The sequence below is a fragment of the Phaenicophaeus curvirostris genome, chromosome 8, assembly GCF_032191515.1.
Source record: "Phaenicophaeus curvirostris isolate KB17595 chromosome 8, BPBGC_Pcur_1.0, whole genome shotgun sequence".
Lineage (NCBI taxonomy): Eukaryota > Metazoa > Chordata > Aves > Cuculiformes > Cuculidae > Phaenicophaeus > Phaenicophaeus curvirostris.
Window position 1 is genome coordinate 34,351,254 of NC_091399.1, and position 69,676 is coordinate 34,420,929.

Here is a 69,676-nt window from a genome sequence, read left to right on the forward strand (position 1 = left end):
ACACCTTTGCAACCCATCAAGCTGCAGATTTTTTGTTCAGCTGCAAAGTGTATGTTTCGCATGGGAAAGGTTGTGGTGCAGCCCAGCTGAGGTACTTCATACTCTTTTTATTTAAATAATATTACTTTAAAGCTTATAACTTTGCTAAAGACAAAGGGATGCCCTAAATAAAAAGGGATGTGCTGAAAGACTGGGCATAGCCAAGAGCAGTGCAATGAAAACCCACATGTGCCCCCATTACACCCTCCCCAGCCGGGAGGTAGTAGGACATTCTTGCACACCCAAAGAAAAGTGGCTCCAGGTCCTTTTTATAAAGATGTTACCCTCATATATTATCAAATCCCAAAGGGTCACCTCCAGTCATCCCACCAGGCAAGGGTTGAATTTGGCAGGGGAATCACAGAATCACTAGGTTGGAAAAGACCCACTGGATCATCGAGTCCAACCATTCCTATCAATGGAAGGTCAACCCAAAGGCAGAAGGCAACTTGCATTTGGATGTTTAGTTGTGTTATGAGCTTTTATTTAAAAAGCACATTTATACAGCAATAATTTCGCAGATACAAACTTCAATTTTGTATTCTACAAAAGTCTTTGAATATTCTTCTCTTTACAAAATGGAACATTACAAAAATACAGACAATTTAATATGTTTTTTTATACAAACTTCTCTAATTGTAGTTATTTTCATTAAAATATTACTACCACAGAACTACAATATTTTAGTCGACTATAAAAAAATTAATTCAATGCTTTTTTAAGCAGCAAAATGTAAATAACACAGGTCAGGACACAGTTTATAGTCATAGTGGATATATCTAAAATTGTTTCAGAAATAATATTTTACATAGTTAATTTTTAAGGTTTTATACATTATTTATATAATATTTATATATAAAAAAATCATAGCTTGCTATAGTTGAAATGATAGGACGGATTCTGTAAGAAGGATGTGCAAATGGCCATTCTGCATGCTTTGCGGGATCCCTTTGCAAACGCACTCTGTGAAAGGGCTGCAAACCAAGAACCTGTGGTTTCTGGGCAAAATTAAAAAAAAAAAAAATCGCACCTGCTATAGGCACAACTGATTTACCACCGGTGTCACCAAGTGGAGCACAAGACCTGGTACCTGCCATGGTGTGCACCAGGTCACCCAAAGGAGAAGGTGAGGGGGACGCACAAACTGACTGACACCCAGGCTGGGACGTGCCGCCCAGCAGCTCGTCCCAAAACTGCAGAATAAAAGTTTCCCCGGGACTCAGCCCCGAGGTTGTAGTGCGAACGCGTCTTCGGCAGAGCTGCTGCTACCCACTTGCAAGCTGCCGGCTCCCGTGGGTGCGCAGAAAGTCTGCTGCAGTTTTTTTGAGAGGATGGCCTGGAAGCGGAGGATGCTATTTTCATGAAGGGCCATTTGCAGGTCCTGCACACGACTCGGGACTCAGGCAGGACAAACTCTCACCAGGGAGCGAGCAGAGAGGAAGAAATGTGGCTTCTCTGTGTGGAGGATGGAGTTATTCAGCCTCACTGTGCATCTCAGGACTGCTCATTAAAGGTGTGCAGTGTGATCAGAGACCCTTCGGAGATCTTTGACTGGGCAAGCTTCTTCTAAACTAAGTCACAGTATGGAATAGAGGAGGCAAATAAACTAGAATCAAAATGAGAAAAAAGCAACTCTTACAAACCAGTCCCAGATCTTGACTCAGTGCTGTTTCTTGTATATAGTGCTTTACTATTTAGTCATGAGTTGGTTTTGGTTTTTTTTCTCGCAGGCATTGGAAATCTTCATAGTAAAAAAGATCCTAAGATGGCCAGCTTTCCAAAAATCCTTTAGTGTTCATTAGGCTATGAACAATTTGGCGTTCACTACAACATGAACACTCAAACCAATTGCACATCCAGAACTCCGGCACCTCTCTTTGTTTGTTCGGCTTTTGCTTTTTGTTTGTTTTTCTTTCTCACTGTCGCTTTTGACTTAGTTGACCACCACCCCTTTCATCCAAATGTCACAAGTTGAAAAGACCACAGAATAAGACTTTACTGGTTGGGCAAGAAAGTCTCTCCCTACATTCTACTGTCTGATGAGATTTGAGAGCAGCAGGTAGTTGCTGTCAGCAGTCATTTTTTGAAAAAAAAAAAAAAATTAAAAATAAAATGCAACACCCATCCGATTTCTCAAAGGTCTACACCATGTTGTGATGGTTATTCCGTTCAATGATGTCCACAGATGAAAGGATCTCCTTCCGGATGGGTGGTGGAGGCAGGCAAGTCTTTGTCTTGGGCTTGAAGAGATCTGAGACGTAAAACACCTGTAGGTACAAACAGAAAAGACAAACTTAGACAACGCTGGGAGATGCTTTGTTCAAAAATTTCGTTTACAGAATATGTACATATATTTAAGCTGAAAAACTAGTACTTTTGTGCAACTGAACACTTGCCTATAATACCAACAGTTGTGAAATCTCAAGCGCCTGCTACCACCTTTCTGTACAATATGGAAGAAGGCTCAGACCACAAAACACAATGTAAAAACATTACAGAACAATTTCATTTCTCACTGCATAATCACTGAGTGCAATACCCAAGCCTCCACTGAATAGGCTGAAAAGTCAGGAAACAGATACGTGGCCCACACTCCAATAAAACAACAAAGGTCTTCAAAGGGCTGACCTGACTCACCGTGAGTCGGTTTAGGGACGAAGTCAGTGTGAAACAATTCATTCATTCAGACATGAGGGAGGCAATTAAAAGCTTTAAAATCAAAGCTGCATTAAAAGTTATCAGCAATGAGTCAGCACTGAGTGATGCTCTCTCCTCATGCCCCACCAAGAAAAGTGGTATCAGAGCTGGGGTCTGGTCTTGAATCCAAAGCTTAAGAAGAGGAGGAGCTCTTCCTGACTACTTCTTCCTAAATAGCCTGTGATGTAACCCCTCTCCTGGATGTGAAAAAGCCAGTGCTTGGCAATTTCGGAAGGTAGCAACACAATGGAAAACAAAGTGCTGGGAGGAAACTTCCACATCCTCCCTTGGCAGTCCCTGTACAAAGCTTATCGGTCCTCCAGAACCGGGGCACTTTCTCCCTTGCCAAACCTCAGCCCCGTGACAGAAGGGAAAAGAGTCAGACAGCACAGATCCTCTGGACGGAGCAACAAGTGGCGAGGACTCACCACTTTGTTAGTGGATACCAAAGCCCCAAACATTGGTCCTGCCAGCAGCTGCATCTTCCAGCCCAAATTTGCCAGCTCACCTCAGACATCCTTACGCATCAATAATTTGGACCGAGCTGTAGGTTTGCTGAGCCTCAGGAAGAGCAGCACATGCTTGTAGGAATTAGCAGTATGCTTGAGTTTTCTCCCACAGTACTCAAATGCAACATTTAAGTAATAAGATAAAAAAAAAAGTCTAAGGAGCTCAAATATTAGATTAGTACAAGGCCGAATGTACTAATGCCCATCTGTGTCTACATGTTTTCTAGCTACCCAGAGCCCTGCGCAGCAGACCTAGCCATCCTTGAAAAAACTTTTGCAAGTCCCTATCAGCCCAGGCAGGTAAAGAACTGAACATACAGCAAACCCGCTGTATGGCAATTTACTCCTAAAATTATAACCAGGGATGCAGGAAGCTGAGCTGTTGTTGCTCTGCTTTTATTGCTTGGTGAAAAGGCAGGGAAGGAGCTAACATATAAAACAGCCCCTTTTCTGTTGTATGTCCTGCCGTCTGGCTGTCTAGTTGTATAACAGAGCTGCTAAAAGCTGTTTACAGGGCATCAAATTGGCAGCATTTGTGCCTTTGGTTAAATAACAGGATCCATCTGAACCCACCAATGATCACAAGCTGGAGTCTGGCCTCTTGCAGCATCGCAGTGAAAAAGCACATTGAACTGGTCTGGCGATGGTTTTCTTTTGGGTCATTAATAACTGTAAAACCCTCGTTTGGCTGGCTTGGTGCTTTTCTGATGCCATCTCACTCTCTTGCCTACCTCAGAGAGCTGGATTCAATCAAAAAGATGTCCAATTTCTGCACCAAAATAGCCATGGCAAATCAATTTGTGGGAGGAGATTGCTGAGCCCAAGAAGCATATGGGGATTACATGAAGTCTGGTCCTTATTTTGGACAGGAATGAGTTATGGTGGAGTGTCATCTTGGATATTTTAGCTTTTGCTGTGCTGCTCGCTGCTTTTCAGGGTTTAAATCAGAGACTGGGTAAGAGGTTTCACTTCTCTTTAAACTATTTCACTTTAACATGGTTGGAGGTTATATAAACACTTATAGGAATCATGAAACGTGATCTTTGGGGTTAAAACAGTGTGTTAAGTCCTTCTAATGCTTGAACTGTTTAACACAAAAAAGGACTAATAAATGTGCAAAGTTTTTCACTTGGATTAGCTCCATTTCCTGTAGAAGGTGCTCTCCACCCATAAAGAAAACTTGACAGCAGAAGACTGAGCGTGCATTATATAAAGTAAGCTGATATCTTATATTGCCACTTAACAATTCCTATTCCTTTTCATTATATTGAAGAAATCTTTAATCACATATAGAGAGGTTTAAACAACTCATCTATGCTAATGAGAGTCTTTCTGATGTCTTCCTTTTTCTCTCCCCATCAGATGAGACAAACTACACAACATGGCAGGCCGCCTACAATGCACATGAAAACTGTTTCCATTTAAGAAATTCTCATCGTATTTCACTCTGGATCCGAGTCCAAATGTTTCATCAGCTGGAAGCGCTTGACACTAATGTCTTCTGTTTGTTATTTCAGGCACTGAAGGACAAACGTGTCTGCTGCAGCACAACTTCTGGCAGCCCTCAGAGATGAAACCCACAATTGGTTTCTACTGAGTATTACAGCCTGATAACTGTGGTATTTTAATGGCCCTTGACTATCAGAGTGGACTCTTCAAGGCTTTCCTGGGAGCACTCAGGGTGGTTGGAGGTGGTGAGTCTCCAGGTCCATCCTTCTGCTTCATAGCTCCCTGTGCATGAGAGCTGGATCCCAGAGTTGGGCAAGGACCCTCAGGATATACCAGTATTTCTCAGATATACCAGTAATTTTAGCAAAAAGCTGATAAATTCTACATTTAACACAAACTCCAGGGAATCTTGAGGCAATGGTTGAACTCCATAATCCTAAAGATCTTTTTCAGCCTAAATGGTTCTATGATTCTACATCTCCCCTTGTCCCTTTCTACCTTCTCCCAAAAGAGGAAAGTCTGCCAACCTCCCCTGGGCAATAGCTCATGCCAGCAAAGCTGGGTTTTGGACAACAAGAACATGTTGATGGTTCTTCGCAAGCTGATGAAACAGGACAAGGGTTGGGTTTAAACCCTGCCTCAAGTGCTAAGCTGCTGCCCAACATGTCCCCAGCTACCAAGCCATGAATGCAAAGGGTGTGGAGACAACTGACCCCTCCACAAGCTGGCTGGCAAGAGCAGCACAGGTTGCCCCTGGCTCGCAGGCAAATTCAAGCCTGCCTGTGAAAATCCAGGCAGCTGCTTCCTATGTTGGTTTGACTCAACACAGGAAAACCAGCCCAGCATGGTCACAGTCTCCCCTTCCCAGCACAGCTTCCAGCTGCCAGAGAACTGGGAGGGGATGTCCAGCCCTGCTGCTCGTTCTGGTCAGGAAGCATACGGATGGTTGTCCTCAGCATCCGGACAGCTATTGTCTTCCTGAAACCACTGCCGGTTTCCATGGATGGATCACCTCATCCCTGCTCCCCCTGCATATTGCTGTTATCCCACTTCCCAAGCAGGAACGCACCTGGAGAGAGAAACACCCCCTTGTAAAACAGCCTGGCGATGTGCAGTTGGTGTCTTGACAAACCCACATGACATGAATTCAGGCATCTGGACTGAGACAAGCTGCTTCACTGCTCCCTGCATTGCCCAGGGCCTTTTCTCTCCAGGGCTGCCAGCACTGCTGTTATGCTGCTCCAGATGAGCGTTGGCATAGGAAAAGATTTCCAGGAATCTGAGAAACACCCTGACAGCAGTGGTATGAAGGACACAGGACCTGTAATGCTGTGAGCAGGCATTACAGCAGCAGCACGCATCTGTACAGGCATACTTCTCAAATTTCTCCCTCTAAATCTGCTGACCCTGCATGGGACATTGGCATCAGGCAATGGCAAAACCCAACAGCTACCGCTCAGAGAGTTAATAATACTTCATAAAAACTTCCCAACAGTGACATTTATGTCTTGGCTTTGGAATATTATCTATCAGTGGAAAGTACATAAATAACCTATTTTTACACCTTGAAAAATATAACATTAGTGAACTTAATTCCTTGCCTCCAGGGCCACTTTACTTTTAGATCAGTCAAAAAAAAACCACCAACCAAAAAAACCCAACATTCAAGAAAGTGGTAAGCTGTTAAAAGCTTGCTTTCAGGAGTTTACATGGACACAGGAATGGCCATAATGCCCAGCCCCTTTGTTTCTATGTGAGGCAGCTACCCGATCAAGTGCCCACCACCCTGCCTACTTTAAACATTTACATCTGTCACTTCGAGTTACAGGGCTGCACAATCAGGTCACTCTTTGGAAAGTAAATGGCATGAGAACAAGCCCAGCAGCCACAGACAAGCCAGCATAGCTTTTGTTCACCATTTTCTCACGAGTCTCTTCATTACATTAAAAATCCTCCACCAAACGAGGTACCCTGCCTCCCCTCGCCAGGCAGGCACCAGGTCCTGCTCCCAGGGGCAGCTTTCGGCTGGATTGTGCAGGGAAAAGCCATAATCCCAACTGTCCCAGATTCCCGATTTGGGTCCTGGCAGAAAGACTAGCAAAAGAGCTGGTGCCCATTACGGAGCACGGCTGGAGAAGCAAGTAGCAGCAGCTGAAAGGAAAATTATCCCCCTCATTGAACACCTTTTCAGCACAGCAAGCTGCCCAGGTGAAGGGGCCTTTTGCTCAGGAGCCTCCTGGAACTCAAAGCTAACAGGGAAAAACCTTAAATGTTGCTTTGTTCACTAAATATGCTGTTTGTTCAGTGGGGCACAAGAACTGTTTCACTCCTCCAGCATGACAGCGCTGTTGCTCACAAGGAGGGGAAAGCATCACCACCATCCTCCTTTGTCAGGTGCCCATCAGAGCATCCACCGTATGGCTGGCAAAGTGCTCCACTCCTGAGTTACAGTCCAGCTGGAAATGATAGTTGCACGTACTGTCACACAAGGTGACACTTGACTGAGCCCCTAGAACATGCTGCCTCCTGCCACATCCCCAGCTGTAATGTGGCCATATATAAACTCACAGCAGTGTGGGCTGGGGAGTTGCCCACTGTCGCCCCAGGACTCACACCAGAGCCCCAGCTGCCCTCCCTTGCATGGTTTGCTGTACTCACCACGCAGTAAGCCACCAGGGCTCCCTGTGCGAAGCCTGCCAGCACGTCGGTGGGGTGATGCTTGTGGTCTGACACGCGGGACAGGCCAGTGTAAAACGCCATCATGATGAGGGTGAACTGGAGGAGGGGACGGAGCAGGCGGGCTCCCTTCCACGTGAATCTGGCCTGCAGATAAAACTGTGAGGAAGAGAAGAAAACAAAAAGGTTGCATTCATTTGAGGGCAGCAAAGAAGAACCCATGCCCAAAATGTGTGTATGTTGCAGTAACCACTCTGTGGGGCTGGCTGAGAGACACCCGCACCCCTGTGGCTCAAAGAGCAGGAAGTTGGCAAAAAAAAAGGATGCTCTTTGCATACATATGGCATCCATCACATAGAGGGGAGCAGAGCTGGTGGAATTTATCCTGTGGAAGGGATGCAGGGAGAGGTGGCTGAGCACAGCCCTCCCTCAGTGAGCCAGGGTCAGGAACATGGAACACCCACATCACGGCTCACCCTCCAGCTCCACTTCAACCTCCAAGTCCATCAAGGTCATACGTAACATCCCAGCAGGCCAAGTAAGGAAATTCCTCCCCACCGCTATTCACTGTGAAACTGAAAGAAGGTCCCAAATTTAGGGCATGCAGGAATCGGCAGCATCTCTTGGAGGAAAACCAGTAATCAGTGCAGCACGCCACACCTTCAGAGCCAGCCTCAAGGATTTCCAGCCACAAGTCCTTTGATGCTGACAATGTGGATGCAAAATGCAATCTTCTACCATTGCCACCAGGTTTCCCCGTCTGAGCCCCAGGGCTTGTAGGAGTGCAGCAAGCAGCCACCCCACCACATGGCATGGGAAGTTGCTCTTACCCAGCAAGGGAAAAGCAAGGTCCCAGCTCAACCTGAAAAGATGAAGCTGACATGACGTCAAATGGACATTGTCGTATTTCCCCATGGCTATCTCGAGCCTGCTTCCGTTTGGGATGGTGGGCATGGCCGGTTCCTGTGGGAACTAGGTAGTCAAGCAGGAAAAGAGGACAGGAAAAGGGCAACCCACTGCCCACAGATGAGCAGGGCTGGGCGCAGTGCAAGGAGGAAGGCGGCAGGAAGGGAGGGACACCACAGCAGCCTTCGGGCTCGGGAGGTGAGAGGCACTCGATGGCCTAAAGAGTGTAAAAGTGCTTGGAAAATGCTGCTCAGATCCTGCAGCTCAGATTGGCTGCCCATGGGCTCAGCTGCAGTGGCTACTTTCAACTTGTTCCTAAATGAAGAACTGGAAATCAGACCCAGCATGCTTTATGGGACTCTGCAACATCTGAGGGCTGGAAAGTGGTTTAATAGCCATTTATGATCCCTTTTCCACACCCAGAGCCATTTACACTGCCTTGAAATAAAAGGGAATGAAGCTCTTGCTGGGTTCCTGTAACCACAAATAACTTAATGATACCATTTACCTATAAAAGCAGAATTAATTGGAAAGCTGATAAGGGAGAAGTATCATTTTTGCCAATTTAGTACGTTCGGCTGTTGCATAAACATTGTATTTATCCCTTTTTGGAAAGAACACATACTGGGCTCTTTAGAGGAAATGAAACATCATGTCATTTGAATGAAGCAGATGCTCCAAATTATCCAAATTGTTAGCCAATTACTATGGAAGAGCGCAGTACCAAAACAGCTCCGTGCTGGCTAATGCACATTATGATTCTGGAAAATATATCTGCGAACCAACTCCAATCTGGGAACAGAGCCACGTCACCATGGCGCACACTCCACTCCATGCAAACTTGTGCATGCAGTGCTATGGGATGAATTACAGCTCTCTAGATCCCCAAGACAAACCCATGCTGGTGAGCCTAGCAAACAGACTGCTGGGCTGGTTCTCTAGTTCATGATGACAATTGCTAAGCTTGTGAGACAAACGAGTCAACAATCAATGTTATAAAAATTAGGAGGCATGTTCTGCCCAAAAGGATCTAAAAAAAAAGACAAAACCAAAAAACCAACTTTCCTTCCAGGTAAAATGCAGCCACCACCAAGCTTGAAAGCTGTAACTGTAATATACCACAACCCCATTCTGCACAGTCACTTGCAGTGATTTAACAGCAAGCACTACATCCTGCAAGCAATTATCTACACAGTTCATTAGTAGGGAACTTTATTTTTAGTTTGCTATGCTTAAGCTGGCTGAATTTTCATTGCTACAGCATTTATACACCCAGTGATCTGCCACCAAGAATAAACTGTGCAGGCAGGATGTTCCTGGGAAGTATTCAGGCAAGGTGGTGATAAAGAGCTGGGGACCCTGATATTTTTAATACAACTTCTCAGTGTAGAGACAATATTCCTGGAAAAAGTAGTGTTTGTGGAGAGCAGCATTTTTAACACACACAAAAAATATAACATACCCTTCTAGTGCCACAGTTTTAGCCTTAGGATTATTTTAAGGTTCAAAATTCTCAGCCCAGCCCAGGTGAGAGTGTAAAACTTGGGTTCCAGTACATTGTTGCAGAGCAAAAAATAACTCCAAGTATTACGTCTTATAAGCTATTACCCTTAACTCTACTAGGAAGACTTGAAAACTAATATGTTTAGTCTTGAGGCTCTCTCACATCAAACCCCTTAAGAAAGAAATTTGCTGTTGGATAATCTGACATTTGACCTTTTTGCACAGCCTTGACATCCCCTCAAATCATTACATCTCACAAGCTTGGACTAAACAGGTCATCTACACGTGAAGATGATTAGTATCAATAAAAAATAACCAATAAAAAGCTAACACTGAATTTGAACACACAACAAGGCAGACACTGTTGGGGCCGAAGCAATTAAAAAGTAAACTTGTTTGTATACTGACCCACTCCACCCAAAGCAAAACTCTGAACTGTGTGCCTAATGTGCAGTCGTTAGACCTGGAAAGGGTGTGCAAAGAGAGAACAGCATTGTAGTCCCCAGCACCTAATTCACACTCATGTCTATGCATCTCAGACAACACTATCAGTGTGAAGATCTTGACTGAGATGCTTTCAATGCTGCAATAAAAGTCTTGGGAAAGTCACTTTTTAATCCCCCCCCCTTTCATGAGGAAAAAAAGGCGTAAAAAGAGAGGATAACAGCACTTTTCATGTTCCACAGGGCATATCATGAGCAAGGAGTATGTCAAAAACTGTGCTCAAACACCAGGGTGCTGAGGATCAACTAAGTACTTGAGAGGCAAGCCTTGGGGTGCTGCACACTATGTATCTGCCCTCAGTTCAGGTAAAAAAAAAAGGAAAAGGGAGGTTTAAAGGGTCACAGTTCCCCTGAAACAGGAATTACTGCTATTACTAAGAAATGCGAAGTTTATCTGAAAACCTGCTTTTGAAGGGTTTTTTTGAAACCTGGGAGAAAATCTGAAGTACCACCTAATAATGATTGCCAGATTTGGATGGGAATATGAGGCATGGAGGAGCAAGACCACAACCAGTGTTATTTCCACCACAAGGCAGCGAAAATCGGAAGGAGCATCAGCCGTAGCAAGGGTGGATGGAATGAAATGGGATCACACAAAACAAGGAGTTATTTGGAGATCCCATCCACTGTCTCCTGGCAGAGGCAGTTACCACAAAGCAGATGGCTTGAAGGATGTCATATCGCTCTTCTGCCAGGGGACTTCCACAGTGCTGGGGCGGGGATAGCCCATGGCCACACACAACCCCTAAGCAATCCCATCAAGGAGGAGCTAGCAGGGAATATGGGCTAAATGCATCCTCTCTAGCCTCCTAGGGCTTTCTGCCACTCAGAAATCCCATCCTGTTCACACTGCCCCCACCACAATGCTGAATTCCATCAACCACATCCCTTAGTCACAGCTAGGTTCTCCTTCTGGGAAATGGCTGGTCTTGTTTCTGACCGCATGACCTGAAGTCACCTCCATCTCCAGACCCATCCACACACAAAGCAGTATCCAAAGGGATATGGAGACAAAACCTCACAAACTTAAACTCATCCCAGCATAATGCCCCACCCTAGCTGGGTCAAATCAGCTGAAAGAAGGAAAACTGTAGAATTTAGCCTTTAACACCAAGATGGCCAAGTGGACAGGAACATGAGAAGGGCTGAGACCTCCCAGCACCAAAGGATGCCCTGTTTGCCTCTTCCCTGCCTTTGCTGAGTGTACAGCATCCTCCCACCCTGTTTGGAATATCCCCATTTAGCTCAGTAGCACAGTTCACACCTCAGCCCTGGCTACCGATGCAATTCCAGTTTATTTGCTTACTTAGGTTACTGCTAAACTTGACTCCAAATCCACAAACACCATGGAATTTCCTTTGCACAAGCCATCATTGTTCAATATTGCCAGGGCACTGAGACCTTCTCCACCCTTCAGCAAGAAAGCGCAGCGCAAAGCTTCACGCTCATCCAAATACACAAAATCACCAACACCTCTAATTTTTCATATAAATGAGTAGAACACTCTAAACCCCAACCTGACCTGATGTTTTTACCCTCAGCCACCAACACACACTAAATATGCAAACTGCCTTCTTTTACTTCCATTTTATCCAGAATCAGCCAACGTTGCTGAGGGATATTTATTTAGGTTTTCTGATATTAATTCAGCTTTCCTGCATCCTCTGTGTTGTTGGCTGTGATTTCAAGGCAACTTTGTGCCATAAAAAAAAAAAAACAAAAAACAAACCATCAGTATTATGGCCTCGTATGTTTAAGGGGAGTGGAAAGCTCTCATCGCTCTTTGCAAAACTTCCTTACGTCCAGTGAAACAAAACTGAGAGGTGTGGGTTAGGTCCAGGGGGCTGCGTGTAATAAGTTGTTACCTCCTCTTTCCTCAGCCTGTTATAAATACATATTACAGGCTCACTAAGCCAAGGAGTAACAAAGCAAGGAAAAATAAGACAAAGACGATTACTCAAGCGTAATTTCCCCTTTTAATTTTTTTATACAAATGCCTGATGTTAATTGAGCATTCTCAGTGACACAAAGGCGGCAAGAAACTTAGCCCTGAAGTTTCAGCATTTAGAACTAACCCCCAGGAGATTTTACTGTGTTGCAAGCATTTTTCCCTGGGACTTTTACTCCAAAGCCCTCTGGTGCTTGGAATCTATCTGCATTTTCCTACCAGAAGCCCATGGCCAAACTGCCTCTCCTTGATGCCCCACAGGGCACTGCTGCTGTGCCAGGTAATGGGGAAAGCACGGTCACTCATTCACTGCCCACCAAATACTTAGGAAAATCCAGCCTTGTGGTTCAGGCAGAGTCCCATAGGATGCGTGGGAATCCAAGCATCTTTTAATAGACTGGCTAAAGCTTTCTGGCACCAGTATCCATCAGGTGAGGCAAACTCAAAGACATTATAATTCAGAATGGGCTCCAAGAGTGAAGCCAGGGAGCACCAGGAAAGACGGGAAGTGACTTATCCTTGAAATATGAAGTATTGTTCAACAGTGAATGCACAGAGGACATGGCTGATACGCCAAGCCTCTGCAGCACACACTCAGCGCCACAAATACTCCCACTCTGCAAACACTCCTGTCAAATTCCCAGTACCCAATGCACCAGTAGCAACCTGCTGAGGCACAAACCTTACTTCCCAGGAACTGGAGAACATCTGCTGTTGTCATTGAGATGATTCCCTGATAAAATCCATCAAACCCATCCCCTGCAGGCTCTGGCATAGTAGATGGCACACTTATAGCCAGGCTTTTAAAACTCCACTAGTTCATTGAGCTGGGCAAGACAGTAGTTTATTTTGCATTAAATAAAATCTCTCTGGGATTTTATAACCTCATTTTATTTTATTTTTTATTATATTGTCAGCCTCTCCAACATGATAGATTTTCTGCCTCCGTTTTTCCTTGTGATGGCCAGGGAGCTGGAGTGATGGAGAGCAGGGTGTTGCTAGACATGTTAGAATCTCTGAATTAGTTCAGTTGGAAAAGACCTTTAAGATAATTATATCCACACCTCTGATATGCACTGCATCACACTGTCTTGTCTCAAGTTGCCTTTTTCTCCCTTCAATTTATGACCAAACACTTCGTGAAACTTGAGTTTTCAAGTTACAAGGCAAGCGTAGAGCTGGTCAGACAGAACCTGCTACCAACCTTATCCTAGTTTTGGGACAAGGAAAAAAATGACATCATTTTTAAAGGACTGGGTGTCAAAAATCCCTCCACGGAGAGGGATAAATGGCCTGTTGTCCCAGATCAGGGGGGAGAGAGGTAGAGGCTGCTGAGCACTGATAGCTTGAGTGATCCCATATGGGGACAGGGAAGGGCAGCAAAGAGATTAAAGGCAGCTTTCTGCTCCAGAGTGTTATACAGGAGCTAAACACCATTTTTGAAGCCTTCTGCAAAGTTAAAGAAAAATCAGGCAGCGGGCATTGGTGCAAAGTGGCACCGAAAAATGAGCCATGCAGGTTCTCCATGCATCCCATGAGAATGTTTCATGTATGCTGCAGTTGTGGTCTCCAGTCTCCCAGGCACAAGCATGGCTGTTTGTTTCTAACTCGCTGCATTGATTGCTGGCTTTTCAGGAAAACAAAGAAAAAAAAATGGCAAAGGAATACGGTCTGCCTTGTGCCCTGCAAAAACAGGGTCAAGCCCTGGTGACTTTGGGCAGCCACTGCCAAAGTGTATGGAGTGGAAATGAGGAGATGGGGCAAGCGCTTTCCCAGCTGGGCAAAATCTCATGGGTTTGTCCCCTATCCTGAGGAAGCTGCATGGTAAAATCCAGTGCAAAAGGTAAAAAAATCAGTCTTGGCTTCCAAAAAGGCCCAGGAGCAGCATCTTCTAAAAATATACCTGGAGGAACAACCAGGATCTTGCTGAGTATTTGGAAAGAAACCACCACCAACATAATAGGGACTCTAGGGACTGGTAGTCCTTGCTGTTTCTGGATGCCAGTTTCAAAAGCATCTCCAGGCTGACTTATCTGACCACCTGCAGATCTCCTTGGAAATAAATAATTGTCAGTGGTTCCAAAGGCAGCTTGGAAAGTTTTGTGAAGGCAGCAGCAGAGGACTAAGCCTCCTGAAAAGCACTGACAGGACAGCTCTGCATTGTAATGCAACTGGGAGGAAACAGCCCAAACGTTTACTGAAGAAATCCAAAAGTTTTCCAAGAACAAAAAAAGGGGGAGGGGAGAAAGAGAAAATAATGTAATCTGCCACCCCTGAGAGCTTGAAAAGCTTAGTAATTATATTACAGATATTGCTCAGAGGGAGAAGGGAACCAGGGCTAAAAAGCCAAGAAGGAGCAATGGCAACTTATCTTTCTAGAGCATAAAGGGACAAGGAGGTAGCGCTGCTCATAGATAAAAGTTCATGTTCAAAGTTTTTGTGTCATGCTGCTTTTTTCCTTTCTAGTTCAAGCTTACTGGAGATGGAGGAGCACAAATCTTAAAAGGAATACTAAACCTTTTCCTTGGGGTTTTTTTTTTTTTCATTTTTTATAAAAAATAACCACCACCACCATCCCAGTTGCTATCCAGATCCTCCCCAGAAGCTGCATGCGGGTCCAGCCCTCAGGGGTGCGGGCAGCGTGCCTCCCACAGCCTCTGCAGGAAGCACCTTGGCAGCCGCCCCGGCCCCAGCCCCAGTGCAGGAAGGGTAGAGCCATTTCTCACTGACAAAGAAAAACAAGTCCCAACCCTCTGCTCTGGATCCAGGCGGACAGAGGCTGTTCCACCTGCTCTGCTGGCACATTCGGAAACCAGCTTTACCCCCCAACAGAGCTGCAATGGCACATCTTCCAGCTCCATTGATGTAACATTGTGGCTCGCCCTAAACTCTCCAGCGTAAACCGCAACGTGGGGTGAACAAAATTGCACAGGTCGCCCACAGATTTAGTAGGATTTGGATTTAATTGCAGCCTTGGCTACATCCTAAAGCTGCACAGCTCAGCTATCACCTCAGAAGTCTCCATTCCAAAAAAATACCACAGGGGCTGGCAGTGGATGTTTCCACCACTGGCTTGTTCAGGCTTTTTTTCAACTGACCCTCCATCTCTGATGTTCATCATGCCATTATTGCCACCAAACATGGGTGAGTGCCTCAGGAAAGGGGCAGAGAGGGTAAATCAGCTCAATCACAAGCAAGTTCGAGGTTACTTACCACCAAGTATAGCATTGTATAGAGGGAGAAGGATGCGTGCCCAGAGAAGAAGGATTTCCTGCAAAACAAAGCAGGTGCTAAGAACGAGCCACTATAATCTTTAGTATTATAATTTTATATGTAACATGGTGACTTGCACGCTGCTACCAAGAGGGTGCCAAAGCAGAGGGACCTACAACCCACAGTCTTTCAGGTTATAAAACTCCTGTTATCCACCCTGCTCGCTCACGAGGCAGAAAGCAAACGGATGGACAGGATGCTTGCATTGTTTGTCCCTTCCTGGTCTACTCATGGGACAGCAGTTATTTCCAGAGTAGTCCAATAACTCATAGCCTCACCTCAAATTACCAGGAAACTGTAAAGAAATAAGAAGTGAGCAATTTCTCTGGTCACTTAATTTCAGCATGTAAAATGTGCCCGTGGAAATGTCAAAATCGAGCAGCTGATGGATTTGGTAGAGAGCTCGAAGTGCAGGTGCTGGCAGTCCTGCCTGCACAAGCCTCCTTGTAGGAGAAGTCCTCTGTTCTGCTGCATGGGACAGCTTGAGCTGCTCCTCATGAGCTCATCACTTATAGTAAATTCCCATATTGAGCAACCACGCAAGGAAACATTAGTGTAGGAGTAAAGAGAAAGGAAAAAAAATATTATTCATCCGAATCCCGCGACTCCCAAGGGAAACTGCCCATTGCTGGCAGACAGTTACAGCCTTCACAGAAAAAGCAGCGTTTGAATCATCTACTGCTAGCAAAGAAACCCCAAAACATACTTAGCATGAGACACTGTTTTGGTGGCGTCAACCCAACGCTTTGCTGCCATAGGATCTCACCTGGCTTCCTGGACCTTGCTGTCACTTCCCCTGCAGGTGTAGTTTTGGATGTAAACTCCCTTAGTGCAGTTGATGGTGGAGAAATCCAAATTGCAAACTTCCAGGAAATGTGGCCGCAAGCGCCCAACGGACACTTTGGCAATGTCTGTGAAGGACTGGCTGATGGCACAGCCAAAAACAAAGCAGCCAACTTGCTTGTAGAGTGCTGCCACGTATGGGTTCTGGATAAAGGAGTGTGACTTCTCCTTCAGGTAGTGGATGCGGTAGAGCTCTCCTGTTATAATCTGTTGGGGAAATACAACAGAGAGGTTAGAGAAGTAGAAAGATTCTGTGCAAAACCAGTAATGGGTGGCTGAAACAAGCTCTTGGTGCTTCAAGCATCTCAAACCAGGAATCTGTTTCCACAGTGAGGAAGGAGAGCCCACAGCCCAGCATCTCTCCATGCTCCTCCTCTTCACTTCTTCCTGCAGTGCTTGAAATGCTGTTTACAGAAACATTCCATAAACGAGAAGAAAGAAAAAGTCCTAGTTTTTGGTTTAGCTCATCAGTATATCTCTTCAGTAGTGAAATATCACCCCAGATCTATACCAGTGTAATGGAGAAAAAGCAATTAACATAAAAAAGATAAAGAATCAGTGTGCGTTCATGAAGAAGAGGCCAGATCCACTACCCTCTCATCAAACTGATTTTGGAGGAAAAAAAACCTAACAACCTTCTTATTTTCCTCTCTAAGAAACATGAACACAACGGAAGAACACTAAAAAAGCCCCAAACTTTTCAAATTCTGGCCCCAAATTTGCCACCATCACATTCAATTCAAGTAGCTCATAGCCTCCGTAAATCCCAGTAATTACTGGGCATTTCAAGGTGTTTTTCCATTGTGTGGCAGCAAATTCTATGTTTCTTGTGACAGGGGTGTTGGGGTGTGACAATATTCCCATAAATCACCATCAGGGAGCAGAGGACCCGGCTTCTCATAATCTTGACTCTTAAAAGGAGAGTTAATGAAAATCAGGCTGTGAAATTAAATCCAAATGTCTCACCTCTCCCAAAGAGGCAAGGGCTTAAATTGTACTCCGTCACGTTACACACCTAGGTTTTGAGCTCCAGATTTACAGCTTTAGGATTTTATTCATTATTTTAACTGTTTTTATACCTGAGTAATAAATCGAGGCAGCTTTTTTCCAGCTGCTCCCTTGTCCCTGCCCCTCTGTAGTCACGATGACTGTGATATGTAAAATTAACTGTCAGAAAAAATGCCTTCATGTTAATCCCTTTTCTGGAGCAGCCAGAAATATTCCTCCCGGTATGGCAGCCTGCCAGTGGCATGCAGCAGACAAGGCTCCCCTGCTTACCTTTTAAAAGCTTGGCACAGCCTTTGGAAACTAATAAACTGGAAAAGTATGGCAATTAGACTAAGAGGAGATGAAGCTGTATCATTGTTTGAACTCACTCACACCATAGCTTGAAGAAAACAAAAGGTTGACCTAAGGCAGCTGAAATTGCAGCTAAGCAGGCTTTATCAAAGAGAGATACAACTATAAAAAATAAAAAATAAAGGCCAACCTAGAATACTCTGCTACCACGCATAGGATGACTTTGGGTGGATTCATCATCATTTGGGGTTTATATGTCACCACTGAGATTTATACTTTTGGAAATCTGGTCAAGACCAAGAGTTGTCTGGGGAGAAGCAGCTAACCAGCTCCAGCGTAATTTTAGCCCTCTCAGACTCGGAAGACCATAGTTTATCTCCATTTTGGACCACCTTCCAGCATAAGCTGACAGCCAGGAAATCTACTGAGATGAGAACCACAAAGGGAGGTTGGAGCATCTCCTGCTCTTCTGGCAGAAGGCAACTCCAGGGTGTCCCAGATGGACACAGATGCTGCTGCACAATTGCATGGCCACTGCTTGCAGCCTCCAGAAAGCAAGAAGGGGAGGCACGAGGCTCAAAACTCATGGCTTTTGCAGAAGGGAGACAAGATGAATTAAGGATGACATCCGATACTGGCAGATGTGTCATTACTCCAAACTCACAAACAGATACATGTAAACCCGAGGCTCTTGGCCTGGGAAAGACATGTGACCATTTTAAACAGGGACCAACAAAAGTCTGGGGGTTAATACTTTTCTCTCACCGTTGGTGGTCTGGGTAATTGCACACATGTAGCAGATTGTAAATTGGAGACTTCATTCCCTCACTAACACGCTGCTGGGCAGCCATGAACCCTCCCCGCTCAGTTAAAGCCATGGCTCAATCTTAATGAGAAGCTAAAAAATGGGTAAAGTTGTTTTTTTGGCAGTGCTGTCCCAGATAAAGCAGGACAGCGAAAAGCTAATGCAGCACAGATGTGCATGAATTGAAAAGACATCCTGAAAAAAACCCAAGTCTTAAAGATATGAAGCTGCTCTTGTGCCTTGCACTTCTAGGCAAGCCATCCACATAGGACATATGCTGTGCCTATGTGATTAGCACAGCTCCCAGCAGACTGTCACAAACACTTCAGAAAGAAGATCATAGAAAGAAGCCAATATCAAATTTTCCTGTCTGTGAATGCCTTTTGCAGACTTTTGGTTGTCATGCAAATTTTATTGTTATTATAAGGTATCACCAGTAATCCAATTAGCCTTTAGAGCTATTTTAATCACCTACATCTCTGGTGTAATATTCTCTGTGCCTCATCACACTGAAGCAGCATATCAACTCCAACTGTAAAACAACTGGCTAATCCAGCTGTGTAATTTATATCATCTAGGAAATGAATTTTCTGAGGTGTTTTCCATAGCCTTTCAAGACCTATCAGGTGTAGGGACACAGAGTGGCTCAGCAGTAGTACCCGTACAAGACTCAGGAAGAGGAAAACATCACCTTTCCCTGGCTATCCCAGGGACCTACAACATGCTTCTGTGCTAGTCAAATCAATCACCTTCCACTAAGAAGAGACACTAGGAGAGATGCGAGAGTGCACAGCCCAGGGGCACAAGCCTCTCTAGGGTCACCTGCATAGAAATTGTCCTGAGGTCAGTAAATATAGGTATTAAACCCAAATGCTTATCCTCTCACATCCGGATTGAAGTAAAGGTCTTTCAACCTCTGCCATTTATTTAACAAGCACTCTGAGTGTCCTCAAGCCATTTAAAACATGACCTAGACCTTTTACCCAAGGCTAGACTGCCTATGATGCTACATAAAGCATGGGCGTGAAATTTTGGCTGTGCCACGCAAAACACCATCTCCCTGGAAGTCCTCCTAATCACCATCCTGCCTTCTGAAGGCAAACACTGTGAGCAAAAGGAGCAGAGTCAGTGCTCTGTGGATTTGGAAGGAATTCCTATTATGCTACAGTAATTCTGGTATCTGGGTTACATCTGAAAAAAGAGGTCAGGCTGACTTCAATTTTCCATGCACGCTGCCACAGCAAAGAAATCTGTTGCTTCAATTCCTCGTTAGCCATTTGTATCACTCAACAGCAAATAACCAAGCTTTTGAATTTACCTTATTAAGTCACATTTGTTGTGGGTACAGTGAAACCAGGGCAAAAACATCTAATCCTTTGGGGATTTTCTTTCTTTTTTAATTGACCTGCTATTTCGTGGTAGAAAGCTGATGGATCACATAGGCAGCCGATTATGTTTCCAGTTTCTGTTCCAACTTCTGTATTTGCCACTGCCTCATTACTGATCAGAAGCACACTCCACATGGAGCCAGCGTGCCGATAGCTCAGGCAGTAATGTGAAAATGAGAGGCTTTTTCATTTTGTTTTTATTGCTTTTCCACACTCAGAGGTAATTCACCTGCAGGGCAAAATTCTGCTGCGTTTATAGAATTCCGGGTCTGGCACTTTTTGGGCTTTGAGTAGGGAGAAGGCATAGCAACAAGGCAGTTTGCGGGACCTAGTTTGCTAAGTGAGTATCTGTGGTCAGGAAATGATGGAGAGATGAGGAAATGATGGAGATAGTCACAGCATGAAGCAGCAAGGCTTGGGAGAGGGTATTACCAAAGCAGGTACCCCGCCATGCCTATAATATCTATTGCCCACAATATTGCTCTTACAAGGAAAGATGAAAGCTAGGAGGGGAACAAGTGGTCCTGACCTCTCCATCTCTATTGCTTCCCAGGTGAAGGACCAAGAGGAAAGCAGTGCCTCTAGGAAACCACCTGAGCCATACTGGCTGGAGGTGAAAAGGAAAATACGGGAATTTCATCATTAGCTGGAAGCATTTAGCCAACTACCAGGAGACAGCTCTCACCTTCTACCACACCACCAGATAATACATGTTGGCATGAGGAGGTTCAGCTCCACAGGCTGAATACAGTTTTTTGGCTGACATATAAAGCCCTCACTGTACAATCGTTTCCCAGCACAGCTCTAGGAAACCTGGCAGGAAAAGAGAAATGAGCAGGCATTGGGAAGGTGGCGCACTAACCGCTCTTTACAGTGTGAATAAGCTGGGAATATGCTCCCCATGGAAGGTTTTAATTATCTTTTTAATATGGCTTTAATATACAATCCCTTAAAAATCTAATATTAACCTGTGAAACTTTTTCAGACATCAGTTAGCTGAAAAAAATTGTATCCTTTTTTTGTTTTGTTTTTATAAAATAGGTAAATGCCAAGAGCTATTTGCATAGGAACAAACCATGCTAAGACCTTACTGACACTCAAGTCTTTTTGCTTCTACTCTGAACTCCGGCTGGAGGGGGAAAAAGCTCTTGTGGAGCTCACAGACTTGCCCCAACAGCTTTCGGCCTGTTTACAAGCTTCAGGAGTAATCTCATTTCTCTCATTACAAGCTTTCATTTGGAAATATTTATTGCTCCACACTTTACACGTCAGTCAAATATTCACAGAGGAAAAGTGAACCTCAGTAGGTAACCCAGACACACTGTCAGGACTGCATTAAAGCCTCAACATCGATAGGACATTGGTGCCATCACCTAAAGAGGTGACAAAAACCACCAAGGATGTCCAAGGGACAGGAGGTTTTGGAGGTGGTACTTACAGCGAGGATGGCAATGAGGATGCCTGCAGCACACAGCACTGCATCATTGATAGTCTCCATCGTCTTCAGCGGGTACCTGATGCTGTCATCGTCACAGTAGAAGCCCCGCTGATAGGGCTGGATTGTGCTTGTTTCAATGATGAGGAAGGGCAACCCAGCTAGAGAGAAAGGGAGACAATAAAATCCCGATTAGTAATACAGGTAAACACAAGTAGCTTGCCAAAAAATGAAGACCCAACTAGAAAACCCCTTGTTGCAAACCACACAGCACCATTACTGATGCTTTTTTTCCATACTGCTATCTTTCCAAAGGGAACAGCATTGGGATTTGTTTTTCCAAGTTGCTTTTGCAGGGACAAAGCATCTCCTCTGTTATGGCTATCAGATGTCTCCACTGCCTGGTTTCAGTTAAGCCTTGTGCATTGCAAATATTAATTTACAGGAACAGACCCCTAAAGCAATCCCTCTGAAAAAAAACATGAAAACGAATCTGGCACTTTTCTCCAGGGAGGGTCCAATGCTCTGCCGAGCGCCCTGCGGCAGGGCAGCCCAGAGCTGTGCAAACAAACACTAGAGGATCAAATGTCAGCACAGCTTCTCCTACCTGGTCAGCCCAGCTACACTCCATCCACATTACTTTTGTGTCTTTGAAGCCTTCCTTGGCTTCCTCCTCTCTGTATTTACAGGGAATATACATATTTGTACCTACTAATGCCCTAAGAGTACACACTTTTAGCAGCTACAGGGCACCTATCCTTGACCCATCCAAGCAAGGAGAAGCTGACCACACACCTGACCAGCCCATCCACAAGAGCTGTTGAACTCTCCTCAGAGCCCATTTGCCTTCAATCACATTAAAGCCGCGTAAAATCTTGTTTTATGCTGTTTTATGCTCTGTGCAGGAGATCTGCATCTGCACAGCCCAGCTGGACCATTGCACCAGGCATGGTGCAGATCTGCTCAAAAACACAGCGTGATGGGTTAGGACACTCTGTGGAGGAGGATGCCTTGAAATCGCTGCACATAACTCCATATTCTTCTAAGTATTTTAGAGAAATACAGCATTGCCTCCAATCTGGAAGGGCCCTAGGGTATTTCCCAGGCACGCTGTTACCTTGGGCAGGTCACTCTCCTTCTCTTTACCTCATTTTCCCCATCCATCTTTACTATCAAGCCCATCACCAAGAAGAACAGTATAACTCCATCAAAACAAGCCTCAAATTCCCCAACACTTGTCTTCAGAGTAAACCATAAACAACAAGGTACAGGAAAACCTCCTCCCAATTACAGAGCGAAACCCAGGTAAGGGGAAAACAAATGCAGAGTTGTTCAAACTCTCCTTTGGCCAAGACAACAGGTCTCACATCTAGATCCTACAGAGAGCACTAGCGAATACTTGTTGACCACTAACTTGTTTAGGTATCTGTGGGTTTGCTTACACAGCTACAAGTCTAAGACATCAGAGGGTTTTTCCTTCTAAAATTAAAAAATAAAATAAAAAAATTAAGTGTAGTTGTGTTTCTGAGAAATTTTTCCACGATAGGTTTTCAGTGAACCTGATCTGCTAGCTGCAATTAGCAAAGGTACCATCCAGATAGTTAAGAAGTGTGATCAAAATAATGTTTCCCATCTCCACACGAACCACTTTCTGCACTTCACTTTGCACAATGCATTTTGGCTCCTTTTCCTGCATGTTAGTAGGTTTGCCTCATTTGGGATTATTAAGGGGTTTTTTTCAGTCTTAAGAAAAGGGAAAGTTCCCATTATCTGCTGTGAGAGAAGGGACAACAACGTATAGACCCTGAATCCTTTCAGGTACCTATGAGCAGTCAGGGCCACTGCTCAGTACCCCTTTCAGATTCCCTCTAAAAACTCTGGATATAGGTAATCCAAGTGCTGGGCTTCACAGTGGTTGGCAGGGCAGCACAGTTTCCACTGCACATGGGAATAGGCAAAGTCAGGTTTCAGAACTGTCTGCCCAGCCCAGATTTGGTAAATAAAACTGGAAATCTCATGTGAATCCAGTTGATCTTCATTCCACTATTTAACCACTTTGATGCCTAGCTAGCTTGGCCCCAAAATGTGCCTGTGATGCCAGCAATCCAATATTAATAGGCCACTTAAAAAATCCTTAGGTTCCCAATGAAAAATTGCAGGAGAAGAGCTAATGTTGCCTGGCATGATCCAATTTCACATGCACTTGAAGAAGAAGCGTAACAGTTGAACTCGGGGAATAGACATGCCACGGTTACGTGGCTTATTGTTATTTCTCCAGTTCCTCTTGTTAATAGCTTTCACATGACAGGTCTGTAAAACACATGTTCCCACAGACAATAAAATACATCTGAAAGCTAAAACTGGCTTTAAAAAAAAAAAAAGAAAAAAAAAGAAAAAAGGACAATACTGTTCCTATATATTATGTGAACCCACGAATAATAAAGATTTCTTTTCCCTTCATTCATTGAACAGCAAGGGGTAGTATTTCCGCGTTTCAATTATATGTATGCCTGCAATAGCTATAATAAGAGCATAACTGACCTATATGGTACATATTTTCCTAGAGTGTACATAGGCACAGTTTAGAAAATCCAATGGTTTTGTTTTCTCTCCTACAACCTTGTGGTTTAGTGGGATATTGCCAATCAAGTCTTGACATTTTTCCAGCAAAACAGTAACCTCAGATTCCCTTATTTTTTTTTTCCCTTCCTTCCTTTTTTTTTTTTTTTAACATGAGAAACATAAACACACTCTCCATAGCTAAACAGATAGTACTTAGAAGACAGAACGTGCCCTTGATTTCAAGGGCTGGATGAGAGGCTGCTCTTTCAACCCATAGAAGAGAAGACCCCAGGCCCATGCCAAACAGTAAATCATGCTCTAGATGGCTCTTCTTCCACAAGGTTACTTCTCGGAGGATGGGTTGTCTAACTGACTAGGTCACCGCCCACATTTTTTTGGCAAGGGGGGTCCAGCACGGAGAAGCCTGTAGCATTGCCAAAAGGCAGCCAGAGAATGGGTTTTGCAGAAAAACACTACAGAGGGAAGTGTGGAAGAAGACAGAACATTAAAGGCAGAGAGAGAGATGCCTTTGGGATCCCTCAGCAAAACACCACAGAGACATTATTCACACTAGGAGATCTGCCAGAGGCAAAGTTATCCAATAGTGGGGCTACAGCCCAGCGGCCTTGGAAACGGAAGGCAGGTAGCGTAGGGTTGTACCATCAAGATGGTACATCTGGCTTCCTCATTTCTTCCGCCCTAGTTTACCTCTCTGACTCAGTGTTGTAACAGGAAATTCAGACTATTCATCCCTGGCTACAGTGATTGACACCTACAAATTCAGCAGCTGAACCCCATGAAGGTGCTAAATTTTCAACTTCCACCTCATCCCATCCCTACCCACAGAACAAAACTATTGAGAAAACAAGAGGTAACATTTCAGAAAATGGTAACAAATGGTGACTTGCATAGAAATCAGCAACAGACATACATGGCTGGCAAAAAAAATACACTGGTTTTCGGATGGTCACTCTTCTCCAAAAAACAGTCCTACTTGGCCATTCTGTCCGTGGCTACAATGCTCCCACATATACAAACTTACTGCAAAATTTTTAGTAATGCTGTAGAATGAGTTCACATCCCTCTTAATACTGGTATCTCCCTGCTGAGAAATTACTCAACAGCCTGTGAACCATACCCTGGGGCATGCAGGCAACGCTGGCACATCCATATAGGACTGTGTAACCAGAGAAGCACTGTTATCCCCATTTTACAGACAAACTAAAGCACAGAACAAAGGGATTTGCTTATTCTGATGCAAAAAAAGGTAAATGGAGCTGAGATTACCTTCCCTATTGTAACATCCTTCAGAAGGTGAAAGGAAGTTTTTTTCCTTTATATAAAGGAGATTTTTTTGCTTTAATAACAGAACAAGGAAATCCCAACCGCATGCTTCTATCTACACCATGCTGCAGGAGCAAACAGGGGTCCAAACTAAGAGTGTAACAGAAAGCTCTTGGGTACTGATCCTGCCCCATCCAAATAGGTTCAGCCCCTCTCTGAGCAGCATGGAGCAGGTGTGGACACTAAAAAACTGTGCCAGGCACTGTGGGACACCATAGAGCCGGACACTGAAAAATGATGTTGCTTTTGTTGGGAGGAAGTCCAAGTGACATTGTGACCTCTAACCACTGGTGTCCTACAGTAAGATATCTCAGTGCAGGGTCTGAATTTATTTGTCTTTCTATTTAATAAAGTCAATCAAGTTTGGAAAACTAGCACCAAGGAAAAAAAATATTCCTTTCCTTGATCAGCACCTTTATTAAGACACAATTAATAGTCAATAATCCTGGAACAGTTAGCAGCAGGAAAGCTAAAACCCCATTACTAAGCCTAAACAAAAAAACCTTGCAAAACCCCTATGTACTTTCTGATCAGTTTGAAATGTGCATAAAATCAAAAGGCAGAACTAACAAGGGCTCTGTGTTGGGTACAGCACTTTGAATTTCAGAGACTTTGAAAAGTTAATACTTGTGCAGATTTAATGGGGAAAAAAAAATTAAAAGGGGATAAGCTTTCGTTGGCTACCCATCAGAAAAGAGAGGGAGCGAGAGGGGAAGGCATTTCTGCAGTGACCCACCCATGCAGCTCTCATCTTCCCAGCCCAACCTTCACCTTTGCACTACATTAAACACCATTTTGGTCTTTTTTTTTTATGTTTGGGTTTGATGGAGGTTGGGTTTTTTCCACTTTCTTTCTTCTTTCAACTCTGCAGGTCAGTGGGATACTGCTGGCTATTTCAACAAAGCAATGATAATTTCTGACAAGCACTCTGATGTGTTTGGCTGCCAGTGTCCAGGTCCTGGGTGTGTTTTTAAGGTTTCGGTAGATTAGATGCCTATCTTAATAAGTGAAAAAGATCACTAAATAATCTGGCAAGGCTGAGTGGGGCATCCAATTCTCATTCAAGACACACTCTGTAAATATTTGGATACCTACAAGTGACGGGCTTTCTATTTGAAGTACTTAGTGACTGATCTTTAGTACATATAAACACTACTTGGTTTACAACATTTGTACATATCTTAAAATACATAAAAACTAGATTAGCCTATGTTAGGCTTTTATTGGGGCTTTAAAAGTGAGCTTCCCAACTTTTAGAGGAAAACTCCAGCACTGTAGACCAGCCTTAGCAGCTTCTGCAAGAGAGAATGACTCTTGACCAAGTTTACACAATATATATACGTATACACATTTCAATAAAATTTAATAACACTAAGAATAGAAGTATTTCCACATTTCCACCATATCAGGCTTGATTCTGCACCAGCACCAACAAAATAGGTGGAGGAAGGAGGGGTAGGAACTTGGTGAACCAAAGAATAATCTCAAAGGATCTGGTCCATAGCTCAGCATTAGCCAAAAGAAGGATCCCGCTGCAATTTGGATTAGGCCATTATGTTGGGATTTTCAATGGTCTGGAAAGTGTCAGTGATGTGACTCCTTCCAATTGTTTCTGATTGAATTTAGATACTTGATGTCCATATATTTGCAAGAGACAACTAACCTAACATCAGAAATACAAAGTACCTTCAACTCTGTATTTTATTACCTCTTCAGTCTTAACTGAATTTTCTCCACCTTGGTTCCAGCAGCCCAGAAGACTACTGTGTGCATCTGCCTGTATTTTGGAAACACACCCAATATCAGTGTTTGCAAAACAGATTCCCATTCAACTCAATTACAGTTCCACTACTCTTAGCTACGCAGACACATGGATAGACAATTCCTTAAACATGCAAACAAAACCTAGACTTTACTGGAGAACAGGTACCTGCGTTAGAGTACTAAAGAACTTATAAACAAGGATCAGCATTTCAGATTTGACCAGTCTGGTAAAGTCCTAGGACACAACTGGTTTATTTCCACCAAAAAAAGAAACCCCAAGATATTAGTTCATTTTCTACTTGCTGTAGGTTCTTGCATGTAATTTGCACTGACCTTTGCACCTACCTGTATCAATCCATCTGGTGTCCTTCCCATCAGGAGGGTGATGCTTCAGCCCACTTTATTATTATTATTATTATCATTATTATCATCATCATCATCATTATTTTTTCAGCCAAATCATAGGAGCTTCAGCACAAACCTCATGATTGTTAGGTGCACCAGCTGGTACGAAGTCCAGGAGACTTCCTAGTGGGAAGATACAGGTTAATTTTGACCTAGATGATGTTATTTTCTGCGTTATTACTTTTTTGGGGGGGGTGTAGTTGTTTGTTTATTTTTTAATAAGAACAGGTTATTCAGGAATGCTGGGCAAAATGCCTTCTCACGCCAGCTAGTCCAATAGCAAACAAGAAGAAAATGAAGAATATTGATTTTCTTTATGGCAAACTCTATAACACTGATGACCCCAAGCTGCAGAGATGTTTAAGAAGACCCTATAGAAAGAACTGGTAGTGGTGGCAGGAATGAAAATATCTCTGTCTGCTGCCCAAACCCATGCTCCAGAGACATATTCATCCTTTGCAGTAAATACAGCCCCGTGCAACCTGCAGCATGCTTATTGACCCAACCATCCTGGAACAATGCTATTATAGGAAGGCTCTTGGTCACAGACACTTTAACCGAAATGTCAAATTATTCTCATACACTGCAAATTCCCCTTGATTTGAAATCTCAGTAGAAACACTTCTTCCTGCAGCCGCAGCACAACATGCCAGCCCTACGCTCCAAGAGCTCCAGATGAACGGGACTGCTACCACTGTTTTTGCTGGAAGAAATATTACTTTTGGATCATACCTGTTACCTATTTCCAGAGGTAAAGGCCACATACAAAGGAAGAAAGAGGAGAATGGAATTCCAAAAAGTGTGTTAAGTTGTTCCTCCTGGGAGTTTGGCATAAGCTGATGTATTAAAACAGCTTTATATTAAAGCGCATATATATTTTTTTTAGTACATAAAAAATGCATTAATAAGAACAAAAGGTCTTATCCAAGCCACAATACATAGATGCATATAAAATTCTGCATTTGTAGGGTAAAAGAGATTCAAGCCACATTGGCCAACCAGAAAAAGTTGGAAAGGGTGAATATAGAAGACATTATCAACAGGAATCCAGATCCAGCTCCAGACAAATGTGGTGGAAACAATACCATCATTTCACATTGTCTACAGCAAGGAATAAAATGTGATATGAAATGAAAACCCCAACGCGTCAGCGTCTTTTATGGTACCTCTATACATCCAAGTGCTTTGGAAGATCTTGCAGATATGAAAAGCCTGACCTTGGATGACCAGCTTGAATAGAGGGAGGAAAAAAAAAATTGAAAATGTGTCTGTGAACTCTGCAATACTGAGGGCAAACAGATCGTGTGAAAAATATACTGCAGCGACTATTATGTTTTCAATTACAAACGAAGCGAACTCAGTTTACTCTGCCGGTTAATGGGGTTTGGAATAAGCTCTGCCTCTCCATGTCTCCTCTAGGCTTTGCCTTCGAGGAAGGGCTCAGACCACTGCCCAGCCCTGACAATGCTCATGCTGCAGGGAAGGGGAAAAACACTCCATTTTTGCAGGGGAAATCTAGGAGTTTTCTTCCAAACCAATGTAATGGCGAGCAGAGTTGCAGTTCCCCTTCACCAATGTCATCCCACTGATACATCTTGGCTGTGTGAAGCCCAACATTCCCATATAGTAACAAATTTGCTCCACTCCATCAACCTCTCTATTCAAGTGGAAAGGTTTGTGGGCTGTAGGGGTTGTTTTAATATATAAAATATGAAGCAGACACTCTTTATCTCAGCTCACCACCACGTATAAGCCCTGGCTCCTTCTCTTTGCATAGCCACGCCAAACTCTAACAAGAACAAGGTGAAATATAAAACTGCATCCAATGTGAGGCAGTTGACAAAATTCTTTCTTGATTATTTTAAATCAATAAAGGCGCAAAGCTTTTGAAACAAAAATAAAGCCAGTTCACCTGGGTAACATCAGGTCTCCTAAAAAAAATAAATTCATCTGCTGAACTTCCCAAGCTTCCTCTCCCCCTTCCCAGAGCATCCCAGCCAGGCACTGCAACATAATTAAGCACGTTTTGGGGAGCAATTGCCCTTATGCAGGAGGTGTCAGAGCCCGTGTCCATAGCACTGAAGCCTGCCGCAAGTAGCTTTCTGACCCAGTTCTGTCAATGTACCTATTGTAAATGCAAAATCCTTCTTCGGATTTGAAGCAGCAGCCACCTGCACAAATAAGGCCAGGTTATAACTCTGTAACCAAATACAAGCATTGAAAGCTTAAAAAGTTTGTAGTCCAAAAGGCACTTCTGACCTCTTCCCTAAAAGTTCACTAATCACTTTTAATTTATAATTTATTTCCTCTTAATACACTTGCTTTATATAATACCCCCCTTTTTTTCCTCCTCCTCCTTCTCCTTTCTATGTTCTGGAAGTTCCCCAGGAGAAAATGGTATTACACAACTCCCTTGATTAACTGGAAATGAATTTTTTCCCCCTCGGTAGTTGAGAATTGGTAGAGTTTCCAGGATAAAATGCACTGTACACAGTGCTGAAAGAAAGGTGAAAAAACATGAGCATGAGTGGAAATGATCTCAAGACCCTTGAAGTGATGGGGGTTTGACTATTCACCGATGGTTTAAAAAGGTATAAGAGAGGTTTTTTCTCCCTTCTCTGTATTTTGACTGCAGTTACTGCACGAGTGGCACCCTAATGTATAACAATGCATGATATAACTGAGATCACACTGGTACCCAGCTAATATTAAAAAAAGTAAATAAATTATCCTCCTAATTAAAACAGCTTGTATTACAGGGAGGATACACACAGGCAAAGGCAGAGGTATGACGGCAGCTGAATTGGCCATGCTGCCAGCAGAAGTTTGAATTACCTCAGTGAAAAGCAGCCGGGAATGGGATTTTTTAGTGGCAAACCATCACCTGAAGTGACAGAGATGACTGCTTCACACTACTCACAAGAACTTACCTGCCCTGACACACTTACCCCTGGACGAGACCCTGTGAATTATTTGGGCACCTGAAAGCCAAAGAGATTTTTTGGGGACAGCATGGTTCCATGCTGGACACCATCTCAGGCTCCTGGGTGCTTTTTATACCCTTAGCAAACTGCATAATCTGCAAATCCAGGCAATGCAGCTTGTCCCACCTGGTGTCACAACAGCCCCTTTCCTATGAACAGCCCAAATCTTGCCATGATGGCTGCATTTTGCAGCCAAGTGACATTTCATAGCCCTGTTTCCTTAGGGGATGGTATAAACCGGGTCAGCACAGGCAACAGCCAAGTTACTATTCACACTGGCTCGAAGGACACAACATGTACTGTGCTCTTCAAATCCAAAAATGGATAACTCCCAATTTCCCTTTCCATCCTCTCTATAACAATGCTGTGCCCTGCTGTCAAGGAACGTGTGAATATATTAGGGAAAAAAGGTTAAAGAAGCCCAAGGGAATAGCAGTCCCTTTTTCTTTATTGTGGTTAATTTTGACAAAGGCTCTTCTGTTTCCCCCACCTTTTTTTTTTTTTTTTTTTGGAAGGGCTTCATGCCAAGTTACATTATTCTTCTTCACCATGGTACTGCCATGAAAACCGCCTGGTATGTTTGCCTGAAAATCACAGGTTTTCATGGAAATTGTTTTTATCTCAGCAGCAACTCCTTTTGTCACCTCAGACATGAAAAGAGGAGAAGGGCTTGGGCTCAAATCTGATCCGAGCAACAAAGCTTCCACAGAAAAGCACCACGACGCTCCAAATCCAGCATCACAAAAACTTGCCCTCCCAATGGGGCAGAAACTCTCTAAAAACCCTTTTACCACCTCCCTCATAGCAACGATGCAACCCGTGCAACAAGCTAACAAGCTGCAACCGCCTTTGCAGCACCACCTCCATTTTAAACACTTTGAGGCTTGGGAAAAAGCCCGTACCATCACTGGGGTTGTTTTGAAGGATTTTTAAATGGAAATAGTTTCTTTTCTTGCAGCCCATCGTGCCAACTCGAGCCTGCTGGCTTCTGTCAGCAAGGCAGGAGCTCAGCAGCTCATAGGGGGTGTCCTCTATTTCCACTCTATTTACTGCTCTGTTGAGAAAGGCGCCTATAGATGCTCTAGTTCTCACATGGGAGTTTGGAGGGACTTGGTTATTCAACAAACCAATCCTTTCTAAACACTGTCAAAGGAGTGATTTGATGCCTTTCAGTGCTTACTATACAAAACGCTGAAAGACCAGCGAACTTCAAAAGCTGCAGAAGCGGAGCTGGAGTTTGGCAGGAGTTCATTAGCTGCCTGTGTCCTTCTGTGTGTGGCTTGTAATTACATGCAGACCTAATGCCAAATCCTCATCTACCAAGGGGTACCAATTAACATGCTGCTGGATGATTCACAGGTAGCTAATGTCAAGATATACACAACCGGTGTACCAAATATCCCATGCATTATTACTATATATATTTTAGGCTAGCTTTTTTCCCCCCTATTTTCAAGTTATTGTACAAGTGGAGTTTTTGGCACCAAGAGTGGGATTGGCCAGCCTGTTCCCTGGCCACACACTGGTGAGTCTGATCCTGCTGTCAACTGTGCACCAGTGTCCGCAGGGACACATGCATCCCCTTGGCGCATAGGCCAAGGACTTCCAGGTTGAACCACCTACTGTATTTTTGCTTTGTATAAAGCAGGAGCAAGATGGGCATGATTTCAGATTTACTAAAGGTTTGATGCTCCTGGGCAGAAACAAGCCTGAATACAGGGGCACAAGAGGGAACTGGCAGAAACGGTCCGTCTTGATGTAACATTGCTCCCAAAGATACCAGCCACAGGACAACTATGCACTCAGAAATCACGGATCTGGATGCATTATGGATATACATATAACACCAAGAGACCATCATTAGCAGTAATTTGATAGCTTTTGCTCTTCGTCCTTTACCTTTGTCTTACTGCTTTCCCCAACAGCCAGTTTCTATATTAATTTTTCTGACAGTTGTTCAGCCTGCAGACAGCTGTGTCTCCCACTCTCCACTCCAGACACCCCCATTTCCATACATTTCTTCTCTCCATAAGAGTAGCAGCTTCTTCATCCCACTTCTTGCTCCTACACCTTTGCAAAAATTCCTTCAGTCCTGCAGGATAATTCAACATCAGAAAGGCTGTGAGCGCAACCCAATGCTCACACCACTTTATCCTTCTAATAAACCTTCCATTACATTTGACACAATATATGTCTTGTCCAGCCATGAAAGCTTTCTTGCTTACCAGGACAATTTTTAATCAACTAGAAAGAAAAACACGACCTGATATTTTATTGCTTCCTCGTGCTTTGCTTTTAGACGTTTCATTTTTCTCCAATTTGTACTCTTCATAATATCTTTAACCAGGGATGGGTGGAAATCCTCAAGTCTGTCACGTCCAGAAGCTTCCCCTGGATAAATTGGAGGCTGGGCAGGCAGAGGAGTAGGGGAAGCAGTGGCGGGAGGCCTCATAGTGGGGTGGGAGAAGAAGGCACCAGGCACCAAGCTCTCACACTCCCTGCAGGTTCTGGGACATGATTTTGTCCTGGCCACAATTACAAAACAACAAACAGCGTCTGTGGGGAAGGGTCATAAGAAGTTCAACTTTCCTCTATTAAAACCATCTGGTGCCTATAAAAAAACCTAACTGGTTGGTTGGGATGGTTGGTAGCACCTCCTCAGCTCCCCGTGGCACTTTGAGAGCGTGGTGGCACTCAGAGGTGCCACCGTGAGGGACAGGGCTGCAGTGGGAACCAGGGGCCTGGCAGATGCACACCCCACTCTGCATCCCTCCCGCTGCGAAGAAAGTGCTTCAGCATCCACCTCATTTCACTCCTCCTTATCTGAGCCAGGTCCTTCTTTAGGGGGTGCCTGGCCCTCCAGCACCATAGGCTCCATGAGCCTCTGGGTGGGTTGTTCTTTCTGAGCAAAAGAAAAAGCTGGAAGGCCAGCTTGTGACCCAGCAAAGGGTTTCTCCAGGCTGGAAACACTGATGGGTCCCCCTCCAGCACTGACAGCAAGATCACCAAACCTGCGGGAAAGGTGGGGCAGGGTATGGGAACCTTTATTTTTCCTTTCTCAAAAAAGAAAACAGCAACAGCAATAAAAAAAAAGTCTAAACCTCTCCTTTGTTTCCAGCTGAAATAAAAGAAAATTTTTAAAAGGGAAAAGAAAAGTGAGGAGTGCTTACAGCCAGTTCCCCAGCCTGTAACACAAAACCGCTCTGTGCTGGGAAACCTTACACCACGCAGCATCCAGCTCATGTACTCCTGCTCTGCTCACCGCCTCCCGGATGCTTCCCCAAGCCCAAACTGCCCTTGAGAGAAGCCAAGCCTCAGCCTCTGCTGAAAAGCCTCTTTGTTTGGATTCCCTTTCCAAATCAGCGTATCCTGAGATTGAACTCCCTCCCACCCCTCTGCAGGGCTTTTTAATGTTCAGATGCCTTGGCAGCGGCCAGATTTGCCAGCAGGTCTGCGGTCCCGTAATAGCGTTCAAAAACCTCGGTGCTGGGGCACGTACAGTCCTCGGAACTTTCTTCACGTTGAAGGGAGGGGAGAAAACATTGCAGAATCACTTCAAACGGTCTTTTAATCGTGACTTGTGACCAGAGGAGCTAAGTTCTCCTTAATTAAACAATACTTGAATCAGACTTCAACTGCCTACATTAAGACACACCAGTGAGCCAGAGAGGCACTTTTTCCTCCCCCGCTCTTAAAATGGAATAATTCAAACAACTAGATAAGGCATCACTGCTCCTAGGAGAAACTCAGGCACAGGGTCTGGTCCACACAAGCACTACCAAGAGGGCTCGACTCCAACTTCTGCCATAAGCTTTCCATGCAGCTTCAAGTCCATCACACATTTCACACAGAAATTAAATGCCTTTTCCTGCACTGCCCATTCGGTCTGCAAGCACAGCGGGACAAGCGTGCTACATCCATACAATGCTGGGCACACGAACAGGTCATAGAATCATAGAATCATAGAATAACCAGGTTGGAAGAGACCCACCGGATCATCAAGTCCAACCATTCCCATCAAACACTAAACCATTCCCCTTAGCACCTCGTCCACCCGTGCCTTAAACACCTCCAGGGAAGGTGACTCAACCACCTCCCTGGGCAGACCGTTCCAGTTCCCAATGACGCTTTCTGTGAAGAATTTTTTCCTAATGTCCTAATGTCCCCCATCTCCCTTGGGGCTTGCAAGCACCCCAAAATCCTACAATCTCACAGATGGCAGGAGATATGGTACTTCCATGCCAGGACCTCTGGTCTAGTACAGACCCACAAACAGCACCAAGGCATTAATTTCAGTTACCGTTTGCAGTGAAACATGGCAGACCTTGCAGCAAAGGACTGTAAGGGTATGTCAACCCTAAATCTTGCCCCAAAAAACACGGGGGGGGCGGGAATCAACCCTCATCTCTGAAACCAGCCTCAGGCCCAGGACTTGAAACAATTTCATTGGGGGAAAAGTTATTTTTCAGTTGCAGTTAACTTTTTAATCAACTTCAGCATTCTATCTTTCTCTGTCAAAGCAAAACGCTGAGCATTTAAGCAGGTGGATTTTCAGATTATGGACCCAATCCTGCATTCATAAAGCAATACCCAGTTTTTCAGACAACTTTAGCTAAAGCAAAAGCAAAGGCCCTGTTATCTCCACAATCCAGAGGTGCCCCAAACTCTATTCCACTTGTCTGGCTGTTTTAAATGTGCTGTGTTCCCAGACCCTGGAGTAGGCTCTTAGAGCTTTAGGCACTGGAAAACTTCTTTGTACCCATGCACCCAGTGATTTATCAAAACAGGCTTTCTCTAAAACACTGTTTTAATTTTTCCCTGGGTTTGCATTTGACAAAGACTTGTGCCAGCTCCGTCAGAAAAACACATGCCACAAAACTTCTCCTTTAAGGAAAAAAAAAAAAGCCAACTAACTCTCCCAGCCCAATGCTTTAGAAATGCTTCCACATGCTAATCAGCCTCCTATTCAGCCTGGAGCTGAATAGGACTCCAACAATGACAAAGAAATACGCTGAACCTATTCCACATTTCATCCCCTTCACTCAAAATGTTGCTGTTACCTTGGTTTTCAGCTGCTTTGTGGGAGCTGCAGCAGAATGACAGCTGCATGCTAAAGCTGCAGGGACAGTTAAGAAACATGGAGTGCTAGACAAAAACCGATTCATTTTGGATTATGGGAAAAAAATATGGAATAATTTGATGAGATTCTCATGAATGCTGTAAACTTTGATAAGAATAAATAACCTCACAAAAATCAAAACCTCTAGTGAAAACATAGCCTCTTCTGATCAGGCAGCAAAGGGACTTTTTTTTTTTTTTAGCTTGGCAAGTATGAGTGGGCTACAGCCCCCTACAAGCCCTTCCTTTGAGAATTAGCCATTTGTATTACGTATTATCAACTGGCAGATGTCTCTGAGGAACTTCCCCCCACCCCCTTTATCCTTAACCAGAAAAATTTCAGCTCTTATTTTCGGGACCAAAGAGCCAGTTCCCGCTGCAATGGGTGATGCAAGGTCATTTCCCATTTCTGCAGAACATAGAAACATGGGAACAGAGCCAACCGGGGAAGCTTTCACACGCATCAAGGTGGGAAGCTCTGGGACAGGTGCAACATGTCCTAAGGACACGTACTGGCCCCAGCCCTGGGAGCTGCAGACTTCCTCCATGGTTGCACATCACTGACGATCTGATTTCAAAAGGTACCTTGGGAGGCAGGCAATGGCCTGGCAGCACTGGCAGAAGCACTGAGGTTTGCAGGTTCACCGAAATTGTTAGGAATTAGAGACAGCTCTGAAAACCCCATGGGGCACCTGGGTGCATCCATACTGGAAATATTGCCTTCAAAGTGTGCTCTCACTGGGCTCCAGCTCCCTGTCCACGCATGGAGGTGATGCTCCTTCACACTCCCTGTATCCTTAGACTAGAAATTCCCAGAGGTACAAACCTTCCCTGCAACCTGTCTAGGCAGCACGAAGGGCAGGAGGGCTCAAATCCTGGATTCCTCCTGGGCTTCGTCTGGGTTGCAACCCAGGAAGCAAAGGGAGAAGCAGCTCCCCAAAGAGCAAGGGCCTCTGACCAGTGATCAAAGAGCAGCTTAAGAAACCTGCTAACACCAAACTGATTCACAGCTATCGACTTCAAAGGAGTCTTGCTGCCTGCCATCAGTTTACTGTCCATCCAAAAAATAGTCCCTAAGCATAGCTCAGAACATGAATGCACCCAGCATTCACTGGGCAGACCTGCTTACCAGCAGTTTGTCACACTATTTTTCACTCTCCCTTTGGAAACTATTACTTTAAAGAGAGGTGGGCTTTGCAATAAAACCTTGGAAGCCTTCAAAATGCGTGGAGCGTGGGACTGTTTACCACAGCCACTACATTGCTACAAAGACTAGAGGAAAGATCTTGCAGTCAACATCAGTGAAAACAATAACTGGGGCTGGGCTGGCTGCTTGCTCCAGCCAGCCTCAAGCTTAAAGAAAGGCCCATCACACCACCCAAAAACGGAGGTCATAAATAACTTGCTGAGCATCAAGAAGGCAGGAAGCCCAGCTCCCACTTGGCACATTGGCTTTCAAATTCAGTGGCTGGACATTGAGGCACGCGATGATGTCTCAATTTGCATAAGCACATGCTAAATTAACGGTAATGCAATTAAAATCTGCGTGCAGTGCCTGTCATCAGTATATGTATGGCCAACACAGGGCACTGCTCTAAAACCTTGCAGAAGTGGTTGTCGTTCTCACTTATTTACAGTAAGACCATTTGAAAGCTAGTTACAGGATACCATAGAGCTTGTCCCTTCACGAAGCAACCCTGACACTGCTGGGCAAAGTAAGCCCTCAGAGGGATCATCATTTGTTGCAAGAGGGACAGCTGCCCAAAACCACTAACAAGTAACTTTCACTTTTCCATTTAACCCCGTGGAAGTAATAGCTACGCTGTCCTCAGCTCCTCCAACCAGCAGAGCTGAAGCAGGAGTTTTCCTCCTGCTCAGGGCAAGATCTGAGTTAGCCCAGCAATGTCAACCTAGTCTCAATCCATGCACTGCAGGCTAACACCACTGGTATCAGGAAGGCTGGAGGCATCTCCTAAGCTTTTCTGTGCTATGGTCAACATAGTTCTTGGGTCTTTTTGAGGAACAGATTAAAAAGTATGGGAAAATACTAGAGGATTGTGAACATTCAACACTAATTTAGTGTCAACAGCATTGTCAGACCAATTGCAGCTTCGTTTGGGCTTTGGCTCACAGCCACAGCCTAGCCCTGTAGCTCCTGACTGAGAGCACCATATGCTTAGATAAGACAAGCTCATATATGGGTGCGAGCTACAGGCAACACTGGAACAAGAACACACAGCAAAAAGAGCACAGGCATTTTCAGATCATCAGAAGCTCTGGAGTTAAATTACATGTTCTGCTTCTAACATTTATTTGATGAGTCGAGTCAGTTTTCAGCCCTCTGTCTTCAAAACATCCAAGACATGTAGAAAGCAAGACCACTTACGTGACCAATCTGAAAGAATGGAGTTTATAGGGATTTCTGATACTTAGAAACCCACCAGGATAAACCTAATTTTCAAACTTGTTAATACATTGTCTTGGTAACAAACTTATGCTTAAGGCATGTTTTCCAATAGTTTGTGTCGAAAGTTATATCAGATCCCTCTTTTTGGTGACATTATGCATCTTCAGATCTAACTTGAGCAGCTTCTGCTGATCACAATCCCACCACTACCCTAAGTCATCGCGTGCAGCTAAAAGGCAAGAAGAGATCCTGGAGCATAACTTCCCAACAGCTGCCCCAACACAGCCCCGTACACAGACATCTGATCTGCACTAAGGAACTTTTTTCTTGCCAAATTTGCGGAGAAGGTAGTGCTTCAAGGTAGATGTCATGGGAAAGAGCAAAATGGGAATGGACTGGGTGGCTTTGAAAGGGATACAAGTGCCCTTCTGAAAAAGGGGCCACACTGATCCACGTGGACACATAACGGACAGGGCAGCCTCTTCCCAACTCGTGGTGAGATCCCTCCAGCTGAAGTATCTGCAAAGCCAGACCAAAGCCTAGCAGCAGGCAGGACCCCTGTACATGCAGTGTAGTCTGCAGCACCATTTTAGTGAGGTGGGAAGCACAGAGGACTGCTTTAGCCTCTGCTCTGTCAGGGGTCCTACAGCTCTGCCACACCAGCCAGTGAAAAAAAAATAATGATCATGAAGTATGTTCAGAAAACTGACTTCAGATTTCATAATTATAGAATAAGTGCTGGATTACCTCTTTTTTTGAGGCTTTATCATTCGATTCTCATTTTCAAGCTTTTTGAAATATGAATCCTGACCCAACACAACTGCAGAAGCCAGGGCCCTAATACAGAACAAAAAGGAAGAAAGAAATAATAATGTGACAGCACTTGTACTAAAACCCCAGCTGGCATCCTGCTGTGCAGGAGGAAAAGCCACATCCGGGGAGGGGGTTCCCTACTGCCCCCCTTCCATCCCCCAGGACGCAGCCCCGTGAGAATGCACCAGGGCTGGGGAAGCTGCTGTTCTCACCGCCTGCTGTGTTGATGCTGGGATAGAAGGGTTTGAGGGCTGCTGCCTTTCCCCACGCTGCCTTCAACAGTCATGCCCTTGTTCAAGGCGCAGGCAGACTGGGCGACCACAACGGTCCCTTCTGGATTGCCATGGATGAAGCGGGAGCATTGTACGAATGAAACAGAGAGGATGGAGTCTGCTCTGCCAGAGCAAGCTAGAGAGAGAAGGGCTGGGGCTTTTTTTCCCCCCTTCTCTTTTAAGTTGTTTGAGACAGAGATGCAGGCATGCAAAAACTCTACGTCAGATGCAGGGACTAAAGAGAAGCCCTGGTTCACAAGAGTGTGCCTGCCTAGCGCAGGTTCCCCAGCTGTGGTATGCAAACCATCTTCAGGCGGTATGGTATACGGAGGCACAAGCATCTGGAGGATACACCATCAGCCTGTACCTCGACAAACAAAGTGAGACCAAAGCAGCCTTCGAAAGGCATGCATATTAAATTGAGACTTAAAGGGCATAAAAATAATCTGTTTGATCTGGGAGTGATGTTTATATTATTTTCTGTGCTCACTACAAACAGAGACGATTGAAAACAGAAGTGTCATCTACCGTAATTGTGATCCCATCTCCTGTCTGTCTCGGCAGCAGGTACATAGGATTCAAAGCACTTCTGGCCATGAAGCAGTTGCACATACTCCTGCTTTCCTGCAGACATATCTTTAGGCTGGCCAAATTCCACCAACTCAGGAAAGCCAGCAGATTTATACCCCCCAGGACTGGGTCTGCCACAGCTACAGCATTTCTTTGTTCTGCAATTAACACCTCAAGTTTAATTGTCACTAATAACCTGCTCTTGATAGCCTGTTTTTTTGTTTTGTTTTTAATAAAGCCAACATCAAAACAAAAGTGTATTTTTAACACCTCCAAAATATTTCTCTCATCTTTTCTTCCAGTTGTCTTTGCCTCCTTTGGTCTTTCAAGAGAGGGCCAAAACTAAGGATGGATATCATGCTTGAATGCTGACTGTTGATTTAATAAGAAGCTTTTCAAGGCTCAGAAAAGCTTCTTTACTCCCAGGTGGTGGTGGGATACAATCACCCGGCACCATGCCAAGATTCCAACTCTGCAAACCTGCCTTTGCCAAAACACTTCCAGACCAGCCATCCCTGAGACAGAACCAGGCTCCCTCGCAGGGAGTTCACTGCCGCCAAGGATCTTACCAGTATTAAAATAAGCAATACATAAACATTAACGACCAAACCCCATCTAGGGATGCTCAAAACACGATGACGCCTCTCTGCCCACGCAGCTTCTCGTGTGCAGTATGGACTCAGCCCTCCCCCAACACAGAGAAGACACAGCAGGGAGAAGACACCATCAAGGTGCTGGCAGGGCTGTCTGGCTAGTTTAGTGCACCTGGATCTCACTGTCCCTTGCTGAAAATAAGAAATGGCTGGGTCAGCAGTTTCTTCAGGAGTGTATAGACAGATGTTACCTACATGACAAGTGAGCTCTGCATGGCAGAGTAGTTTTAAAAATATATATATAAAAAAAAAAACCCAAACCCCAACCTGGACCAAGAAAAGTTGCTTAGCTCATCAAATCAACTTTACAGCAGCCAAATAACTCTAACCTCATCCCTCATATTTAATTCCTCCCACTCTTTACACTTAAATGACAATCCCAGGCTGTGTGCGCCGATTTTTGTGATGGAGCGACAGGGCCTCCGGCAGAGCTCAAACTCTTTTTGCTTCTGAAAGCTGGATGACAATGCAATTTTCTACACAGAAGAGGAAAGTTAAGAGTAATCTAAATTGTTAGCCCAAATTATAAGATTATAACCTTACTTACATAAACATTTCAAGGTCCTGCTGGTGTAAATACTTAGTTTCAAAGTTCATTTAAGCATCAGGTTCACTACAGAAGAGGAGATGCCAAATTTGTGAGAAAGCTAAAAAGATATTAACATTGCAAGAGGCCTATCCATCTGTTGCTTTAAAACCTCTCAAAGTCAGTAACACTTGTGCTGTACAGATTAACTGAGGTTGACAGAAAAGAGAAAATTAAATTAGAGAAAGAAAATAAGAAGGGCGGTAAATTATGTGCAGTTTACTTCTCACTAGCCTGAAACATACGCGCCCATAAACCAAGTTTCCACGAGCCTAGGAAGCAGGTATGCCAGATGAAATCCCTCTATTTTATAGCACAAGCAGAATTTTTTGGAAGTTGTTCTACCTGTGCAAGTGTCACAAATATAAGCTACCAAAGACCCTAATCTGCTCAATCAGCCTTGCTGACACAGCCTTCCCCTCCCTCTTCCAAGATTAAATGCTCGACTTAGCACCGGTCACACAGGTGGCTGCTCAGATTTTGATGAACAGGAACACGGGGAGTCCCTGTTAAGGGGGGGAAAAAAAGAAGGAGAAGAGTAAATTTAACCCTAGATGCTACATCTGTGGTGCCAGGCTCCAGAACATCCCACCTCAAGGGTCAGGGCAAGAGGCTTTTCCCCACCTGGCCCATGTCTCCTGCAGAAAGGTGGTGGCTGGTCACAGCAGCTCCATGAAGAGCTGAATCTGGACAGCAAAACCCCACAGCACTGGGGTAAGATACTCTGTCAGACCTGCCCCGGCCAGGGTCACACCAGTCCTCCCTAATAACAACTCTATCTTCCAGGTAGGCGGTCCAAGAAACTCCTGACAAAGGGATGGAGCTGAATCGGGCTGAGGATCAGATGAAGTCAGAGTGAGGTTCTCCCATTACACTTCATTTTGCTGCTCAAAACTTCCCCACTGAGCTCCAACATGAAATGACAGAACAGCTCAGCAGGGGCAGCTTCAGCCTCCCCCCACCCCCAGCTTTTCACATGCATCACAATGACCAGCAAGTCAAGGATGGGGTAGCAGAGACTCTTCCACACCATCAAGCTCACCTACAGCCCTAACAATTTCAGGAAGCATCTTCTAATTTTCTAAACAGAGCCCTCCCAAGAGGAGGAAGCAGATGGAGAAAGTTATTTTCCCCTTCTCAGATGACCTGCTTTAATAAATGCACACTTAGTTCTTTACTGCCTTTTTTACCGAGTTAAATGCCAACATGAAATTTCTGGGAAGTTCATAGTGTCGGTGATGAAACCTCTTGTTCATGCAAGAAACGAGGGATTTGTCAGTGCCAAGTGCACTCATTAGAGGAGTGGGGTATTCCAAAATATTCATCTCCCTGCCAACCCAACACAAGTTGGAAAGGCAGGAGAAATTGGAGGTATGGTTCAGCAGATCTTCATCCAACCTACTCCACTTCACTGAAGAGCTCAACAACTTTGTTCCCTGTGATCCCCATGGAACAAAGATACAAATCTTCCCCTTAAACATTTACTGTCAAGATAACCATTGTAGTTAACGATGAAAGACAATAGTGAATCTATCGACTCCCACCAAATTAAAGTTGAAGGAAGCTCCTGATAGCTCTGCTTTTCTTATTCCAGCTTTCTTAGATGTTTATGGTAATTGTCTTCTGGGTAATTTGTTTACATTTGTATGTAAACAAAGAAGTGTTTGTACACATCTACCACCTCACAGAGAGCTGACCTGTGGCATTCCTGAAAGACATTTTAGTCACAGTGTATTCTTTTCATGTTCCTCCCATAGAAAACCAAATCAGGTCAGAATCACAGCACTACCTGCATTAGAAGCCAATGCAGTGTCACAGACCTCTCTGGAAATCAAATGACCAGTTTTAATAATTCCTAAAGTTGTCCTCAAATGAGGAAAAGCCTTCAGTTTCCCTGCTACTCAACGTTTTTGGGCAGCTGCTCAAGAGGCGTAACTGAGTTTAACTGCACTGGAGGCCACTGGCCATGTGCCTACAGGCACCAGCAGAAGACCTCTACTGAGTATCTCCACTTTAAAATAACTTCTTTCACTCAATTCTGCTTGTCATCATCATACATAAGACTCAGGTTTTTTACTGAATGTGCAAAATACCCATTAACTGGTATCTATCCAACTTTGTCTTACAGGCTTGAACTAGCGCACCTTTTTTCATTCTCAAAGTATTGTTGGTTTGTTTCAGGAAGGAAGAAGGTGGGAATCAAGTGCTTGGAAACTACGAGCTCTTAGTCTTCCCCAGCTAAAGGCAGAGAGAAAAGCAAGCCAACCCTCCTGCAAGTGAGGCAGCTGGCTTTCACAGCAAGTTATGCTCAGTCATCCACTGGTAGTTCCGACACTACTGGTCTGGGTGTACTTGAAAAGCCCATCCCAAAACACACATCATGGGCTATATCCATCATCACATAATCACCTCCCTCACCATGTCCTACCCATGCCCTTCATCTGCCATTGATCAACCAGATCTAAACTTTCCTTCAGCTGTTGAATTCATGCTCTTACTTTTAAAAAATACTCCTCACACTAGGGGAAAAAAAAAAACAACAAACAGCCAAAGTCATCAACTCTGGTGTTTACTTTCTTATTTCCACCTGTAGTAACACGAAACAAAGAAACAATCACAGTTTCTGCCGTATCACATTATTTCCCACTAACAATAACTTCCAGTAATGTTTGATAAGTTCTGTTTACCCAGATTATCACAAGTAGAATAACAGATGTCAACCGACTGCTTTTTCATTTAGGATCCTTCGTCTAGAGGAGGGAAAGAAAAACCCTTTACCCACTCAAACAGCATTTAGTCATGCCAGGAGCGCTAAAGTTAAGAAAACTTGGGTAAGTTTAAAAGTTTCAAAGTTCTGACTCCTAGGAGTTGTTTCCCCTCACTTATTTAAGCAGAAGGCTGGATTCCTGGGAAGTCAAGCTAGCTACGCTCCTACTTCAATTAGTTTCATAGATTGGATACCACGTATTTTTATTTTTTTCCAGACACAAGATGATGAAGCTTTCTGCACTGGCCTCGACTCTTGGGGGAATAGAAAGAGAAAACCATGCCTCCCTTCTTAATTCATTAGTGCCTTGTAATAACCACACACACACACACACACACACACACTCAGAGAATGGCCCCGCTCGCTGGAGCCGCAGAGCGCTGCCTCCACCTGGAGCCGGCGGGGTGCGGGTCCCCGCACCCCGCCGGCTCCAGGTGGAGGCAGCGCTCTGCGGCTCCAGCGAGCGGGGCCCCTGCGTCCCGCAGCCCCAACCCAGCTCCGCGGGGGCGCGATCCACGAGCGCTCCTCGCCCTCCGCTTTTGTTCGGGGAGCGGCGCGGCCGAGCTCTCCCAAAGCCGGGAGAGAGGAGGAGGAGGAGGAGGAGGAGGAGGAGGGAGGGAAGGGGCGCGGAGCCCCGCGGCCGCTCACCCATGACGAGGCAGAGGAAGTCGAGGCAGATGAGCAGCGCTTTCTTGCTGCTGCTCTTGGCCGGGTTGTTGTTCAGCGCCGGGCTGCCCCCGTTCTTGCTCTCCGGCGGGATCGCCTTATCGTACTTGTAGCTCTGCATTATCGGGGGCGAGCGCCCGAGCCGAGCCGTGCCGAGCCGAGCCGAGCCGGGAGGTGCTGCCCGCGCCGCTCCGGCCTCTCCGGTGGGACCCGGGAGGAGGAAAAAAAAAAAAAACACACAAAAACAAAAAAAAAAACAAAAGCAGGCGGGTCTTCCCAAAAGAAGAAAAAAAAAAGTAGCAAAACAAAAACAAAACAAGCACAAAACCACCAGCAAAGGAGGGGCGGGAGGGAAGTGGGAGTGAAAAAGAAGTTTGCCGAGTGTCCCAAGGCGGTGGAAAAAGTCCTGGAGGAAAAGCCGGAGGGATAAAAACACGTCTATGTGGATTCGTCTGAAGTCAAAAGTCGAAGGGGGGAAGGTTTTCGGAGCGAGGAGCTGGGCGATGCTGGCCCCGCGGGCAGGTGGGCTCCGCTCCGCTCCGCGCTGGGGGCTCCGCCGCGCCCGCCCCGGCCGCTCTGGGAGCCACCGGCTCGGTTCTGCACTTTTATTTCGCGAGGTCCTTTCCACCCCTTAGGAGAGGAGAGGAAAAAAAAAAAAAAAAAAAAAGAAGGAGGGGGGGAAATCAGTCACTTCGCCTCGGATGGGATATCCAAGTAAGCACAGCCCCTTTCCTGCATCTGACATTTTACATAGATAATTAACTCCACATTTTTTTCCTGAGGGAAGTTAAAAAAAAAAAAGAGTCAGGAACTAAAGTTTTTTTTTCGCAGGCCAGAAGGAGGGAGCCTCTAGCGTTCACAAACGAAAGAGAGGAGTGCAACGCGAGAGAGAGAGAGAGGAGGGGAAGGAAAACAACCAGCCGATCCAAGTCTGGAGGACTCCTGAAACGTGGTAACGTCGCGAAGGAAAAACTAGTAACAAATAACTTTAAGCATCTTTTTGCTGTTTTTTCTTCCTGCCCTCGATCCGCGTTCCATCTGCAGAGACAGAGCCCCCTGGGGGGGCTGCGCTGTGTGTGGTACCCACCGAGCCCGGGGGGGCCGGAGGATGGGTCGCCAGGTACCACCGCCGGCTGCAGCCGCTCCTGCCCCAGCCACGCCGCCTTCAGAAAGCGAGTGCAAGGAGAGCGCTCGGAGTTGAGTGAGGGATTATTATGTCGGTTAATCGCCCCTTTGGTGTAATTAAAAGTCGTCAAGGAAGTAAACAAAAGGTTTCCCAGGAACCCTGGCTGGCGGGATGGGGATGCTAGCAGCTCCGAGCAGGCAGCTGGGAGCACAGATGCTGGGGATGAGTTTGTGGTACCAAAGGAAACTGCTCAGGACAGCATCTAACCACTTTTCCTCTTTTCCTCTTTTTTTTTTTTTTGTCTCGTATCTGACCTCAGCCTTCAGTCTGTGTGCTGGCAAACCACTGCTGGGCCAAATCCTGTGCCGAGGTGCATATCCCGACACATCCATGGTGTTTCCCTCCCTGCACAGACAGGGAGGGCAGGCAGGGATGGCAGGTATGACCCCCAAAAAGGACACATTTCCCTGTTGCTTTTTGTGAAGCTGCAGACTATAACCTGAGCACTAGAAGTTGCAGTCTGGTAAGGGCAGGTTTTCCAGAAGTCTGTTGAGACACATGCCTGGGCATATTGGGGCCAGCCTAGGAGGAAGAAAGCAAAGCGGCTGTTTTCATATTCTACTTTTACATGTGCAGTGTAAAAAGAAAGGGGAAAACAAGCTTTGGACTTTCCTCCAATTCTTTCATTACACCTCAGTGACATGCAGTCAGGTGCCATCTCCCCCCTTACTTTTGAGGGTATGGCTCTCTCTTGCCCAGTAGCTCCCCATGACATTAAGCACAAATCCATTAGGTTTGGACCAAAATTATGCCCTATGGTGACGGTCACCCATTCAGGGGCCGGGCTGCCTCTGAAGGACACATCTCAAGGTCTCTTTCTCTTTCCTCTGACCGTGGCAGAGGTGTGGGTGCCTAATTTAGGCTCCTTGGATGCCTGAAGTGAGTGGAAAGAATCCTCACGTGGGAATTCTCCTCCAGCCAAGGGGCACAGCCCCACGCCAGCTGTGGGCACACTGCCCAGCCCAGCTCAACACCCCCACTGAAGGGGCCAAGCACCCACCCCTCTGCATACCCTTCAGAGCCCAGCCCTTGCGAGAGGAACCATGGCTTTTAGCAGCAGCCTTCAGCCTCCCCTCATCTCCAAATCTGCTGATGAAAAGTGATCCTCATTCAGATTCCATGGGTTAAATTAAATTTTGAGTTTAAAGTGAAGAAAGAATTAAAGAGAGACATGCTGTCATTTTAACAGCAAACAGGGGGAAAAAGCCTTTTCTGTACTTGAAGGGAAATTGAATTTATTGTTTTGTATTTGCATCTAGAAGACCCCTCAGGCTACTAATATTTGCATTTTGATAACAAAAATATTGTACTGTTGATGCAAGCAAGGGCATACAAATAAGTGAATCTTGACAATTTCTTAAGGGAGCAGCCACTACAATTGCTCAGTTCACACTTGACAATGGGTAACTCAGCAGTGCCAAAAAGCAGCTTCTGTGCCTTTGTCAATAATATGCATGAGATTCATAGATAATAATTAATTGTTTATTCATAAATACAATTATTGAACACACCATGCAACAGCTATCCATTTAGGGCTCAGCTTTTCCTTTCAGATTCTAAATTCCCGCTATGGGAGTTCCCACTGAAGGGTTTTTTTCCTTGATATAAGTTAACTGAACCAGTTGCATTTACATTATCAGTTAATTTTGTCCCACATTTTTGTAGACCAACTGACCTTACATTTTCACCATCTTCCTATCTCAGCTGGACCAGACCAGCAGTGAACAAGGAACGCAACACTGATACAATCTATGGGAAGATAAAATATTTGCAGTAACACTTGCTCTTGCCCAGATTTAAGCATTTACTGGGATATTTCAGAACCAAATAACATTAAGGCAGGAATTGCGTTGCATTCATTCAATCTTGCCATTTTAAGAGAAGAAGCCCTTTAAGACTACTCTTGTAGAGGATAAGGGGAAGGAACACCCTTGCACCTTTGTATCTGTGGGACATGACTACATGGAAACCTGTTCATTACATGGCAATAATATAATTTGAGAGAAGCTCTTCCTCATTCAGCATGACCAGTCATCATGGTCCAGGCCAAAGGGCATCACTTCTGGCAACAACAACAGTGAAAAGTAAGTAAGTTCCTGTTTTCACTTTTTATCCATAGCCCATAGAAAAGCATATTGGAGGAGGACAGTAAGGTCTGGTTTGGGGAAAGAGGAGCCTGTCTAGAGCTCATGTTTCCACCTGGTAGACAAGGTGGGTTTGGGGAGAGAGAAGGAAAGGGAGACAGCTCCAATTTCTGCTCTGAGGCTCATGGACATAGTTTATCTCACACATTATTTAATGTAAAATAACTGATGGAGTGGGGAGTGGATCTGTAGCCTGCCCTTACACTCCCACTCATCCCATCCCACTCTCCTTGGCCCAGAACAACTTGAATTAGTCTTTGCAATGTGTTTCATTAGTCCAACATTGCTGCTGGGCCACAGCGACAGCCCAGCAAGCAGCACTGCCCTTCACCAGCACAGACCCCGTGTTCCCGTGGCTGCTCCTCGGCCAGGCCTCGGCACTCCAGGCTGCTCCACTTGCAAATGTAGAGAATCTCTCCTGCTCTTCCTGATGTGCTGCAAACACTTCAGATATTGCAGAGCAGTTTGGTGTCTAAAGTGTTCATGGTTGGACACTCATTGTGATGCACAGCCCAGCACCAAACTACCACTGCCCCTCAGACCTGCAGCGCGGTTTTATATAGGAACTCCCTCTGCTTTTCCATCATGGGGAGGACTTGGCAGCAGCTTTTCTGGAGAGGGGACATGCAGTGGGGAAGGACCAGGCCCTGCCTATTGTATTCCTTGGAGCTGTTAATGACAGTATCTGTAGCAAACCTAAAATAAGAAAGTGAGCTGTGTTCAGTGTGCTGTATGTTATCTGAGATTGTTCCCCACCGAATGGGGAAATTGGAGCAAAGTTACATACTGTGCATCAGGTGGCCTAAACTGAAGTCACAAGACTTGAATACCAGTAAACTTCTGGGAAGTCCAGAGCTGAACCACCACTACCCTCTTCAAGACTATTTTTAACACCATCAGCTGCTGCTGGAGAAAACACCTCAAGAAGAACTACGAGGTGCAGAGAAGGAACTGGGGCATTGCCAGGCCCACCCCAAGGCAGGAGGAGGTTAAGTGTGTCTTCTGCTGCCTTTCACACGTGGGCCACCTTCACTGGCGCCGAGTTGTCCAACCTGTGCAATCATTGCTGCCCCACTAAGAAATGTTTGCTAAAGTTGGACTTAGACCTGTCACTGCAGAAAGAGGCAAATAAAAGTGAAATCCAAAGGACGCCCAATTCTTCCCTCTCCAGTGCCACTGGGAAGAATCAAGCCTCATAAGTCCTCAGGTCATTTAAATATATTAGCTGATAAATGTCATCCTGATACAGCATTTGCTGCTATTCTGGAAATTGGGTATCCAGATTGATGCAGGAGAGGAGGGTCATCCCTCAAGCATGTGCCTGAAGTGACCTATGGGGTAGGAAGCTCTGTGGTCACAGACCCATTCCTGGCATCCCAAATCACTCGGAGTCAGATGTATTCAGTTTACCAACAACCTTCAAGTCCTGTTTGCTTTGAAAACAGCACCCATACTACTGCCAGGTTTCAAAGTCCTGGTGTTTCTTCTTAGTTTAACTTAGTCCACCCAAATCTTGCTAGTTCCTGACATGGTCACAGGATTGGTACAAATGGGGTGGGGGGGAGGGATTAAATTTCAAATGACATGATTACAACAAAAAACTTTGAAAATGTGACCTCCGAATCTCATCTGAAAGATAAAGATGCACAAGCTGTAGAAAAGGGCGCCTTTTGAGTTAATCTGAAAAATTTTTAAACGCCAAATCCCACGACTGGAAGGAGCCTGATTTATGATTTGGGAGCACTGGGGGCTGCTAACACCTTATGTGTAGTCCCAGTTGTGCCTGCGTCCTCAGTCTGATATCGCTGTCCTCAAAAAAGAGAATAACAGCACCATCTACTGCTCTTCCTTAGTATTTGCTTGGAAAAACCAAAACGGTTCCACCAAAGCAGCTCCAGCAGGTCGGGGCTATCATTTCCCACTGCCTGGTGATACAGCCCAGTATTGATAGAGAAATTGGAGGAAACTTGGACTGCAAAAATCAAAAGCAGCGTCTTATTTACAAAAGATACACATTAATTATTAGAAGTTCCAGCCCTGAATAATACACCCTCTCCCCAACTGGTGGCATTAAAAACTATTTTCATATAATTCTGTGAAACCCTTTCATGTGTTTATTAGCAAAGCCTTAAAGGGCTGTCTGTATGATTCACAATTTCTACCAGGCAGGCATTTTCACCTTCAACAGCAGTTAATGAAAGAGGTGGTACATCGCCGCCCTGTTTCAATCCTGGTAAAATCTGGGTCTATGTTCTGCACTGGTGAGCTCTCAGAAGTTTGTTTGAAAGTCAAGAATGTGCCATGGTTTAATTACACTTCTAGGTCAGGATCTAAATGAAAGCCCTGTTATAAACAGCAGTCTCCGAAGAAAGGTCCACACTGGAGTATTTAGCCCCAAATTGATTACCAGTTAACTGGGGGTAGTTAACACATTTGTAATGTCTGGTCTGGACACTTCCCAGATGTTTGTTGCAGGATACAAACATTTGTGGTTTATAATGTAAACAGGTACACCGACATTTTTTCAGCCTGGACCGATTTCTCTTCACAAACTGTCTCAATAATCGGGTTGAAAGTGCTCAGCATCTAAATGAAAAGTGAAAGAAAAAGCAAAAAAATATTTTTCCACGTCTAGACCAAGCCATTTTATGGGCCACCCAACAGCTTTTGGCAGCGCCTTCAAAGCGTGAAGCCCCTGGTGATGAATACGGGCGCTGACGGGGCAGGTGCATAGCTGGCTACTGGCACCGTGGGGCAGCAGGAAAGGCACTGGCTGTGCCAAGGAGCAGACTTGAAGGTGGCATGTGTGGGCTTGCATCTTCTGAAGGTGAGCCAGGCTGCTGCTCTGATGGGTTGATACTGAGGGGTCTGGGTGCATAAGTGGGGAAGCAAGGTAACTTCAGCAATATATATTAAGCAATGGTGGGTCTCATCAAGAGACGAAGCAGTGCAAGAAAAAGCAAAGCACATGGCCTCACATGTGGAGATGCCTGTATCAATCCTGTCTTGCATAACTACACAAAATGAAAATGGAGATGTACCAGGGAAGAGCTTCAACATCCCTCTTGCTGCCGCCTCACGTGAGATGCGAGGGTCAGAACATGTCTTTGTATACAATGCACAAGTCCTCGGGCTTATCTGCTCTCCAGTCTCTACTTCAATAATACATTGTCAGCAATGCTCAAGTGTTTAAATGTGTTTGCAGGGGCCAAGCTGGACCTTCCCTAAATATTTGCTTCAGCACACAGATTTGGTTTGCTGTAACGCTGGCCATCCATGTCTTGATCCCTCTATGCTACACAATGTCTAGGGAGGTGTGAAGGGGCTGCACAGACTGATTCTGCCATGGAAAAGCTTTTTTCCCCCTGCAGTGGCACTGAAAAAAACCCTTGCAACAAAACCGGGAGAAAATAAGTATAATGCTGGATGGATGATGCTGCAGTATTGTGGACTGAGCAAGGTTGTACCACAGGCTGACAAAATTTAGTTGATGATGCTGCAGCCAACCCTTGAGCAGCCCAAGAGCAAGCGAGGGTAGCAGGACCTCAAAGTCCCCACCCGTGGGCTGCAAGTGCTGCACTGAGCCTTCAAGGGTCACAGCGCACACACAAAAACCTCACCGACAGCCTTCAAAGCCTGCTCTTTGCTCTCATTTATCTTATCTAGCACTCCACTGAAGTATGGATTTACATAATACATACCTAATGTATTAATGTTCCTATTCATTGAGAGGATCTTGACACTGTTTTCATTGAAAGCCTTGCCAAAACTGATGAAGCTTCTTACAACAGACGATGGTTTTATACCTCTGAAAAGGATTTTCTCCCTTGTTTGTCTTCTGAATATTTTCACGTAGGCTCTTTGATACTGTGATAAAAGCCAGGGCTGAAAACTCAAGAGTGGTAGAATCCACGGCTTGGGTTATTCACACATTACAAAACTACAGCACTCCAATTACTGACTCAATATGAACCATTTGGTTCACACCCTCTCTCTAGCTACAGCATTTTCTCAAATTATCTTGCAATATAGCCTTTTCATAGCCAGAAGGGGTCAAGCCCAACCTACTCCCATTTGTCACACACATTTCCAGTTAAATGCCTTTTTTTTTCGCCCCCTCCTTAACTGCACAATCCTCCCTTCCTGCCTCACTTTTCTGTGCCAGTTTAATTTTGCTTGGGACATTAGATTTCAAAAGGTTGAAGAAACGTCTGTAAAGAAGAACAGCCACTACAAGAAATTATGTTCAAGTTATGATATTGACCTCAATACAGCTCAAATGACTTTACAAATGAATGCAAGCTACCTGCGGATCACAGCATCAAACCCCTAGAAGGATGCTATTCTATTTCCTCTGTACCCAGATTCACTTCAATATATATCTAGCTTATCTTTTGCTTTATTTTGAAAGTGCTAAAGAAATACTTGCTTTTATGTGAATGTTTGGCCATAAATTCTTCTGCTAGCCAATGGCAGACAAACTAAAATGCAAAGTAAATTACTCACTTTATTTTAAATAATGATAATGATCAGACTTTGGAACAAATCATTGGGTTAGTGGTTGATCTTTCCACCTTCATATCATGCCTTTACAGAGGATGTGCTATAGCTGAACACAAAGTATTGGGCTCAGTTCAGGAGAGGATGAAGTTGGGTGGCTTGGGCTATCGAGAGGCTCAGATTACAGCATCAATGGTCACTTCTGATCTTCAAAATCTGCAGATTTGCTCTGAACTAGGGATTATGAAACAGCAAAGAGTAAATCTCTTTCAAATTCCCAGTAAATGTCAGGAATTTCACTTTAAACACACAAAGACACAGGTTCACTGACAGTTATTGCACAATAGATCACAAATAGCTCATGTGCTCTGTCAGGGGCTCCTTATCTCCTTTATCTAGTACTGCCAACCCCGAATAGTAAATATCACAATCCTTCTGTTTCAAAACCCTGAGATAGTTTTGAAATACTGGGATTCAAAAATGAAAGACAAGAGCCACCCCTCCCCGCAAGTGATCCATTCTGAGTTCTTGTTTTAGTTGTCCTCATCTGCCTGCCTTTCTCCAGCCACACACCCACACTTCTGCTCTTAGCGAAGCCTTGTACCACTGGCTACTAGGAAAGTGAAATAAATTACAACCATGAGGTGACTGTTGGGGTAACAAACCTGATGCCTAAATCAGAAGTTGTATGACTCCGACAAGGCACTATTTCGATTTGGGTTTGTTTTCATCTTTTTGGAGGTACAAGCCTGGGTGGCTCTGCGACTGCATGGGCACAAGCACCCAATAATTGTCCCAAAAAATACCAGCAGCTCACAATGTGCTTTCAGGAACCCAGCCCTGCTTTCACTTTTTCCTACTGGACTTTGATCGAAAGGTCCTGGTAGTAGTCCTCAAAGAGAAAACATGGTATTTTCCTGTTTCTTCATTCTCAGTCACATTTTCCATACTCAGATAGCAACTTGCTGTTGGAAGTTGTTGCTTTCTGTATTACATACGCTACCCGAATGCATGAGGTAGAACAGACCAAAGCCGAAAGAAAAGTGCAAATAAGCTCAGTACTTGAACTCACATGAAAAATAATTCCATAAAAGGGGAATCCTTCCTAAAATAGCTTGGTACTAGGCTGTAACAAGAGACCCTTTTGCTGATGCCACATGAGGAGAACAAACACAACATGACTGCTTGCCCTTATAAGAACTCAGCCTGGACAATGCGGAGGTTCCTGTGCTGTGACTGTCTGCTTAATGCGATAGATTTTGAAAGAAAGCAATAAACAACATCTTGCCTCAAAAGTTTCACAGTCCACAGAAATTAAACCTGGTCAGTCTGAAAGGCTATTATTACTGTGCCTTCCTGTGCAGATATGATCTCAAGCAAAACACACATCTAGGTCTAATAATAATAAATAATAAAGCTATTCATACAGCCTGCTGCTTACATGATGGCAATTTCCCCATAATTACAGGCAGAAGAAACAGGCACACAAACAGCCATCTGTAGTAACTCTGCACTACATAGGGCTTAGGTTGAAGCTATTTCTTATAGGTACATATACTTTTAGGAAGAAAATTATTTCAAACTCCAACCAAAACTCGATAAAGCTTTGCTGCATCCCTGCCTGGAGCTGTATTCACACCAGAAAAACAAAAGGGAAAATATAAAAAGTTGGTGAACATAAATGTGTTTTAGAAGGAAAATGTTTTCTGGGTGTTTTCTGGGTGGGTCCAGCCCATTTTGGTGCTGGACCTTCAGGCAGTGGAGCAACCATCGAACCCCAACAGCTCCTTCCCCACCTGTCATGTGAACAGCAAGACAAATTTCTCAGGAATGAATGCCTATGATTAAGCAACCTGGGAAATCAAGCGCCTACCCTGATCCTTTCTCCCTCCTAGGGCTGCGGGGGTGGCAAGGCGGGGTGCTGCTGACGGCAGATGCTTGTCTCCGATAAGGTCAGGGCAGTTCTTGCCTGCTGTGGTCTGCCTGGCTGCTGCCCGTGCAGGCAGGGCAGCGGGGCTCTCTGGGGAGCCTGGGCAATACCAGATGGGATGCTGCTGCCCTGACACCCCGTTGCTCATCTAAAGAAAGAGTGAAAAGGCCCGGGAGAGCTGGTTGTAAAGTCACCTCCAGCATGTGTTGGGACCTGTAACTCAGCACTCTCCTAACCAGGGACTGGGCACGTGTAAATGATACTGGTAATTGCACAGCACTCATTAAACTGTTAAGCTCACCTGCAGCATGCAAACAAGGCAAGAAGGGAGCGTGTCCCTCCCACACCTCCAGGCAGCCACCCTTGGCCACTTCACTCATTTTGGCATCTCATCCAGCTCCTTGTGCCTTTGCATGCATCTCCATGCCATTCACATCAGCACCTTTAAGACCAGGTTTGGGTGCTGTTCCCAGCCCCACATACCAAATCAGGGCTGAGCCATGGGGCCAAGCACAGCTGCCTCTCCTGAGGAGCTTGTTCATGACTGCTGCTTATCTGAGAGACGGTAAAAGCAAATATTTTGATACCCAGCCTGGGGGTCCAATCCTGCCTGGAGCTGAAGTTGAATACTCCCTCCCAGAAGTGCACAGAGGCATGGGACAGCAAGAGATGCTGATCACTACCCCTCCTCATCCCATGTCAGCAGAAAGGTGCCTTCAAAGTAAAGAGGATAAAATCACCCAGGCAAGAGCCATCTTATGTAGTGCTTCTGCATCCTTCCAAAGCCTGTTTAATGGCCCAGGGACAACTTGGTTTATTTAGAAAACAAGGTGGATGAAGCAAAAGTAATTACCTCATTAGGAGATGCCTTTCAGCTCAGAGCAGATGCATTTCCAGTCACCTGCAGCTGTCTCTAGGCTGCATACCTTAGGGGACACCAAGAGATATGAACAGACAGCAGCATATGCAGTGTACACCCATGAAACTGGAAACATTTGCAGGAGAAAGAGGGCATGAATGAATGCACACACTCAGGGTTTAATGCACTTTGACTTGTGGATGATGCCTTTACTCTTCACACCCTGGTATTATTTTCCTGCTCCCATGGGTCCCCAACTTGGCTGAGATGGTGGAGCAGACCTTGGAGCTATCTGTACCCCAACAGAATGGCAGCAGAAGCTGGAAAAAGTCCACCCTTTGGCCCTTTTGGCTTTCTCCCCTTCCAGATGGGATCTCATTTTTTGACCCAGATGGCAATTATAATTTCAGAGCCTGGGACTGCGTTCGTGAGCCCAAATTGCCCCCTTGGATGCCATCTAGTGCCCAGTGCTGAGAGTGGAGGAGATGCTGGGAGCTACTAGGGAGGGAGATCTCCGTTCCTTTCCCAGCGGCTGCAGCTGCTCTCCTGTGCTTTCTCACATCAGGCTTTATTTCCCAAGATCTCACTGAATATCACTGTGATATGATTTGGTAAAGCCGTTTCCTTCTATACCTCTTTTCTTGTCACTGTAATATTGTATAATTTCAGGAATATGCAAAGATAGGGCAGCACAGTCTCAGGATGTGGGACTCTTTCAGAGGGTCACGTCAGTAGAAAGAAAATATTTCCTTAAAGTGCCAGTCTATCAGATTTATAAGAGAAAGCTCTGGTAGGGTGGGAAGTGTCTCTTTCTTTTCATTTGACTGTAAAGTGAACCAAAATGGCCCATATGGATATTGCTACCTGTTCAGTGGGCAGCATGGATCCCATGCAGTGCTGTCCTCTTGCTTTTGAGGGAATGTTTGTGTGGATTTTCATGAGCCAACGTAGTGAATTCAAATGTAGGAACTTTCTTCACGGATTATATGAGGTGCGGGGTAGAAAATAGCCTAGCATTTAAGAAATACAGAAATCGACTTGCTACTAGAATATAAAGAATGCTGAAGGAAAAATAACCCTAACATTTCACATGCATTGCAATTTCTTTCAACCGACATCTTTGTGTTCTTTTCATGAGAAGCTAGTTTTACTTGTTTCTACTGTGTTCATTCTTTTCTTGCTATGATGTCCTCATGCTCGGAGGACACACAGCTTAGAGCATTAGTACAACCTGCAGCCACGGCTGCTTGCATTGACCCATCACACATGCCCATGCACCCCCTCCTCACAGCTGGGCACCCACTGAATGTTGTACCCCTTGCCTCTTCTCATGCCCTGCAGAGATGGTTTTGGTCTCCAGGAGATGAAGCACTCAGTTGAAGGTTTAGGGCTAGTGCCAGCGTACAGGGCTGAGGATTCACAGTCATATCCCAAGATTCATGTATCCTAAGGAGGACAGAAATGTATTTTACCCAAAACCCCAGTGCTACCACTTTGTCCACTTCCCAGTGCTGCTGGCCGTGATTTTCCCTTGTGATCTCTAGGGAACGGCCATCCCACCAGTAAGCACAGCACATGCCAGTCTGTAAGTTCATCATCCAGCCCCAGTCCCCAAAGTGTCATGAAACTCACTAAGACTGGAAACCTCACCCCTCCTACTCCTCCACACCTCTCCCAGAGCCTAGGGACACACATCCCACATGCCCCTGGTGCATTGCAGCCCCACAACTCCTAAGTACTAGCTCAGGTCTGTCTCACCAAGCTCATGTCTGACCTCTGCACAGCAATGTAGACAGACATATCCTCAGGGCACATCTATTCACCAGGCTCAGGCTGCTCTGCTCCTGCTCAGAGCTGGCAAGGTGCAAGTCAAGTCTGGTTTGGAAGTTGCAGAGCAGCTTAACAGTGCAAAGCAAGACGAATTTGCCTGGGCACCACGCCACACTGTAATGGCTCTACAGCATCCATCAAGCTTGGGGCAAAAGCAGCGGAGGCTGTGCAGACCTGCTCCTCCAAAGCCTCCTGCTCTGGCTCCCAGCTCTCCCATCGCCAGCACTCTGAAAGCCAAGCTGCACTCCCAACCACAGATAATCCTGCTTTTCTCTTCCTCCACTGGCATCTCCCTGTCCCAAAGCTGGCACATCCTCGCTCTTGCTGTGACAAGAGCGTCAGGAGCATCACATCTCAGTACCCTTGGAGTAACGCATGGCTCCTGACAGAGTCATGCTCCCATTTACTGAAGCACTGGGGCTAAGCCTGCTCTAGCAGAAACTAAAATTATTCACTTGCAGGCTTGCTTGCTGTTTTATTAATCCTTTTCTGGGTTTTTTCCATCTGTAATTTCAAATGGTGCAATTTTGAGATCAAAGCCCTTCCCCTCCTCAAATGGCTCCATCTAGCTCCTGGCCTTCATACAAACAGAAGCCTCTGCCTCAAGGAAAGCTGGGAGACTCAATCTTAGCTACCACGAACTAGCTCACAGGGAAGACAAGCTGGGCTAAATTTTCCTTTCACTCATAGCCCTCCGAAGTTAATTGGCTTTAATGTGGGAAGAACATACCTACTCAACTGATCTTAGTCAGATCATGCCCAACCCTGCTGTGCATTTAAGAAAACTCATTGGATGGCGCTGCCTGTGAAATAGCTGCAATTACCCCTGGCCTGAGGCAAGAAGGAATAGCTGGAGTGTGCTGCATGGACAAACAGCCAGCAGGACACAAGGCAGGGGGCTGCTGCACCCTTCCACCTGGAGGAAGGATGTTTGTGTTGGTCTTCCTGAGTAATACTCACTATGCTATTTACTCTCCACCCAATTTCTTCAACATGCTACAAATAGTCCCATGCCTACCCTTTCCTCTCCAATTACAACACTGCTATTATGCAGGACAGGAAGAGGTTAAATGGGACCAAAAATGCATGGCTAAAGGTAGGTCTGAGGGAGAACAGAACTCCCACCCAGATGGAGATGCTGGGAGATGTTGCCCAATGTCATTCAACACATCAGGAAGAGGAAAGCCTGCACTTGGGACAAGGTGAACCTCTACAAAAGGGTAGCAGGGCTGTGTTTTGGATTAGACCTGTCATAGTAGAGCTTGGTTTAAATTGATTAGGTGCTATCTTATGGTAAAATAAATAGAAAGAAACATCACAGCTTGCTGTCCTTTGTACTCCAAGCAGTGGGTCTGTACAGCCATGCTGGCCAGGAAAAGGACAGGGCAAGGTCAGAGCCAGTCTCATTAATTGCATCTGAAGGTGAAACCACCAGTCCAAAAGCACGGGAGAAGAGGTTGTGTTGCTTTAGCTGGACCTGCTCTCCAGACTCAAGCTCCCCTTGAACACGGTCCCAAGGCAGCCTTCAGATGCCTAAGTGATGCCATCTCTCCCTTGGTTGCACATGGTTCCAAGGCAGCCTTTAGACGCTAAGTGGTGACGTCTCTCCCTTGGTTGCTGGCTGAGGCGATGCTGAAGCAAGCATTGAATAACCCCCAAGCCAACAGCCTCAATTATTTTTTCATTTGATTCCCCTCTCCCTCAAGACAGACATTTTACTATCACCGTGTGCAATGCAACAGGCTGTCCCCGCCTGGAGATGCAGCCCAGCTTCACCTCCTGGCCCTTTCTGTGTCACCCTGCCCAGTGACACTGCTGTTTTAGAAGACTGCTCAGGTCACATGTGTTTTCCGAGCCAGACTGGATCTGTCTCTGATGTGTGACACCTCATGAATCATTGTGAATCAGGAGCAAACTAGCTTCCCTCAGATTTGGAATGAGCTGAATCCTTTTCTCATAGACCTACTCCATCATTCTCCATTTGAAAATACATCTAAAAAACAACCCTCACTCTTCATTCTCTCACATCTAGTAGAAGCACCTCACAGAATGGGGTCTTTCCCTATTAGAAACTAAGTAGATTTGTCATGCACAGTGCCATTTGATGTAGTGCTGATATAACATAGACTCTAGTTTAACAAATCAATACAACAGTCTTGTTCAAAACCCCTCTGAACAAAGGGCTGCTTGATGTTTCATGTTTCCTTATCTGATCTTTCATACTTTGGCATCTTTTTTTTTTTTAAACATTGATAATTAAGAATGCAGAAGGGGATGATCACAAGGAGAGCTTAAATAACATTAATAAAATATTTGAAATAATAGCATCACATGATAGGGAACAATGTTTTCTTATTAACTAACTGCTGTGCAATAGTGCCAAGGCATCTCAAGCAATGGCTCAAACCCACTCTGAGTTAGGTGCTATGCAAAGACAAGAGCTGCTATAAAAAGCATGCAAACTCTCTAAGGGATGCAAAAGGCAGCCTGGCAGATGTTTACATCTCCAGTTCCTTTGAGACGGATCCTTAAGTTTTTCTTAGTTCTCACAGAATTCCAAAGCTTGATAAAATGCTGCCTGAACCAAGAATTTAGAAGCTCTATTCTTCGAGCTACTCTGCATTTTATTAAGAGAGATGTGCATCAGATGACACATCAGTTAAAAATAACTGAGAAATATCAAGCAGTCATAAGTACATGTCCCACGGGTTTGCATGCATTAAGTGACAAGTCCCACGTTTTTCACTGGAAATAGCATATGCAATAGCTTCTTGTTTGGTAGGATTTTTATTCTGGAAATTTGTTTTAGTAGACACTCCTTAGTGTTAATGGTAGAGAAGGCAGACCAGAGACCTCTGCTTTGCAGCTGGAGTAGAGTAGGATTTTAGGTTAGTTCTTGTGGGATTTTTCTCAGGAGTCTCATAATAACCCTGTAGCAAGCCTACAGTCACCAGCCTCATCCTTCATAAAGCTGTGAAAACTACCATTGGACTCCAAATGAAGAATAAGCAGCAAGGATTAGAGGCTTTCGGCTCTGAGTACCACAAAAACACCACATGCTTTCTTCACTAGAGCTTAATAAATACTGGGGCTGCCTTAAGAGTAAAAACTGCCTCTAATTTACATGGAGATCCAAAAGTATTCTGTGTCATGACCCTACATAAAGGGCTGGTTGCTACAGACTGAGGAGAGGTGGAGTTCAAAACCAACCTGGATATCACAGCTACTCTGCAAGACAAGAGAAATGGGTAAATTCATATTCAGTTCAGAATACAGATCTGGCCATCCAGAATCATTTTACTGCACAACTAAGCATGAGATGGATTCAATTTATTTTTCTTCTTTTCAACCACAGTACAGCAAAATCAGCTCATGTAAATCACTGGAGGGGAATCCCTGTAAAATAGCCCCAAATTGCCTTTAATTGCTAAAACAACCATTAGCCAACAATCCCACCAACTGTTTCTCATCCGTACAGCTCCAATCACTTCAGAAAGGAGGAAAAGCAGCACCCATCATTTATGGGGAGAATACAATATAAATTAATGTAATTCCCCAGTTAATGAAAAAGTCATCATGAACATCCTAGGAATTATCCAACAAGGACATCCTGGTTCCGCAATGAGGCTATGTTCACCTCATGCCTTTACAGAAAAGAATAAGATTAGGAAAAGGCCTCAAAGCCTCAAATTACTTTCTCCCAGTTCCTTTCCATCCTGTCCCCAACGTATCTGAGAGGCACTCACAGCCAAACTTCACATGCTCATCTTTCCCAAAAGATGCTCAGCAGCAGAGAGGACTGCCTCAGCTCTTCCTCACAGGAATTGAGGACGTGGACCAGAGTAGGAGGCCACTCAGCTGAAGGACTTCTAACATGTGGAAGGAATACACTTAAGACTTCATGATCTCAAAGAAGCAGGAACAGGAGAGGAAGGTGAAGACTACTTGTAAGTATAGAGTTATAGTTCTTTCCTCCTTCCTCCCCACCCCCTAGATTTAAGAGATCAAAGGAGGGAAATATTCTGGGAATAAAAGGAAGCAACATTAGAGGGATCTAGTCAAGGCACAAAAACAGTCTGGGGCTGTCCGTCCGAGAAACAGGCAGAAGGGGAAGAGGAAAAGAAAAGCAAGGGAGCAGTGGAGTTCGAGGAGGGAACCTAAGAAGGGAAAGGGAGGTGAAAGAGGCAATGGGATCAAAGAAGAGGGCCAGGTTAAAAAAAATGGGCACTCTACAAAGAAAACCGAGAATAAAGACTCACAGAAAGTATGGTCAAGTGAAGGAACAGAGAGCATAAACTGGAGGCCAGAATACAACACACAGTGAGAAACTCAACAAATAAAAGAAGTCTTCAATAGTAGGATGCATGAATTTGTTGAGCTAATCCCTCTATTTTCACTGGCTCTAACAAGGCTCGTGTCTGAAACGGAATTTGAAACACAGGCAGGGTAAGTGAAAGATATCAAAGAGGTGAAAAGGATCAGAAGCAGCATTTTTTCCTCTATAACCTCTCATATTTTATAGCTCCACTTCATCAGGGTACATGATCATACATGGTATAACCTTCAGGAGGTGAATTTGTAGGTTGTCCTACATGACATGCTGTCAATCACTGTATAAAACATTGCTCTCTTGATTTTTCTTATGCTGTATTCCAGCTTAGTCTTTCTCAGCAAAAGCTGCTGTTCAATCTCAAAGAAGGTTAAATCATTTTCCAGCTGATCCTTGGCCACAGTTTCTTTCCACTCAGTTCAAAATTAGGGCCAAATCCAAGGCTGGCTCAGTGCCACCGGTTTTCAGTATTACTTGATAAGTTCTTTTTATCTGGAAAAGCCTTCAGATTTATTTTCCACTTTTCCCCCATACAGAGATAATGGCCAAATCATAAGCATTTTCACTGAACATGTGCGACTCAGATGGTTATGATACATAGCAGGGCTTCATTTCCACGTGCCAGCTTACAAGACCCAAACTCATTTGTTGTTTCCTACTTGTTAGACACCTCATCCCAGTCCAGGATGTCAGTAAGGGGCTTAACGAGACCTCATTTTGTGGCTGTGGCAAAACTTCATTAGCAATCACTTGGCTGCACAGCAATACATACTGGTACAGGGCTCTCCAGGAAAGCTCATGAAATTCCACTTATATCTGTGTATCCAAGATTTTTCCTCCCAGAACAGCAAATTTTGCAAAACCATTTTGATTTCTAATTAAGTAGGTTGTAGGAAATTAGCATTCTCATCTAAGAGCGGGTCTCTGAAGACTTCCAGAGAGGATGTAAATGCGGCTGCATGGTCAGGCTAGCCCCAAGGCTCACATCTGAGAGGGCACCCTCAGTCTGGAAGCACTCCATGGCCTTAGCAGAGCACAGTGGTTTAAAACAGTATGGCTGATTTACCAAAACAATAAAAACAGATTAGGAGATCTAATCTCTAGGCAGAAACAACTGATGGGAAGGCCAGCTGAGAAAAAACCCTTTGTTTTACACAACACACAAAAATGGAACAAAACCAAAAAAAAAACCCCACCCTACAAAGTGAGGTGGTTCTTCACTAGTTGGTCAGAAAATACTTGCAGAATTATTGCAATGTACCATTTCTCAAATTAATCAGTACATTTCTGATACAGGATTCACTGAAGACCATGCGGAAAAGCCAACTGCTTTCATCGTGCATTGAAACAAACTGGAAAATTACACTAATGCACAAACTTGCAATATGACACAAGTAGATTAATATCACTGCTTATAAAGGCAGCCATACCAAGCAGACTGTACAATTAAACTGATGTACTAATTTGCAATATGGCCTGAACAAAAAAATTATACCCCTAGCTATATAGTAATACTGTTATATACATCTAGTGGTCATGATTACTGTGTTAGGACCATAGGTTGGAGAGGAACATGACTTCTGAGTGCTGCAAATCAGAATTTACGTGTCCTCAGCACGTGTTAGTGGCTTTGACACCCAGTCAGGTTGCTCCACTGCAAAGTGTTACCGCACTTTGGTTGATGCATAGTTATTGCCCATGTAAATTGTCTTACCCATGTGTGAAAGCCAGGCTACTGCAGGCAGCTTGCTCCATCACTGCCAGGGTAAGCCTAGGCACATGAGGTTCCTGTGGAGCCAACACACACCCACTTCTTTGACAATGGCAACTTGTATAAAAGCCTTTAGCAATTATTCCTCATCAAAACCTCTAGACAATTAAGTCCTTTCTCCAAATGAGTGCTACAGTTCACACACATTTCCCATCGCTGCCTTGTTAAAGCTTGGTGACCTACATGAACGATGCTGCTGCAGCCTCAGACAAGCCTCCATTTCACAGACACGCAAAAATGCCAGACGTGTAACTACCCCTCAGCATCCGTTTTGTGGCAGCCTTGGCACAACAATTACAGATACTGAATTTTTCATCCTAGACGACTATCCGACGAGGGCTGATGCACACAGTGGGGGGAATACTCACATTTTCCTACCAGCCAGCAAAAAACCTGAATTTCTCAGTGTAGATCCAGATGCAAAGGCATCTTTGGCTAGTTTTCCATCTCCAGGAGGCTCTGTTATTTGTTTCTGATCTGGTTGGAATTCAGGTTAATGCAATGGAAGTGAAAAATCTCTACTGATCTTGCAAAAAATCGAGCCGTCCTCTTGCCATATCATACAAATTTATAAGGTAAATTTACTCTCAAGTTTCAACTCTCCTTGCTGTGTATAGCTCTTGGAAGATACGAGAGATCATTCAAAGAAAGTCTGCAACTTATAGCCACTCCATCTTAATGGCAGCACACCCTATATATAATTAGATTCTGCTTCCCCCCTACCCTGACACATTTTCTTGATTCATCTTCAAAATCTAAGCGGGTGAGAGTGGCTGAGAGGGTCCTGAAGCATCTGTGTCCACACATGCACTGTATGAGCCCCTTCCTCCTGGAAAGCAATCCCTGTATCACTGCTGACTGGATATTCAAAATTATTCCAGTCGTTTGCAACTGTGGCTGGGGGTGGATGGGAGGGGAAGTGGCATGATTTATACTTTGCCAGAAATTGAACTTTTAATTTTTAAATTTTTTTCACACTATATCCAGATCCCTGTGACCAGCTGAGCATCCCACTTGTTTTGATTACAAATTCCTAATTTAGCCAGCTTTGGCTGAGCGAGATAGATAGGGTTTGTTATAGGAAGAGGAGCAGCTGGATTATACACAGCAGGAAAAAAAGATGCCCCATGCAGTTATTGCTCAGGCGATACCTCCCTGTGCTCCATGCTTGAGGTAACTCTCCCAAGTGACACTGAACAAGGCATGGGCTGCACAAGGCTGGGACATATCAAAAATTGTCTGCACAAATGCTCAGGTAAAACAGGGTTGATTCCTAACAAAAAAAGAGATCACTTAACAACTGCAAACTGTCCAAAATCATCCTGCCTGGAAAAAGCACACCCTTTCCTCCACAATCCCCTGAGCAAGCAGCAGAGCACACACATCTCCCTGCCCCCTGTCTGCCTTCCTGACAAATCCCCGAGACATATCTCTCCCCATTCACACTCCACTAGGCAAACTGCAGACTCACCGATCAACCATCTTCCTAATGTTACCATGGTTTCCCAGGTCTCTTACCAAAGTTCATTTCCGTGATGTAACCTGAAGTGCTTTTCCTGAGACCTACAAGAGATTCCTATGCATGGACTAAAGTCAGGATCTTTTCTTTTCCCCAGCAGTGGATTTATTAAAAATACCTAATCCCAACTGTGTCGGTTACACTATATAAAGATACAAGAGATAGGATTTCAGTCAGAACAGCTAGGAAAGCATCAAATCTAGGGACATAATCACATCGAGCCACTGGTGATCCTTATAATGGCGGAGATTATTTAAAGTCATACATCTTTCTGAATTTTTTTTTTCAATTTAATATTTGAAAGAAGCCACTCAAACCTCTCAAACCAAGATTCCTGATGCAAGCACACCGCAGACCCAAAATAGCAGAATTATGAGTGCTAAAAGTGTCTAGCAAGGCTTTTTATTTTAATTCATATTTGAGAAAGGTTTCTAGCAGCTGGGGAAAGTAAGAGCTGTATTCATGAAATCTCTGGCTATTTGCCACATAATCGGTACTTTTATTGAAGTGGGGGGGGAGGTGGGAGGAGGGGGAATAGGGAATGTGCCTATTCTGCATCAGGAATGAGTTTCTCGGATTCATAAATCTTCTCCTTCTCCCCCAGTTGACTAAAGGAAACCTTTCTCAGTATGCTACTGAGGTGAGAGAGGGCGAGAGCAATTCTCCAAGAGCACCAGCCCCAGAAAGAGACACTTCAGTTGAAACAACACGCTTATTAAAAACATGCACACAATTAGGACTATGTGTTACAGACCAGTTGAGGGATGCTCAGACTCAGCACAGACAACAGCGGGGACAAATCACTCAAAGGTGCAGTCAACCCATCACATTAGCAGCCTGCCATGAAGTGTAATGTCCTGCCATAAATACATGCATTTTTCAGGACTGGTCTGAGAGTTTCCAGTGTAAAATGTCCACTCAGATACAGGCGAGGAGAAGGAATTAATTACAAAGATGGGGAACTGAAACCTAGACAGAGGGATAAAACAAAACAAAATAAAAAAAAAATCTAGATTTACTTTAAAATTGGTGATTGAAGAGACATAACTAGAAATGGGAACCAGAACCCCTGATTTTCACCAAGCCAAGCTTTGTCCTGAACTGTGGGTACCACAGGGCACTAAAGATGCTCCCAAGATGCAGCTGCTAAGGTTCAGGGGAATATCTGTACCTTGGGTTGTTCTGGGCTTAGTGACTTCACAGCTCAGCACTGTTAAAAATAGAGCAGTTTGGGTTACTGGGAAGGGTTTTTGGGAGATTCCCAGGAGAGGAGCTTAAAAGCAAAATAAAATAAAAGCCACCTAAACATTAGGGCTTGGCAGCAGCCGAGTAGAAGGTTTGGGTAGGGACTTTTACATTTCAGCCCAGCTCCATCTCCCCCATTTTGGGCACTTCTGCCCTTAACTGTGTGTCATTCTTGCCAGTTTGTCTGGTATCCCACAGGGGCTGAACTCAAAACCCAAGGCCCTGGTCAAGACATTAACCAAGCGCTAGACATGCAGGGCCCTTGCAGCATCTCTCCACCCCATGCAGGAACATCTGCACCCCACAGTCCTGTCCAAGTAACAGAATTTGATGCTTGAACAAGCCTAATTTTAAGTATTTCTTGATTTCATACCATCCGTGTGTGGTTTAATTTTAGTCCTATTCTCTCCTAGCCATCATGGATGGGGAGAACATGCTGTTCCACCCTGTCTGCAGCAATGCTTGGATACAGAGCAGCAATGCAGAAGGGGCAACAAAATAGTGGACTAATTCTGCAAGACTGGGAATCTTGAAACAGCTTTTCATATCAAGGTCAAAAAAGACTACATCTACCAAACTGTTTTAACAGACTAAACTCTCTAGAATTCCAGTCATTCTCTGGAATAGATGCTCATAGGTTCAAACGTAAGAGTGAGGATAAGCTTCAAGCTCCTCCTCACCAGCAAGTGCTTTCCCAGCTGAGCTAATTAGGCAAAGCCAAGAGAAGGTCTGCCAGCTGTCACAGGTTATGCCCTAAACAAAAACATACTCTGCCAGCCACCGAAAAAAATGCTATAAGCATCTCACATGGTCACTGCTTTTCACTCTACCTTGCTAGAAGTTATCTTTCAGGATTTGCTGCTGAGCTCCAGCCTACAAAGTTTCTGTTGAAATTGTATTGTCCACAACTTGTAAGCAAAAGGAAGGTAAGACTGCATGAAAACAAAAGCTACCCCCATATATCCATATAGCTCACCTCAAATTTATATTATGCTTCACATTTTTGGATAAAGCCTAGAAAATAGTTTCCATGATTACAGAAAAAGGACTAGTGTACGTGCCTGCTTTAAAAATAAACGCACACTACCCCCCAAACAAATCATCACCATAACCACAGAGCATATAAAAAAAATAACAGGAATTCATAACTTCTACTGGAATGAGAAATACAGTTACTCACTTGTGCCCTTAAAAAATCTTATCCAGAAGTCTCATTCTCATGTAGAAGGAGTAAACTACTCAGAAAATGTGTCCTTCTCTAACTCCTGGTTAGAGTGTGTATGCTCACAGTACTTGCAAATGCAAGCAGTCCCTTTTCAGCAGTCTCCACAGTAAATGAATGTTTATCACATCATGTGCTTAAAATGTTTTATTTTCTATGTAAAATACACCACACTCCTTCCCTACTCTGACTCAGAGAGGGTTTTCAGCACACATTCCCAGCAGAGCATCATACATCGCCATACAGTCTAGATTTTCCACTCAATACCAAAAAGGGAACATAACAGATTTTGGACCCATATGCACTATATTTTTGTAGTAATACTTCCATATTGCATGTTGTTATATTATATTACAATGAGCTAATCACAAGACTGGGAATTACTTGGTTACAAATCTAATGGGCATTAGCCTCTGATGCATTTAGTTTCTCTAATTCAAAAAAACCCATTTCACATGTCACAGTTTACCCACTGATGTATTAACTATCTCCTCCAAAAACAGACAGGGAAAGCAAACCCTACTGAAAATCCACAGATTTAGGGCACTTACAAGGGTTGGATAGCATTCCCCAGAAACTAAGCTTCTGTATAAACAGATGCACAGTGTTCCTGGTCTTTTTTGGTCACATTGGACTGGAAAAATACAGCATCCTAACCTCTTCCCAAATGGGCCAAGAGGTTCAGGGTGCTGAGCTGAAGCCCTTTGAAAGGTCACCTATGGCTCAAGATGTTCAGCTATGAGCCCTTTTGCAGGTTCACGATGGTGACTGAAACCAGTGCTGCAACATGCAGCACCCAGGTTTGCCCAGGTGCCCCTTCCAACTATGAAACATCCAGATTAGCCCCATATCACTGAAAAAGCCCCTTGCATGTTGACTGAATGGAGGTTTGTGCCCAAGAGAGGCATTGGCAAAATGTGAGTGCACAGCATGAGCTGTGAGGGACACCCATATTTCTGCCCAGGACTCCAGCACCCCAAAGTGGGTGCAAAAACCCTTCAAGGATATAGCATTCAGATCTAATTTCTACTGTAAATCCAGCCCTGGTAGCACACCTGGGAGAGCCGAGTGCCCCATGCAAAGGTGCCCTGTGGCAGCTTTCTCCATGCGATCCCATAGTCATCATCTGTAAGGTGCTCGGATGATGGAGGGCGTGATCTGACTCCCAGCTGGCACTAGGGTGCAATAAGGAGCATAAGCAGCAAAGCAAGAGAGAACAAGCCCTAGTGGGATGCATTTAATGAGAACAAACACAGGAAAAAAAATGATTGCTAACACAGTGTATGAAAAAGCAGAAACAAATGGCCACAAAGGAAACAAAGGCACATGAGGATACCTCCCCTAAACAGAGACGTATATTCTGCTGTTTAAGTGAAGGATTTCTCAAGGAGGGAAGCAGGGGGAAAAAAGACACGAAACACCAACAAAAAATAGCCCAGAGAGTGAAAACCACACAGCCTCCAGCTGAGCTGAACAGCACCCAGAATACATTTTATATCCTTTTTAAAGAAGCTGTGACACTACTAGGAACAGACAGATCATTCAGAGATGAACATAAGCAGAGGGAAGAGATTTCTATTCTGCTTCACAGTCAAATATAATTTCTTATGATCTATACCAAAAATAAAAATGTCACTTCCCAGACACTGGAGTCTCCATCTCCTAGCAACACCTCCCCATCCCAGTGTTTTACTCAAGACTCTCCAACTCCCACCTATAAGCGGAGCTTCTTTCCCCAGTGTGGGCAAATGAGGTACATAGATACACATATATGCAAACCTGCATGCATACATGGTTTTATTTAAAAGCCAATGGTTTTATTTAAAAGCCAGAGGGAAAATTAAGCCAATTTTCCCAAGCCTGAGCCACAGCACTGCTTTCCAGGAGCACACCAGACTCTGCAGAACAACTGCTTGCACTGACACTGGTGTAGGTGGAAGGTGCTCACCTACCTGGTAACATGCTTGCTGCCAAGCAGAGGGCTTTCTATAGTCTCCTGTAAGCCTTAAGGCCCCCAAATAGATCTAAATTAAAAACATGATTAATATTAATTCAAGATTTCTAGTAAACATCTTCTGTGTGTACAACAGGCTGCAAAAACACTCATGATGCATTGCTTTGCTCCGAGATTTAGTTACCAACTTTTAAGAACAAGCATGATGGCAAAATAGTACATCTATATACAGCAGCTCCTGTTAAACGTATTAGTTTAATCATTAAAAATATACTATTCAAGATCTCAACTATTTTTTGTGGTGCTTCATTCAGGCAGAGTCAGGGCTTGCTAAGACTGGAAGCAGAGATCAAACAAACCCCACGTGCTCTCATGCGCAAAGACAGAATAGAGCTGCCAAGACCCTGCAAGGTAAAAACTTGCACAGACTGGCAATTTTGCAGCTGTCTGAAGAAGACAGAGATTTTTTTAAGCTTTCCAGGAGACAGTAAATTTTAGATAATAACAATATTATTCTCTTGTGCCTTTATGTACACCTATTGTTCTGATTGAACAGATATGGTTTCATTACACTACATGTGGTTTTGAATTGCAGCAGCCTTCCTGTTTCTACCCCAAGCTTGTTATTTTAGTTATTTATATTACTTGATTTAATGGTCATTTTACTATTCACAATAATACAGTTGCAAAGTCTGGTCATTATTTTATCAGGTATCCCTTGTTTACACTCCTTCCCAAATAGTTCTTTACTGCTTCATAGGGTGGATTGCATTTGTGATTGCCTTCTGCTACTTCTTGAGGCTGAATAAGAAATGGAGAAATCAGAATTGACACTATTAACATGTGGCAGAACCACACTTCAAATACATTAGATCAGCGTTCAACCGTGCTACTTACTCAGTATGAGCATGCGTTTGTTTTTTTTTTTTTTTAACTGTTCCCGTGGTCCAGACAAAATTTAGATCCTGTTTAGCAGATAAGGGAGAACACCCTGCTTCCCTT

General features: G+C 44.5%; 1 protein-coding gene across 1 annotated transcript; it reads right to left on the reverse strand.

Moving 5' to 3' along the window:
* Positions 1 to 493: 493 nt before the first annotated feature.
* PLPP3 (phospholipid phosphatase 3) lies at positions 494 to 44,761 on the reverse strand. Its single transcript, XM_069861931.1, has 6 exons — positions 44,167 to 44,761; positions 21,277 to 21,434; positions 16,270 to 16,553; positions 15,444 to 15,501; positions 7,353 to 7,529; positions 494 to 2,306 (listed from the first exon to the last, which is right to left on the reverse strand). The coding sequence occupies exons 1-6, from the start codon at positions 44,303 to 44,305 to the stop codon at positions 2,181 to 2,183; spliced, it is 942 nt and encodes a 313-aa protein (XP_069718032.1). The 5' UTR covers positions 44,306 to 44,761; the 3' UTR covers positions 494 to 2,180.
* Positions 44,762 to 69,676: the final 24,915 nt, after the last annotated feature.

What these genes read in the sequence shown, in the direction of transcription:
- PLPP3 (XM_069861931.1), bottom strand. Translation starts at nt 44,305, where the DNA reads ATGCAGAGCTACAAGTACGATAAGGCGATCCCGCCGGAGAGCAAGAAC. An exon ending in TCCTCATTGCCATCCTCGCT is followed by an intron (nt 16,554 to 21,276) that starts GTAAGTACCACC and finishes TTTCCCCAACAG; the next exon opens with ATTATAACAGGAGAGCTCTA. An exon ending in ATACAATGCTATACTTGGTG is followed by an intron (nt 7,530 to 15,443) that starts GTAAGTAACCTC and finishes TCTTCCTCACAG; the next exon opens with TTTTATCTGCAGGCCAGATT.